General features: G+C 46.2%; 2 protein-coding genes and 1 pseudogene across 2 annotated transcripts; 2 read left to right on the plus strand and 1 right to left on the minus strand.

Moving 5' to 3' along the window:
- The first annotated feature begins 4,090 nt into the window (after window positions 1-4,090).
- Window positions 4,091-27,088, plus strand: LOC146356524 (vomeronasal type-2 receptor 26-like). The gene is made up of 5 exons (XM_084830162.1): window positions 4,091-4,252; window positions 5,362-6,180; window positions 15,370-15,597; window positions 24,121-24,247; window positions 26,178-27,088. The coding sequence occupies exons 1-5, from the start codon at window positions 4,091-4,093 to the stop codon at window positions 27,086-27,088; spliced, it is 2,247 nt and encodes a 748-aa protein (XP_084686288.1).
- Window positions 27,089-30,296: 3,208 nt separating this feature from the next.
- LOC146356525 (uncharacterized) lies at window positions 30,297-31,022 on the plus strand (annotated as a pseudogene).
- A 13,675-nt stretch (window positions 31,023-44,697) lies between these two features.
- LOC146356526 (vomeronasal type-2 receptor 26-like) lies at window positions 44,698-57,483 on the minus strand. Its single transcript, XM_084830163.1, has 5 exons — window positions 57,322-57,483; window positions 54,976-55,803; window positions 48,257-48,484; window positions 46,665-46,791; window positions 44,698-45,608 (listed from the first exon to the last, which is right to left on the minus strand). The coding sequence occupies exons 1-5, from the start codon at window positions 57,481-57,483 to the stop codon at window positions 44,698-44,700; spliced, it is 2,256 nt and encodes a 751-aa protein (XP_084686289.1).
- Between the last annotated feature and the right edge of the window lie 14,136 nt (window positions 57,484-71,619).

Raw genomic sequence — 71,619 nt, forward strand, 5'->3', positions numbered from 1 at the left:
ACAGCCTGCAGTAAGCAAAATGTTAAAGGCATGACTAGGTTGTGCAATCCAGCTTGCTGACAAGGGCAGTTTCTACATTGCTGATCTTTTGCTAAACTATACTAACATTGCAGAAATATAAGACCACTCAGTCTGGCCTTAAATATGGCTACTACATTCCCCCCTTAAATGCATAATTTTCCTTACAATTATAGCATTTCTTAGCAACGTAGGTTATTTTATATCTTGCAGTGCTAACAGCGTATAGCGGGCGGCAGTCTTTGAGGTTAAGGCATTCAGCATATTTTTCAGGCAACGTATAAACCAAGGGATACAGAGACATAACAGTATTCCCATTAACACTACAGGCAGAATTAGAACAAATGCCGCCTTGAGCCAATTAAGATTTGGAATCCAAGAGGTCAGCCAGTCAAGCCAATCATGTTTTCCTATTGTGATATCGGCCACAATTTGGTGCAGTCTGTTGATTTGTTTATCTATAGCATTGCTATTGTCAGATAAATTGAAACAACAGAGGTTGTGGTGGGTTTCACAACCTAAATGATGAAGGAGGTAGAGGTAATCTATACCAGCCCTGTTTTCTAGCACGGCACCTCTTAGGTCATGGAATTCTTTATTGAGCAAGGACAGAGCTTGTGAGGTGGCGTTTATACTTTTTGCCATGGCACAGGCCAACCGGTTGACCTCTAGACCATTTTCTAGGGCTAGCCCCCCTGCTCGCCCTTGGTATTCTCCTTGATTCCCTTCTTGGTACATTGATGGTCCACCTTGACACTCACGCCACCAATGTCCATCTTTTCCACACTGTGCACACTGATTTCTCCTCAAAAGTTCTCTTCTTCCTCTTCCACGTCCTCTTTGCCCTCTGCCTCTTCCTCTGCCTCTTTCTCCGATTTGTGGCCCTACTAGTGCTGCAGCTAGCAGTTCTGCCTTTTTAACCATTCTCTTCTCTTTCTCTTTCTTTTCTTCTTGATCTCGATTCACATACACTTCCTGAGCAACTTCTAAAAGTTCTGTCAAATTTTTCCCTGCAAACCCAGTCAACTTTTGAAGCTTTTTCCGGATGTCTTTGTAACTTTGGGCTACGAAAGCCATGTTGACTACCTTCAGGTTATCTGGGGCTTCGGGGTCGAGGGGGGTATACTGACGGTATGCATCTAAGAGGCGTTCTAAATACTCTCCAGGGGCTTCGGTTGCGCCTTGCAGCACTTCGGAGACTTTAGTCATATTTATAGACTTCTTCATACCCGCCCTCATTGCCTGCAACAGCAGGGTTTGATACTGGGTAAGGCGCTCTAACCCCGTGGGGGTATTTGGATCCCAATGGGGATTCTCTAAGGGCACTCTTTCTCTCATCCATCCTTGGGGGTTTACGTGGTTTTCAGGAGCCCTTTCCAAGGCAATACGCTCTACCTGTTGATGGATTCATCGCCTTTCTTCTGTGGTGAATAATGTCAATAGTAGCTGTTGGCAATCTTGCCAATTGGGCATATGCGAGGCCATAATACTAGAGCATAGTTCTACTAACTCATGAGGTTTTGTAGTATAGGAGGCATAGTGGGTTTTCCAATTTAATAAGTCTGAGGTTGTAAAAGGCGCATAGGTATAAGCTTGAACTGGAATATAATGCGCCTCTGCCTCTGGGTCCGGGTTATGCACCATCTGGGTTACTTGCCTCAGGGGAAATAAATGTTGAGCCTCGTTTTCCGACTGACGAACAGTAGGCGAGCTCTCTTCGTCACTTTGTCGGAACAAACATCTTTTCTTAAGGGCATTTGCTGATTTTACTAAATCTGCAGCCCAGTTCCTTAAACTTTCCAGTTCTTCCGTTTCCCTACTTAGCGCTGTTTGAGGCGATAAAAGAGAACCTTCAGACCCTACAGAAATAGACGTCTCCACAGGCATCATGGGGGAGTTGGGGGCAGTAGTTGAAAGCGGCGAATTATTGCCTGCTAGGCTTGAAGCCGATGGTGACAGTTCCAAATCGAAACGTGGGGCTATGATACGGTTTCTGCGGGGAGGCCGGGGAGACGACATAGGCTCAGGAACTCCTGTGTTTTGGCGCGGCGGCCTCACGGTGACATGGGCCCGCGGTGGGAGCGGGGCATAGGCGGGTGGCAACGCTGTTAGCTCTGTTAAGTCTTCATTTGGGGTGTCTAACACTGGTTGCATTTTATTGGCTATCTTTTCCTTTCTAAGCACTAAAATTCTGGCCTGGGTTTCTAAGCATTTCTTAAGCCAGGGGGGAGAGGTGCAGACCACAGAATCCCATGAGTCAATGTAGGGAAATTGGTCTGGATGCCCAGGCTCCCCTACCACAATGGCATATACACGACTAATTGAGCTAAGATCTAAAGAGCCTTCAGTGAGCCATCCCACACCAAAAGACGGCCACTCTACTTCACACAAGGTTCGCAACCGTTGTGGAGTCATGGGGGGGTCACCATAATCTCCACTGAAACCCTTCTTAAAATTCTTTAACATACATCCCAAGGGGGTGCAAGGTTTGCTTCCCCCTCCACCCATAACCTCCCTCCTAAATTGAAGACAGACACAATTAGGGAATGGGGATTGGTCAGTGAGTAAGGGGTCTCACTGGCCGACACAAGAGGATTTTATACACCACGCACTTTGCTACTGGCCTGGGCACCCGGATGGTCAACGGTATGCTTCAGAAACCGCAGTAGCCACTCACACAATCATCATTCTCTCCACTACATCCATATGTCCCTGCCACCCACTTTTCCCACTTTTTACCAGAGCGGAAAACGGCTTCCCCAGCTTCCTCAGCTTCCTACTGAGTACTGGCGTGCTGGGTACTGGCGCTCACTCGGGGGTGTGATCAGGCCCCCCTTCTACTCACAAGGAGTAGGTTCTTTTCATATACGTATACTAACACTGACCTTCTTCACAAGGTGGGGCCCTTTTCTTTTCTGCCCAGTGGCCTTTCTCCCTAAAGGTGGAGCCCTCTTTTCCCATATACTTGCCTTTCTCCTGAAGGCTTCCAATGTGGGTTTCAACGCAATTTCAGCTGCGATACAGGCAGGGCTCAAGTTCCTTTCTCCGCTCGCCGGGGTTCTCTTGATGCTCACAGCCGTTCAGGAGATCCCGGCACAAGCGGTCTCCCGTTCACCCGACAAAAAGGTCGGTGGCACCAAGAAGGGAAAATGTGCGCCGAGGTCTCCCTCCTGGTGCGGCAAAAAAGAGCAGGCAAGTGCCACCTGTCTGGCTTAGAGCCTGCCACATCCGAGTCACGGCACCATTTATGTAGCAGAAATCAAAGTCAGAGAGACCACGGAGTGAAGGAAAATGAGAACTTCTTTATTTAACGCGCGGGCTTGAGGCTGGAATCTTTTCCAAAGAGCCAAAAGCCCTGAACTATGGTTACACATTTCTTTTATAGTAATGATGACATACATGCGACCCTTTCTCCCGTCCCCTCTTTCGTGGTTTTGCAGTTAGCACAGTTGTTTACAGTACAGGAAGTGGGCCACAGGATGTTGTATCTTAAGACATGGTTACAGCCTGCAGTAAGCAAAATGTTAAAGGCATGACTAGGTTGTGCAATCCAGCTTGCTGACAAGGGCAGTTTCTACATTGCTGATCTTTTGCTAAACTATACTAACGTTGCAGAAATATAAGACCACTCAGTCTGGCCTTAAATATGGCTACTACACCCCCACTGACTTAAGCATGAAAATCCTTTTTTTAAAAAAAGTGCATTTTAAAGTGCGCATTTCCCCCCATACGCATTTTTTGAATGCGATCGCAAGTCGAACTTTTCCCAAAAGACGCGCTCCTGTTCGCATTCGTTTTCTGATGATTTGCAAACTGAAATGAAATTCTCGTACATCTATGGCAAGGATTGCCTGGAAAGCCTCATGGAGTCAAAGAAGCAAACATCGACGACTTCTGTTTAATTCAATGCAGAATGATGATGCAATAAATATATTTTTGCAGGAGAGGAATCGTAAAGTACTGGAATTTTCTGTCCTTCCAGACGGCCGTTCATGAGATCAATGAGAATCCCTGGGTCTTACCCAACATCACCCTGGGCTACAACATCTATGAGAACTATTTTGAGGCAAGAATGACTTATGACACCTTGGTAGACCTGCTCTCTGCTGGGCAGGCGAATGTGCCAAACTACAAGTGTGGACGTCAGCATAACCTGCTGGCTGTCCTTGAAGGGGCTGACTCTAAAAACTCCATCCAGATTTCAACCATGTTAGGCATCTATAAAATCCCACAGGTAGGGTGAAGAGAGGTGGGGCATAATTAGGAGGGGAATTGAGAATGAAACAGTCAATATCATACTGCCCTTATATGAATCTATGGTGCGACCACACTTGGAATCCTGTGCACAGTCCTGGTGACTGCACGAGGACATTGCAGAGTTGGAAAAAGGGCAGAAAAGGGCAACTGAGATGATCAAGGGGCTGGAGCATCTCCCCCATGAGGGAAGTTTACAACAGCTGGGATTGTTGAGCTTGGAAAAAAGGGCAAGTAAGGGGAGATATGACATAGGGGTACAAAAGTATGCATGGTGTGGAGAATGTGGATAGGGAGACATTTTTCTCTTCACACTGTGCATAGTCGAACTATAGAATTTGATACCACATGATGTAGTGATGGCCACCAATTTGGATGGCTTGAAAAGGGGGTTGAACAAATTCCTGGAGGGAAAGGCTACCAATGGCTACCAGTCCTGATGGCTATGTGCTACCTCCAGTATCAGAGGCAGTAGGCCTATGTACACCAGTTGCTGGGGATCATGGGCGGGAGGGTGCTGCTGCACTTGTGTCCTGCTTGTGGGTTCCTGGTCTACAGCTGGTTGGCCACTGTGTGAACAGAATGCTGGACTAGACGGCCCCTGGGTCTGATCCGGCAGGGCTCGTCTTATGTTCTTACACTGGCGTACCAGCCTAAGCTGGCGAAAAGCATCCAAAATGGGGGACCCCAGAAGCTGGGTTCACTGAGATCAGATCTGATCTCTGTCTAATTGTGTCCCTAAAGATACTCATTTTTAGTGGCCCTTGCAAGGGAATGGTGTTTCCCTTCACTCTTATGGGGAGGAGTAAGAGGGTGCACTTGAGACGCTGTTCTGGCAAAACCCACCTTCCCTTCCTAACATAGGGAACAGGGTCCCCACGGGGTGTGCAATCGGTGAGCAGAATGGACAGAGAAACACTGCTTCCCACCCACGGTAAGGGTCCCTCCCTGCAGCATGTGGGTCTCCCTTCTCCGCATCATGATGGCAAGTATTTTGCTAGAGGTTCATCAGAAGACGCTTCTGATAGCAGATGTCTGTGCTTCATCAGAAAACAAAACAAATCCCCAGTCTCTTCCTTTCCTTGCTAGGTCACTTATGCTTTTGTTTCCCATGTTATGGATGATGAAACCCAGTTCCCTTTTTTCTACCGGATGGTCCCCAGGGAAGAAACCCAGTACCCAGCGATGGTCAAACTGCTCCTGCATTTCAGGTGGATGTGGATTGGTCTTGTTGCCCCAGACACTGACAATGGAGAAAGGTCCGTGAGGAATTTGACTCCTCTGCTTATGAAGAGTGGCATTTGTGTTGCCTTCTCACAAAGCATCCCAGAAACATCGACGCAACTAACTTCGACGCACATTTCTTCCTTTCCCAGTTGGAAACAAGTCAATGTTTTTCTTTACTATGCCGAGACTCGTTCTTTCGCAGATGGGATGTTATTCATACAACATTATGTTGAACCTTTGATGGATCGCCTTGTAGGGAAAGTCTGGGTCACGACAGCTATGTGGGACCTCAGCTTGGAGGTGATGTATAACCAGTTATCTTTCCAAAACATCCATGGATTTTTTTCCTTCTTTCTCCAACCAAAGAAAAAGGCAAAATATGATGATTTTCTAGCAGTATTCCATGCTATGGGGCAGTTTGTGGAGAAAGCATTTCATTGCTTTGATTCAAAGCAGCAGTTGTCTGTGAAAGGCTGGATAAGATGCAGAGAAAGAGAGGAACTGGAGAATGCACCACTGCAGGAGATACATGAGAGAAGCCTCTCTCTGGATAACTACATCATTTACAACACTGTCTGGGCTCTGGCGCATGCCTTAAATGCTGCTTATTCATCTAGATCCAAGCAGACGTTGGTGGTGGCCGGTGGCCGACTGGAATCTCAAAGGGTCCAGCCATGGCAGGTATGGCTTTTCTCCCCTACAGGCTCAGCTGAAGATCACAAATAGTTGTACCATTCCAGACTCATTGTCTTGGAATTAGACTCTGAGAACGTTTCAGATGTAGCAGTGAGGTGAAATTGTGCACATTCCTGAAGGAAATCCACTTCTGCAACTCCATGTCCTGCTCTGTCTTTGGGGCCTTGAAGGACACAGCTCATCTGGTCATAGCCTCTATCACTGGTCCAACTCCTATTTGTCAGCAGTGGCCCTTTCCCTCCACTTCACTCCTTGAGTACGATCTCTCACTGTATGCTGTAGTTTCCTTGGGCAGGGGAGATCCTATTGGAATTCTATGACAGAGAGCTTCTATGTGCTATGACTATTTCTTTAGTTATGTAATGTGTTCTCACAAGGTGAGACTACATGTTATAACATGGTTTGTCAGCATGGGAGGGAAATGCAGAACAAGGATTCTGAACAAGAGAGACTGAAAGAACTGGGCATGTTTAGCCTTGAGAAGAGAAGACTGAGGGGAGATAGTATAGCACTCTTCAAGGACTTGAAAGGTTGTCACAGAGAGGAAGGCCAGCATCTCTTCTCAATCATCCCAGAATGCAGGACACGGAATCATGGGCTCAAGTTACAGGAGGCCAGGTTCTGGCTGAACATCAGGAAAAAATTCCTGACTGTCAGAGCAATACGACAATGAAACCCATGACGTAGGGAGGTAGTGGGCTTTCCCACACTGGAGGCATTCAAGATGAGGCTGGACAGCCATCTGTCAGCGATGCTCTGACTTCGATTCCTGCATTGAGCAGGGGGTTGGACTTGATGGTCATGCAGGCCCCTTCCAACCCTACTATTCTAGGATTCTATGATTCCTTATCCTTTTTTTTCATTTCCTATGTGGTGGGAAAAGAACGTGCAAAGATTGTGTCCTACTGTAGGGGCAAGCTTTGCTTCTTGTCTAAAACTAGCCACCCTCCCTTTAAGAGTTCCTGGCTTGTAGGACGTGGGCAAAATACTCCCTCCATCGCTATCTGCTGGCCTTCTTAAAAAGGCACAGGTGTGGTGGTGGGTATGTGCAGAATAGTGTGTTGTCTTGGCCAGCTGCCCCTTAAAAGGGTGGCTTAAAGCCCACATTGGGAGACTGGGGAGGGACAGGTCTGTCAGAGAGCAGAGCATCACTCCAGAAGCCAAGCCGACCCCAGGAAGGAGTTGAAAGGTGCAGGCGATCCTCCCTGGGAAGTTTTAGCATATCCTTCGCTTGCTCCCTTACCCTATTTGCTTGTTAAATGGTAATGAACAGGTTTAGTTTCTAACTGGACTTGTGGAGTGTATTTCTGAGGTGTTTAACCAAAACCTGAAGGAGGGGATTTCTCCCCATGTGACCTAACCACTTGGGAATGCTACCCAGAGCTTCCTGTAGGCCGTCGCCACCCCCAGCTCCCCCAAGGTCGAGTCCATCACCTCCAGAATATCATCCGTCCATTCTGCCCTTGGTCGGCCCCTCTTCCTTTTGCCTTCCACTTTCCCTAGCATCAGCATCTTCTACAGGGTGTCCTGTCTTCTCATTATGTGGCCAAAGTACTTCAGTTTTGCCTATAAGATCATTCCCTCAAGTGAGCAGTCTGGCTTTATTTCTGGGACGATGGACTGGTTTGATCTTCTTGCAGTCCAAGGCACTCTCAGGATATTCCTCCAGCACCACAGTTCAAAGGCATTTATCTTCCTTCGCTCAGCCTTCCTTATGGTCCAGCTCTCGCAGCCATAGGTTACTACGGGGAACACCATTGCTTTAACTGTGTGGACCTTTGTTGTCAGTGTGATGTCTCTGCTCTTCACTATTTTATCAAGATTTGTCATTGCTGTCCTCCCAAGAAGTAAGCGTCTTCTGATTTCCTGGCTGCAGTCAGTGTCTGCAGTAATCTTTGCACCTAGAAAGACAAAGTCTGTCACTGCCTCCACATTTTCTCCTTCTATTTGCCAGTTATCAATCAAGCTGGTTGCCATAATCTTTGTTTTTTTGAGGTTGAACTGCAACCCAGCTTTTGCACTTTCTTCTTTCACCTTTGTCATAAGGTTCCTCAGCTCCTCCTCGCTTTCAGCCATCAAAGTGGTATCATCTGCATATCTGAGATCGTTAATGTTTCTTCCAGCGATTTTCACTCCAGCCTTGGCTTCATCAAGTCCAGCACATCACATGATGTGTTCTGCGTACAGGTTGAATAGGTAGGGTGAGGTATACAACCCTGCTGTACTCCTTTCCCAATCTTAAACCAGTCCGTTGTTCCATGGTCTGTTCTTACCGTTGCTATTTGGTCATTATACAGATTCCTCAGGAGGCAGACAGGATGACTTGGTATCCCCATACCACCAAGAACTTGCCACAATTTGTTATGATCCACACAGTCCAAGGCTTTAGAATAGTCAATAAAACAGAAATAGATGTTTTTCTGAAACTCCCTGGTTTTCTCCATTCTCCAGTGGATATTGGCAATTTGGTCTCTAGTTCCTCTGCCTTTTCAAAACCCAGCTTGTACATCTGGCAATTCTCGTTCCATGAATTGCTGGAGTCTACCTTGCAAGACCCCTTCATGGATCACTGCCTTGTTGTGGCGAAAGGGCTTGCGTAACTCAGTGAAGCCATAAGCTATGCCGTGCAGGGCCACCCAAGACGGACAGGACATGGCAGAGAGTTCTGACAAAATGTGGTCCACTGGAGAAGGAAATGGCAACCCACTCCAGTATTCTTGCCAAGAAAACCCCATGGAACGTATCACAAGGCTAAAAGAGATGACGCCGGAAGATGAGCCCCTCAGGTCAGAAGGTGTCCAATATACTACTGGGGAAGAGCAGAGGGTATTTCCAAGTAGCGCCAGAAAGAGTGAAGCGGCTGGGCCAAAGCCGAAAGGACACTCAGCTGTGGATGTGTCTGGTGGTGAAAAGAAAATCCGATGCTGTAAAGAACAATATTGTTTAGGAACCTGGAATGTCAGATCAATGAATCAAGGTAAGCTGGAGGTGGTCAAACATGAGATGGCAAGATTGAACATCGACATCTTGGGAATCAGCGAACTACAATGGACAGGCATGGGTGAATTTAATTCAGATGACCATCATATCTACTATTGTGGGCAAGAATCCCTTAGAAGAAATGGAGTAGCACTCATAGTCAACAAAAGGGTGGGAAAAGCAGTACTGGGGTACAATCTTAAAAACGATAGAATGATCTCAGTACGAATCCAAGGCAAACCATTCAACATCACAGTAATTCAAGTCTATGCCCCAACCACTGAGGCCAAAGAAGCTGAGGTTGATCGGTTCTATGAAGACCTACAACACCTTCTAGAACTAACACCCAAAAAAGATCTCCTCTTCATCATAGGGGATTGGAATGCCAAAGTAGGAAGTCAAGAAATCACTGGGATAACAGGCAGGCATGGCCTTGGTGTACAAAATGAAGCAGGACAAAAGCTAATAGAGTTTTGCCAAGAGAACACACTGATCATAGCAAACACTCTTTTCCAACAGCACAAGAGACAACTCTACACATGGACATCACCAGATGGTCAATATCGAAATCAGATTGATTATGTCCTTTGCAGCCAAAGATGGAGAAGCTCTATACAGTCAGTCAAAACAAGACCTGGAGCTGACTGTGGCTCAGATCATGAGCTTCTTGTTGCAAAATTTCGGCTTAAATTGAAGAACGTAGGGAAAACCATTAAACCATTCAGGTATGACCTAAATCATATCCCTGATGAATATACAGTGGAGGTGAGGAATAGATTTCAGGGATTAGACCTGATAGACAGAGTGCCTGAGGAACTATGGACGGAGGTCCATAACATTGTTCAGGAGGCAGCAACGAAATCCATCCCAAAGAAAAAGAAATGCAAGAAAGCAAAGTGGCTGTCTGATGAGGCTTTACAAGTAGCCGAGGAAAGAAGGGAAGCGAAAAGCAAGGGAGAAAGGGGAAGATATATCCAACTGAATGCAGAGTTCCAGAGAATAGCAAGGAGAGACAAGAAGGCCTTCTTAAATGATCAATGCAAAGAAATCGAGGAAAACAATAGAATGGGAAAGACTAGAGATCTCTTCAAGAAAATCGGAGATCTCAAGGGAATGTTTTGTGCAAAGACAGGCATGATAAAGGACAAAGAAGGCAGGGACCTAACAGAAGCAGATGAGATTAAGAAGAGGTGGCAAGAATACACAGAAGAACTATACAGGAAAGATCTGAATGTCCCTGATAGCCATGATAGTGCGGTCACTGAACTTGAGCCGGACATCCTCGAGAGTGAAGTCAAGTGGGCCTTAGGAAGCATTAGTAACAACAAAGCTAGCGGAGATGACAGTATTCCAGCCGAACTATTTAAAATCCTAAAAGATGATGCTGTTAAAGTGCTGCATTCAATATGCCAACAAATTTGGAACACTCAACAATGGCCACAAGACTGGAAAAGGTCAGTTTACATTCCAATTCCAAAGAAGGGCAACGCCAAAGAGTGTTCAAACTACCGCACAATTGCACTCATTTCACATGCCAGCAAGGTGATGCTCAAAATCCTACAAGCTAGGCTTCAGCAGTATGCGAACCAAGAACTACTGGAAGTACAAGCTGGGTTTTGAAGAGGCAGAGGAACTAGAGATCAAATCTCCAACATTCGCTGGATCATGGAGAAAGCAGGAGAATTCCAGAAAAACGTCTATTTCTGCTTCATTGACTACGCTAAAGCCTTTGATTGTATGGATCACAACAAACTGTGGCAAATTCTTAAAGTGATTGGAGTACCAGACCACCTTACCTGTCTCCTGAGAAACCTGTACGAGGGCCAAGAAGCAACAGTAAGAACCGGACATGGAACAACCGATTGGTTCAAAATTGGGAAAGGAGTATGACAAGGCTGCATATTGTCACCATGCTTATTTAACTTATATGCAGAGTACATCATGAGAAATGCCGGGTTGGATGAATCAGAGGTCGGAATTAAGATTGCTGGGAGAATTATCAACAACCTCCGATATGCAGACGATACCACCCTAATGGCAGAAAGCGAAGAGGATCTCAAGAGCCTCTTGTTGAGGGTGAAAGAGGAGAGTGCAAAAGCTGGTTTGAAACTCAACATTAAAAAAACTAAGATCATGTCATCTGGCCCTATCACTTCCTGGCATATAGAAGGGGAAGAAATGGAAGCAGTGACAGATTTTATCTTCTTGGGCTCCAAGATCACCGCAGATGGTGACTGTAGCCATGAAATTAAAAGATGCTTGCTCCTTGGGAGGAAAGCTATGGCCAACCTAGACAGCATAGTAAGAAGCAGAGACATCACCTTGCCGACAAAGGTCCGTCTAATCAAAGCTATGGTTTTCCCAGTAGTGATGTATGGCTGTGAGAGCTGGACTATAAGGAAGGCTGAGCACCGAAGAATTGATGCTTTCGAACTGTGGTGCTGGAGAAGACTCTTACGAGTCCCCTGGACTGCAAGGAGGTCAAATCAGTCAATCCTAAAGGAAATCAACCCTGAGTGCTCACTGGAAGGACAGATACTGAAGCTGAAGCTCAAATATTTTGGCCACCTAATGCGAAGAGAAAACTCTCTGGAAAAGACCCTGATGCTGGGAAAGACTGAGGGCAAAAGCAGAAGGGGCCGGCAGAGGATGAGATGGCTAGATAGCATCACCGATGCAATGAATATGAACTTGAGCACACTCCGGGAGAGAGCGCAGGACAGGAAGGCCTGGCGTGCTATGGTCCATGGGGTCATGAAGAGTCGGACACGACTGAACGACTGAACAACAACAACAACAGCAACAACCTTGCAAGATCTTGAGCATTACTTTACTGGCATGTGAAATAAGTGCCACTGTTCGATAGTTTGAACATTCTTTGGTGCTTCCCTTTTTTGGTATGGGGATATAGGTTGATTTTTTCCAATCCGTTGGCCATTCTTGTGTTTTCCAAATTTGCTGGCTTATGGCATGCATCACCTTGACAGCATCATCTTGCAAGATTTTAAACAGTTCAGCTGGGATACTGTTAGCTCCTGCTGCCTTGTTATTAGCAATGCTTCTTAAGGCCCATTCAACCTCACTCTTCAGGCTGTCTGGCTCTAGCTCACTGACCACACCGTCAAATCTATCCCTGATATTATTATCCTTCCTATACAGATCTTCCGTATATTATAGAATAGAATCATAGAATAGTAGGGTTGGAAGGGGCCTACGAGGCCATTGAGTCCAACCCCCTGCTCAATGCAGGAATCCAAATCAGAGCATCCCTGACAAATGGCTGTCCAGCCTCGTCTTGAAATTCTTGCCACCTTTTCTTGATCTCTTCTGCTTCTGTTAGGTCCTTGCCATCTTTGTTTTTGATCATACCCATTTTTGCCTGGAATTTACCTCTGATGTTTCTAATTTTCTGGAAGAGGTCTCCTGTCCTTCCTATTCTGTTATCTTCTTCCACTTCCGTGCATTGCTTGTTTAAAAATAATTCCTGATCTCTTCTGGCTAACCTCTGGAATTTTGCATTTAATTGGGCATATCTCCCCCTATCACTGTTGACTTTTGCTTTCCTTCTTTCTTGGGCTGCTTCCAGTGTCTCAGCAGACAGCCATCTTGCCTTCTTGGTTTTCTGTTTCTTTGGGATGTTTTTTGTTGCCGCCTCCTGAACAATGTTGCGAACTTCTGTCCATAGTTCTTCTGGCACCCTATCTACTAAATCTAGTCCCTTAAAGCTATTCTTCACCTCCACTGCATATTCATGAGGAATATTCGTGAGCTCATATCTAACTGATCTGTGGGTCTTCCCTATTCTCTTGAGTCTGATTCTAAATTGTGTAATAAGAAGTTCGTGATCTGAACTACAATCAGCTCCAGGTCTTGTTTTTACCGACTGCATAGATGTCTGCCACCTTTGGCTACAAAGGATGTAGTCAATCTGATTTTGGTGTCGACCGTCTGGTGAAGTCCATGTATAAAGTCGTCTCTTAGGTTGTTGGAAGAGAGTGTTTGTTATGCACAGTGAGTTGTCTTGGCAAAATTCTGTCAGCCTATGTCCTGCTTCATTTTGTTCTCCCAGACCATGCTTGCCTGTAATTCCTGGTGTCGTTTGACTACTCACCTTAGCATTCCAGTCTCCTGTAATGAAAATAACATCTTTGTTTGGCGTACTATCCAGTAGGTGCTGCAGATCCTCATAGAACTGATCTACTTCCCCTTCTTCAGCATCTGTGTTTGGGGCGTATATTTGGATCACTGTGATGTTAAATGGCTTACCCTGAATTCGAATTGAGATCATTCTGTCATGTTTTGGATTGTATCCAAGCATTGCTTTAGCCACTTTATTATTAATTATGAAGGCTACTCCATTTCTTCTGTGGTTCTCTTGTCCACAGTAATAGATCTGGTGGCCATCTGATGTGAAGTGGCCCATTCCAGTCCATTTCAGTTCACTGACACCCAAAATATCTATCTTTAATCTTGACATCTCCCCAATAACCACATCCCATTTGCCCTGGCTCATAGATCTTACATTCCAGGTTCCTATGGTGTGTTGATCTTTAGAACATCGGATTCGTCGTTCACCACCAGCACCATTGGCTGCTAGCCGTCCTTTCGGCTTGGAGCTAGCTGCGTCATCACATCTGGGGCTAGTTGAACTTATCCTCTGTTCCTCCCCAGTAGCTTTTTGACCATCTTCTGACCTGGGAGTCCCATCTTCTGATGGTATACCGACATATCTCTGGTTGTACTGATCCATTTAGTTTTCATGGCAAGAATACTGGGGTGAGTTGCCATTTCCTTCCCCAGGGATCGTATTTAGTCTGACCTCTCCACCATGACCTTCCCATCTTGGGTGTCCCTTCATGGTTTAGCTCATGACGTCATTGAGGTGCTCAAGCTCCAGCACCACGACAAGGTAACGATCCCCTTTGCTGAAGCTGGGATTATGTAGCTTGGAAGAAAATGGCAAATAAGGGGAGACATGATAGAGGTGTACCAAATTATGCAAGGTGTGTAGAATGTGGCCAGGGAAACATTTTTCTCCTTCTCTCATAAGCCTAGAACCCAGGGTCCTCCCATGAAGAGGATTGGTGGGAGATTCAGGACAGATAAAGGGAAGTACTTCTTCACATATCACATCATTAAGCTATGGAATTCACTTCCATTAGACGTAGTGATGGCCACCACTTTGGATGGCTTTAAAAGGGGATTGGACAAACTCACGGAGAAGAAGGACATCAATGGCTACTAGTCCTGGCGGCAATATGCTACCTCCAGTATCAGAGGCAGTATGCCTGTGTACACCACTCACTGGGGAACATGGGTAGGAGGGTTGTACTCATGTCCCACAGCTGGGGTCACCGTAGACAGCTGGTTGGCCACTGTGTGAACAGAATGATGGAGCAGATGGATCCTTGATCTGATGCAGCATTACTCTGATGTTCTTATGTAAGCATTAGCAGGTTGAATTTGACTCAGAAATAGACCAGGGGCCAATCTACACGGCCAATTTAATGTGATGGTGAAGTGCATGGGGGTCGTTTGTGACAGATGATGCTGTTGCCAATCTGATGCCATCCTGCAGCGTCCGTCCCAAAATGCGCATTTTCAGAATGTCCTTTTACTGTTTTTCTTAAATGTGGCTTTGGACGGTGCTCTGTCTGCCCGCATTAAGTGCTGGGCATGCCTCTGTGACCTGGCTATGACCTGCAGGTGACATGGTGAAGGGTGGGGCCACCTCTCCCCTCCCCTCTTTCCCCCCATTTGCAGTAGGGCTGCTTTCACGATAAGTAGCCTCCTTTCCCCATTGTGAATTGTGAAGTAGTTCCTGTGCCATTCATAATAAAGTAATAGCAGTGGGGACCCTGGACAGGGGTGGGACACAAGCCGCTCTCACTGGTTGAGCAGCACCTGCTGGGTTGATAAGGTTCATTCTACTCCTTCCACCCAACCGGGAAATATGTTTTCAAGCACTGTGTGAGCATGAAAAGTGGGGTTTTAGGTACAGTATACTACACTTTTCTTGCTTCATGTGTCCCTGATGGGTATTCAGGGTATTATCCGTGAAAATGCAGATAACACCCTGAAGCGTTCCGTTGTCATGTAGACGGCCCCCAGGAGTCAGTGGAGTTCCTTAAGAACTGGTGAGGGGCCTCATCTCTGGTTTCCTGCATTCTAAATGCTGCTGCTTTCTTTTTCTAGCTCCACCCTTTCCTGAGAGATCCCAGGTTTTACAACGCTTCCATGGATGGAGTATATTTGGACGAGAAGGGGGAACTGGCAGCCGACTTTGACATCGTGAACTGGGTGGTGCTTCCCAATAACTCTGTTGCTGGAGTGAAATTCGGGAGCGTAGGCAAACAGGGATGTCCGGACCAAGCGTTCTCCATCGACCAGGATGCCATCGTGTGGCCCAGATGGCTCAACCAGGTGGGGGAGTCCATTTCTTCCATTAGGGAACACTCACTGCAGCACTGGCCACGCGGCACAGAAGTAACGCTGTAAGCTTAGAGCTTTGTAAGTTTCAAAATAACTCGACGACGTTCTCCCAGTGCAGTCTTGAAGGGTTAGACGGCTGCTATCTTCAAAACATTGTTTTTCCAGGACAGCTCACAAAATTGGAAAATTGAAAGGCCTGGGAAAATGGAAAAGATCTTTGCTTGGTAGGTGTTGCATATGATGCTTTAATTTCTGAAGATGGCCAGGGCTTTTCTGCATGCCACAGAATAAATCCCCCTTCTCTCATAATACTAGATCTCAAAGGGATCATCCCATGAAGCTGATTGGTGGGAGATTCAGGACAGATAAAAGTAAGGACTTCTTCACACAGCACAGAGTTAGACTATGGAATTACGTCACTTATTCCACAAGATGTAGAATCCTAGAATCATGGAATAGTCGGGTTGGAAGGGGCCTATAAGACCATCGAGTCCAACCCCTTGCTCACTGCAGGAATCTAAGTCAAGTAGTGATGGCCAGCACTTTGGCTCGTACTCTGGCATCTATTTCACTCTAAGGAAGGAAGGAAGGAAGGAAGGCCAGAGAGAAAGAGAAAGAGAAAGAAACAAAGGCCAGATGAAACAAAGGCCAGAGAGAATGAGTGTCACAGTTCTTTTGTCCTCTCCCTTTGCAATCAACACACTCCAGGAAACAGGGCTTCAAGCTACACTACTGTAGTAGGAAATGACCAGCTTCTTTACAACTGCAGAACCTAGGAAACTCTCAGACTGCATAGAACCAGCTAATCCACACATCTACGAATATCAATAGAGGGGACGAAGTGCAAGTTAAGAGAAGCTGCCAGCAGCCTGGGCATGAACTTCACGGCCAGACTTGCTTTGCAGGGATGCCCCTCCCTTAGGGTGGCTCCCTCCTACATTGGCTTCCACTAGTGGGCAGCCTGGTGGAGAGTCTGAGCCGCGCCCCTAACTTTCCCCACTTCACTCTGCGACAGACCCTGGCATCCCTCAAGTCACACCCCTCGCCCTCCTCCTCCTCTCCCTCCGAAACTTGAGTTCTCATGGTGGGGGAATGGGGGAGCCGTTCAGGCTGGGCCATCTGTGTGTCAAGGTCCTGAGAGGAAAGTCTCGCTGTATCTGGGCTCCCTGGGGAGGTTGCCTCCCTCTGTTCTTGCTGTTCCCATTCTGATTCCAGATCTGAGCTGCCAGACATCTCCACATGCTCAGATTCAGTCTTGACAGTGAGCATCTCTACACCAGCCTAAAATCCCACATTTAAAATGGGGCTTTCTGCTTCCATTTTAAATGCAAGATCACAATGGACTCCCTTTACACATGCTTCCTTTCCCTGCCCCCTTTCCCTCTCCTTCTCCCCCTGATCTGAGTCTTCCATATGTTTCCTTGATCTCGCTTGATAGCTCATTATTTCTGATCGATTTAAAAATGGAACAAAGGTCGTTTTGTGCGGGAGACGCCCTGGAGGTTGACGACGTCATCTAAACGGCCTGCAAACGTCCGTGAGTGAGCAATCTCAACAGCAGGATAAAAGCGCCGTGTGAAGAAGCCCAGTGAGAGAGAAAAGCCAGGGAGAAAGAGAGAGAGAGAAGAAAGAAAGTTTATTATACTATAGTGAGCACAAAGCACAGACTAGCTAACGATAGCAAGACTCTAATAACTGTCCAATAAATAAACAGTAGTTAACTTTAAGTCCGAATAGGTAACTGTAGGAGACATCTAGGTCCTGCCGGCCAGCAGGAGAGCTGTTCTCTGCTTAGCTGCTTGCTCGGAACTGAAGCCCAACTCCAATAGCCATGTGATAAGCCCCTGACAACCGTAGGAGGGGGAAATCATTTAAAGGGGCAGTGCACACTCAAATACACATCAGAAAGAAAGAAAAATGCAAGAGAGAAAGAGTGGGAAAACACCCGTGGGGTGGGGGTGAGGGGAGGGAGAGAAGCCAGAGTGGTAGCACACACAGAGGAAACATTCACGCACACACACTCGCATGCACGTGCACACACAGATAAGAGGGGTGCTCTTAACATTTTTGTGATTGCCCCCACACCCCCCACAGCAGTCAATTTGTAGTGGTGCTCAGGGAACCTTTCAAAATGCCAAATGTGCTGATGGGCCCCAAAAGATTGGGGAGCCCCGATCTAGCCCAGCGAGGTCCATTTCAAACTGGCAGCTAAGAGAAAGCGGAAATCCCCAACTCTACAAGAGTTGAGAGAGAAACCACAGCAATGCAAAGGCCAGCAAGAAACTTACAGGGATTCTTTTCAGATGGCATTGTTTCGCTGTGGATTATCACCAGAGGGCGGCCATCTCTGGAGAATGCTGGGATTTGTAAGGCTTTTGCTGTCTAAACATGCATAGGATTCCCATAAGATTAAAACACATCAAGACAGCTAGATAAGATAAATTCTGAATTGTTTCTTACGCAACTATCTATGCAAATCCAAACACGTAGCCTATCATGAGAAAATACAGGGATGCAAACGGCGTCGCGGATGCCATTTGCATCCTGATCACTTACTGAACGGAGCTGCCAGGAGGGAGGATTCGGTCTGCGTGGGTCCGGGAGGCGGAGGTGAGTACATCCATTCCGCCACGGACTATGGACTCATTTGAGTCCATGGTGGATTCTGTGGACATCCCTATTGTAAACCATCCCAAGGACATTTGCCAGTTGGGCAGTATACAAATCTAATGAATAAATAAATACAGCCTAAGTACATCAATTCTTCTAGACATAGATATGTAGAAGAAATAATTTGTGGATAATGCATCTAATTAGGCAGAAGCTCTTGTTACCTTAACAGGCTCCTATTTTGTGTGTGTATCTGGGTCCATAGAGATGTGGTTTTTCTGATGCTCAGAAGGACTCAGTTATGTTACGCTCAACACAGTTGCTTTATAAACAGATGCTCATAGATTAACAACATGTAATAACATGTAATAACATGTATTAACATGTATTAACACCAAGCAAATGCATTTAAGACAGTTATAGAAAGAAATTGATGCCATGGTATTTGTTGAGAAAGGATACAACAGGAAAGGAAAACAAGACAAAGCACGGTGGATACATTACCAAGATAGCTTTCGGCCAGCAGAGATTCCTCCCTGCTGGGAGCAGCCTCATCCAGTATCTTCCCTTAACTTTAAATGTGATGTGATTGCTTACTGTAGTCTGATTGGCTACTGCAGTCTTTGAATCCCACCTCCTCATATTTATTCATATTTACTGATGTTTTATTTTTCCTTGTACAGTTCTATAGAAATTTCCCAACTTGTCCTCTGTGGGTTTGACCTGTTCTGGACATAAACTGTATTGAGCAAGAATGTTTTTCATAAAGTTCCCTTTTCCCCATGTCAAGCTTCCTGCCAGTAATTGGCCAATAGCAAACTTTGGTTCAGACAGCCATTTTAGCTATGTCTCTTGGTTATGCCTGAAACGGCCATTGTCTTAAAATTGCCCACAAATATATCAAACGTTTTGATGTTTATACCTCATACAACATATTTGCTCTTTCGAGAGCAATCCTCTGGTCCCTAGACAGTGTCTGAGGGGTCATAGGATACTGGAGATTTTCCAGTCCAAAGCTGTAAGGAGAGTGACAGCCTCAGAAGAGAAATCCCCTCTTGGATTTCCATCCCACCCCCCAGCTATCACAGAAGCTCCATGGTGGATCCTCAACTAAGGTTGGTGTTGTGTCCTCAGAAGTGGATGGGAAAGGATGAAAGGGTGTGTGCCAGGCCCAGCTGGTAGGAAGGGGAGAGAAGAGCCTCTGCATGACCCCCTTGACCAGGAGCTTCCGCCTAGTGCCCACCTGAGTCTTCTCTGCCTCAGGGAACACAGCAGCTGCTTTGGCTAACACCTGAAACGGAAATGAAGACCCCAGGCAGGAAATGTGAGTAGGATTAGGAAAGGAAAGGAATGGTGAAGGTCAAGGTCAAGAGCAATATTTTTTGGGATCTCTTCTAAACTAAATCCCAAAATCTCACTAGAAGACATGTAGTCAACCTAGAATCCTAGAATCCTAGAATAGTAGGGTTGGAAGGGGCCCATCACATCCAATCTGGTTTCCTGTAACTTTAGCCTATTATTCCGTGCCCTGCATTCTGGGATGATTGAGAGCAGAACCTCACCTGTCTCTCTGTGACAACCTTTCAAGTAATTGAAGAGTGTGATCATATCTCCCCTCAGTCCTCTCTTCCCAAGGCTAAACATGCCCAGTTCTTTTAGTCTCTCCTCATACGGCTTAGTTTCCAGTCAATCAGACAAATGTTTCATAGAAAATCCGATGCTGTAAAGAACAATATTGTTTAGGAACCTGGAATGTAAGATCAATGAATCAAGGTAAGCTGGAGGTGGTCAAACATGAGGTGGCAAGACTGAACATCGACATCTTGGGAATCAGCAAACTAAAATGGACAAGCATGGGCGAATTTAGTTCAGGTGACCATTATATCTACTACTGTGGGCAAGAATGCCTTAGAAGAAATGGAGTAGCACTCATAGTCAATAAAAGGGTGGGAAAAGCAGTACTGGGGTACAATCTCAAAAATGATAGAATGATCTCAGTGCGAATCCAAGGCAAACCATTCAACATCACAGTAATTCAAGTCTATGCCCCAACCACTGAGGCCGAAGAAGCTGAGGTTGATCGGTTCTATGAAGACCTACAACACCTTCTGGAACTAACACCAAAAAAAGATCTCCTTTTCATCATAGGGGATTGGAATGCCAAAGTAGGAAGTCAAGAAATCACCGGGATAACAGGCAAGCATGGCCTTGGTGTACAAAATGAAGCCGGACAAAGGCTAATAGAGTTTTGCCAAGAGAACATGCTGATCATAGCAAACACTCTTTTCCAACAGCCCAAGAGGCGACTCTACACATGGACATCACCAGATGGTCAATATCGAAATCAGATTGACTATGTCCTTTGCAGCCAAAGATGGAGAAGCTCTATACAGTCAGTCAAAACAAGACCTGGAGCTGACTGTGGCTCAGATCATGAGCTTCTTGTTGCAAAATTTTGGCTTAAATTGAAGAACATAGGGAAAACCACTAAACCATTCAGGTATGCCCTCAGTCATATCCCTTATAAATAAACAGTGGAGGTGATGAATAGATTTCAGGGATTAGACCTGATAGACAGAGTGCCTGAGGAACTATGGACGGAGGTCCATAACATTGTTCAGGAGGCAGCAACTGAATCCACCCCAAAGAAAAAGAAATGCAAGAAAGCCAAGTGGCTGTCTGATGAGGCTTTACGAGTAGCTGAGGAAAGAAGGGAAGCGAAAAGCAAGGGAGAAAGGGGAAGATATACCCAACTGAATGCAGAGTTCCAGAGAACAGCAAGGAGAGACAAGAAGGCCTTCTTAAATGAACAATGCAAAGAAATCGAGGAAAACAATAGAATGGGGAAGACTAGAGATCTTTTCAAGAAAATCGGAGATCTCAAGGGAACGATTTGTGCAAAGACGGGCATGATAAAGGGCTAAGATGGCAGGGACTTAACAGAAGCAGATGAGATTCAGAAGAGGTGGAAAGAATACACAGAAGAACTATACAGGAAAGATCTGAATGTCCCTGATAGCCATGATAGTGCAGTCACTGAACTTGAGCCGGACATCCTAGAGACCCCCTCTCATCCTAGAGCCGGACCCCCTCTCCGGGAGACCAAGGTTGCTGAGTGCATGTACTGGTGGTTGGGCCCGAAGGGCAGTCTGGGGATTCTGCTCATGTACCGCCCACCCCGCTGCACGACTGACTCCCTGGCCGAGGTGCTTGAGGTGGTCTCTGATGTGCGTGTACAGTCCCCTAACTTATTGGTGTTGGGGGACTTCAACGTACATTCAGAGGCCATCCTCACAGGAGCACCTCGGGACTTCATGGAGACCATGGCCTCCTGGGAGCTGCACCATATTCTAACTGGGCCCACCCATGTAGCCGGTCATGCACTAGACCTTGTGTTTGTTTCTGGAGAAGCGGGGAGTGATCTGGAAGTCGGGGGTATATCCACCACCCCCTTGTCATGGTCAGATCACTATCTGGTGACGTTGGACTTCTCGGTTCCACAACCCCTCCGCAGGGGTGGAGGACCCATTAAAATGGTCCGCCCCAGGCGTCTTATGGATCCAAATGGATTCCTGAACGTGCTTGGGGATTCTCTGGGGCACGCCAACGGCCACTCGGTCGAGACCCTGGTGGGTGGCTGGAATGCCGCAATCACTGAGGCATTAGATCAGGTGGCCCCGAAACGCCCTCTCCCCCTGAACAGGGCTCGGACTGCACCATGGTTAAATCCTCAGTTATGAGCTCTGAAACAGGAGGTGAGACGGCTAGAGCGCCGGTGGCGGAAGTCTCGCACCAAAGACGATCAGACACGGGCTAGAGCTGTATCTTCAGCCTATCACGTGGCGGAGAAGGCAGCAAAAAAGGAATATTATGCTGCCTCTATCGCGTCTGCAGAGTGCTGTCCCAGGAGGCTGTTCCAAGTGGTCCGGAGCCTGGTCGTTCCTGTGGCTCTGGAACCACTGGAGCATTCTAAGGCCTCCTGTGAGGCCTTGGCAAGGCACTTTGCAGATAAAATTGATCAGATTAGGTGTGTTACTCTGCACGCTGTGGATACAGTTAGTGAGCAAGAGGCGGCCTGTGGCAAACCAGTTTTGTGGGATCAGTTCCAGCTTCTTCCTCCTGATGAAGTGGACAAGGTGCTTTCATTTGTAAGGCCGACCACCTGCATACTTGATCCTTGCCCATCTTGGCTCATTATGGGCTGCAGAGAGAGACTGGGTGAGGGGATCAGGGTGGTGGTGAATGCCTCCCTTGAGGAGGGAGTGATGCCATCAGCCCTCAAGGAGGCAGTGATAAGACCACTCTTAAAGAAGCCCTCCTTGGATCCTCACGTTCTGAACAACTTTCGCCCAGTCTCAAATCTGCCATTTTTGGGCAAGGTGATTGAGCAAGTGGTGGCGATGCAGTTGAAAGAGCACACTTGGAAGAAACTGATTATCTAGACCCATTTCAGTCGGGCTTCAGGCTTGGGCATGGGACAGAAACGGCCTTGGTAGATGATATGAGGAGGGCTCTGGATAGGGGTGAATGCTCCTTCCTTGTTCTTCTCGACCTCTCGGCGGCTTTTGATACCGTTGACCACGGTATCGTCCTGGACCGCCTGGAGGGGTTGGCCATTGGAGACACCGTATTGCGGTGGTTCCGGTCCTTTCTCTCTGGCAGGTACCAGAGGGTAGCACTGGGAGAGGAGGTTTCGGACCTGTAGCCACTCACTTGTGGGGTGCCACAGGGTTCCATCCTCTCCCTGATGCTATTTAATATCTATGTGAAGCCGCTGGGGGCTATCATCAGGAGGTTTGGGCTGCGGTCTCATCAATATGTGGATGACACACAGCTCTACCTCTCGTTCAGATCTTCACCAAGGTTGGCCGTAGAATCCCTGTCCAAATGTCTGGAGACGGTGAGTGGCTGGATGGGGAGGAATAAGCTGAAGCTGAACCCTGACAAGACTGAGGTACTTTCAAGGTGTTGGTTTTGACCTTTAAAACCCTATATGGTTCCGGCCCAGCCTATCTTAAGGAGCGTCTCCAGCAGCACCAGACAGGCCACTTAACAACATCAGCCTTGGATGGCCTTCTCTCTGTTCCATCAGCCAGGACATCTAGACTGGTGGGGACGAGGGAGAGGGCCTTTTCTGTGGTGGCCCCCACTCTGTGGAACACCCTCCCTAGGGAACTCTGCCATGCCCCCTCTTTAATGAGCTTCCGCCATGCATTAAAAACGTGGTTGTTCAGGCAGGCATTTGGGGTGGGTTAGGGTATTTTAGAAAATGCTTTTATTGTACAATTTTATTGTTGTAAACTGTTTTATTGTACATTGTACATCGCCCAGAGTGGCTGGGTCATCAGCCAGATGGGCGATTAATAAATTTAATAATAAATAATAATAATAAATAAATAAAATTCCGGCTGAACATCAAGACAACAGTTCCTAAGTGTTGATTAAGTTTTAATAATACCTACGGTATTATTAATCCACCAAATCCACAAGTCAGCTAGGTGAACTAGATGGGTTCAGAGTCCTAACTCCTTTCTCAAATATATAACCTAAATATCTTAATTAAACCTAAAGATACAAGTTTTTCTAGACTTCTGTATATCAAGCTTTCTGATGTGTATACTAAAGCAAATACAACAACTTTATTCTTCAAGCACCACAACTGTATACCTTCCACAATCTTGAATGATACGGTCTCACACTTCTTCATTACACAAACAACTCATTGAGCCAGATGATGCATTTTCAACTCAGCATTCTCTGTTTTGAAACCATCCAGGTCCTGGAGTCCCTTTGTAGTTAAACCAGGCCTGGGGCTACAGCTCCCATCAGGGTCTAGATGATTCCCTTCCACAGATAAATGACCAATAATGCCTTTTTCCTGATGCTCCTTCTCTTGATGGCTAGACCCTGCCCCCTTCAAGGTGTGTCGATAGCTGTGGCCTTGGATACGCCAAGGTGGTTACAGAAGGAGAGTCGATTTGCTGCTATGGCTGTGCTCCCTGCGCAGAAGGGACCATCTCCACTCAGGAAGGTAGGTGACGCCAGAGGAAAAATGATAGGGGGCGCAGTCATATCAGGGTGGCTATAAGCCTCCAAACTGGAGGTGGGAGGAGCAGCAGAGGCAATTTTTGCCTCCGCCCTCCTCCTTCTCTGCATTTCAGCTAGACAGGCTTTTTCGCCAATCTAGCTGGGGCTCTGCAGAGCAGGAAGGAAGGAGGCTGGGGAGGGTTGGGGATACAGCATAAACAGGCCTCCCCAGTCCCCTCCCCTGCTCTCCCCACCCACTGGCCTGCCCCTTTTCCCTCCTCTCCAAGGTCACCTGTGTGGTTCTCTCTGCACTGGCTATGAGGGGGAGGGGATGTGGAGCTCACATTCCTGGCTCCAAGAATCTGAACCATCCTATGGCCTCCCAGAGTCTGTCTAGGGGCCATAATATTGCTCCATAAAATCACATTGTGGCAGTTTGAGGCCTACAGAGCAAAGAAAAAGGGTCAGGCATAGAGGTTGTTACTGGGAGGGGTATCCCTGAGAGGAGTAGTTTCATTTCTCTGGTTAAGTTTCAGTTTCATTCCTCGAGTTAAGTTTCATTTCTTCAGGTTTGAAGCACTACTTTTGGTATGGGGGAGGAGAGAGCCAGTAAGAGCAGCATCAGGGAGACCAGAGCCTGAAGAGAGAGCAGGAAGAAGCAGCCTGAAGAAGTCTAAGTACAGCTAGGGTAGAGGAACTTGCCTTTCGCAACTTGAATTTGCTTTTAAGGGCTTTTGTATCACTCAGCTCTATTGCGTCAATACCTTTAGTTGTGATTTGCTTGCTTTAATTTACCAGTAAACTGTTGTGGCTAAACCCTGTGTCTAGAGTGTCAATCACCACATGCCTATAGCCTAAAGAGGAAGATAAAAGAAGGAAGGTGGGACTCTGAAGGAGGCAAGATATCCTTAAGGAGTTGTTCAGGGAGACCAGGTCATAAGTGGAACCCTGACGCTCATATATCTTAACTTGGATTTCTCTTGTTTTCTATATTTGTAATATCCATAATTGATTTCACAAAGTGAGTTGCAAGAAATTTTCCTTGGAGGATGGACTGTGTGTGTGTAGAGGGGAGGTGCTCTGGATGGGGGCAGAGTTTAGCATCATCAGCCCTCGTGCATTTTATTTATTCATTGATTACTCTTATCTCCTGTCCTTCTGAGGGTGAATTACAGGAAGAAATAAGAAACACAACAGAGTCAGCAAGTTCATAATGATACGATAAAAGAGCAGCATAGTTGCCATGTAAAATCACGAGAGGTGAGAAAAACTGGCAGTTAAAGAAGGGCTGGGAAAATAAAATTAAAAACAAAGAAACAGAACCTGTTTCTTCACCTGGTGCTGACAAGATATCCACCCAGCTGCCAGGTGACTGTCTAAATAATATCCTATCTTTTGTTCAGAACCACATGTGTGGTTCCTAGTTTCAACTGCCCGCTCCCCACAGTCTCAGATGGCATAAACTAAGCTAGGTGGGCTTAAATAGCAGAGGGTGAAGCAATTTACAGCTCTTTCTTTTCTCTCTAGTATCGGGTGTATTCTCAATTTTACTTGTACAAAACTGAGATGGCTTACTTCTCAGTAGAGAATCACAGGAGTGGCATTAATACTTTCGAGGCTGCAGTCTTACATGTGGTTATGTGGGAGTAAGCTCCATTCAACACAGCAGATCTTACTTCTCAGTAAACATGCATGGGGGTTTGGGTTTTTTTTTTTGTAAACCATCTTTTTACCCTAAAAGGACTGACTTAAATAAAGTAATGAAATTGCTCTGTCAATTTCGTAAGTATGCCACAGAGTTCAATTTTATATCCTAAGTTATGAATATGTATATCATATTGTTAAATCCGTAAAATAGGATTAGTTTGTATAAGGAAGTATTATCTATGTAAACATATTGAAATTGGTTATGCTGAAGTCACTCTCCTTTTCAGATGCAGATCACTGTGACAAGTGTCCAGAAGATAAGCATTCAAACAAGGACCAAGATCAATGTATCCCCAAGGATATAACCTTCCTGTCCTATGAAGAACCTTTGGGGATCATCTTGGTTTCCTTGGCCCTACTCTTCACTGTAACCACGGGTTTAGTGTTAGGAATCTTCATTAAATACTTAGACACTCCGATAGTCAAAGCCAACAACCGGGACCTCTCCTATATTCTCCTTGTCTTCCTCCTGCTTTCCTTCTCATCCTCCTTCCTGTTCATTGGCCAGCCAAAGAAAGTGACCTGCCTTCTCCAACAAACGGCCTTCAGCATCATCTTCTCCATTGCTGTGTCTGCTGTGTTGGCCAAAACGATCACTGTGGTGCTGGCCTTCCTGGCCACAAAGCCAGGGAACAGGGTGAGGAGATGGCTGGGGAAGAGTCTGGCCAACACCATTGTCCTTTCTTGTTCCAGCATACAAGTTTCCATCTGCACCATCTGGCTGGAGATCTCTCCCCCATCCCCATACTCTGACACGTACTCCCAGTCCAGACAGATCATCCTACAATGCAATGAAGGGTCTGTTGCCATGTTTTACAGTGCCCTTGGCTACATGGGCTTCCTGGCTGCCATCTGTTTCACGGTGGCTTTCCTAGCCAGGAAGCTGCCTGGGGCCTTCAATGAAGCCAAGCTGATCACCTTCAGCATGCTGGTCTTTTGCAGTGTTTGGGTGTCCTTTGTGCCCACTTACCTGAGCACCAAGGGGAAATACATGGTAGCCGTGCAGGTCTTCTCTATCTTGGCCTCCAGTGCTGGTTTGCTGGGCTGCATCTTTATTCCCAAGTGCTACATTATTGTACTGAGGCCTGATCTGAATACCAAGGAGCATCTCATGACAAAAACTAATGGTGGCATCTGATTCTTAGTATATTCTTTTCTGTCTTTGGAATCTGACTCCAGTATGGCAGTAATGAATGCAAGAGAACTGATTCAGGGGTAAACCATGGGCTGTTATTATAACTGGTGTCCCTATAATAACTGTTATTATAACTGGTCATGACTGATGAATGCATGATACCCCTGGAATGGCCACAGGCCCTTTAAATTCAATGTTTTGCATGGAACACTTGATCACAGCCTGATTCCAACTAAATTCCTCCTAAGATGCTGAATTGATCTTACTTAACTTGAAGCTAATATGTATCATTACCTAGTGACACACAGGACAGTTTTGCACAAGCTTACTTTTGAGCAAGAGAGATGCAATTGATGCACATTTGTAGTTTGATTAATTTATTTCAGGTGTTTTTATCCCACTCTCAGACAAAAAAGGCTCCCAGAGCAGCTTACAATCAATCAACAAAAAAGGTCCCTGCCCACAGGTTCTTTTCTAAACATCTTTCCAGGAAGGGGGATGGGTGGCGATAAAATTTGCCAGAGGAACTGTCCCACTGCTTGAAGGGCAGCTTTCTGAATGCTGCTGATGTGGTTTCCGGGCCAAAGATGTGCAAGCTTCTCTTACCTGAGAGGAAGATGTCCACCTGTTCTGCTCCGCTGGGCAGGAATCGTAAAGCTGCCCCAGGAATCTTGAATGTGCCTGCCCCACCTCCCTGGCCTGAGATGGAAAAGGAAGATGCTGATCAGCATGCCGACCAGAACACACTCCAAACCTCCCGATGATGCGAGCAGCGTTTTCATAGAGATGTGAAACATCCTGTGGTGCGGTAGAACCCTGCTGGACATCCTGAGGCCAGAGGCCAAGGTGTCAGGAAGGAGCTCTCTCCCATTCAGACACTAACTACCCTTCAGGAAGGAAAGGGCAGAAGGCACATACAAGAGGAAGGTATCAGCAGGCTTGAGGGAATCCCAAGATTTGCAGAAGTACCAAATATCGGGGGATCCTTAATGGGAGGATGCCCTAAAAACAGCCCAATGAAATCTGAGTATACTCAGGGACTGCAGAATGCAGAATATTTCATGGGGGGAGGAAATGAAAGGAGAGGTCATGGGAACGGAGTGTCTCAAAGAAAGGGGAGGAGCCTATGATTGTATCCCTCCATCATGCTGATCTGTGATGGATGAGTGCAAAGTTCTTTCTTTTGTCCGCTGTATGTTTGGGCAAACTGCACAGCCTTGTTTTTTTTTTTTTTTAATTACTGGATGTTTTCCTGGGATACTGTGTTTGCCTCACTGAGTGATGTAAGTGCTAGATCTCTATGTGCTATGATCATGCCAAGGGAATACTTCTCTTGATCAAACCTATATCAGTTGGGGCGCTGAGTTACAGCATTACAATGCTGGCAGTTTTAGGGCTTCTCCACAGGGGACTTTTGTCCTGCGATTAAGATTGGTCACTCACGGATGTTTGCGGGACCTTTACATGACGTCGTCAACCTCCAGCACCTCTCCTGTGGTTTCTGACCATTTCCGTGGGTTAATTTGAGACGGAAATAATGAGCTAATAAAAAGAACTGGTTTGAATTGTTCTGAATTTGTCTGTGTAAAGAGGAAGTGGTGCTATAACAACAGCACCATGTAGTGCTGTATAATGAAACATATAGAACTCACGGTTAAAGGGGAGAAAGGCGGGGGGAAGGGAAGGGGGGAAGGGAAGTGCTTGGAAAGGGCCAATCTTAATCCCACAAAGAATCCAGAAACAGAAGCCCCAGTAAAATCATGGGATAAAAAGCCTCTGTGTGGAGAAGCCCTTATTTACTTCCCGCTTCTCAATGCAAAGTTTGCCTTTTCTCACAGAAGCTGCATAGAATCCTAGAATTGTAGGGGATTTTGTAGGCTATCTAGTCATTCCTAGGACTAAATGGTCTATGCCACAGGTGAGCAACTTGTCACCTTTCAAATGTTTTGGCCTACAATTCCCATGATCACTCACCATTGGCTGTGCTGGCTTGGGCTGATGGGAGATTTTAGCCAAAATATCTGGAGGGCCAGAATTTGCCCACCCCCAGTCTACACTAACGATTTTTAAAAAACCCCTCTTATACTGAAATCCTATGAACTCAGAAGCAAGCACATTGAGTTCAGTGGGATTTACCCTTAGGTGTGTATAGGCTTGCAACCTTAGTGTATAGTAACATTCGTGAAGTCAGTTATCAAATTGTTGGGAAAAAAATCAAACATGATTTCTGGACTCAAAAGGCTAAATTCATTAGTTTTTGGCACCTTTTAACTTGCTGTACCTGTGGCAATGTTTGTGCTGTTTCAATGCTGGCAGGAGCCTTGGGCAAGGTTTTGCCCAACCACATTTTAAGAAGGATGCAGACAAACTGCAGAGGGTTCAGAGAAGGGCAACAAAGATGATCAGGGGACTGGAAACAAAGCCCTATGAGGAGAGACTGAAAGAATTGGGCATGTTTAGCCTTGAGAAGAGAAGACTAAGGGGAGATATGACAGCGCTCTTCAAATACTTGAAAGGTTGTCACAGAGAGGAAGGCCAGGATCTCTTCGTGATCATCCCAGAATGCAGGACATGGAATCATGGGCTCAAGTGACAGGAAGCCAGATTCTTGCTGAACATCAGGAAAAACGTCCTAACTGTTAAAGCAATACGACAATGGAACCCATGACCTAGGGAGGTTGTGGGCTCTCCCACACTGGAGGCATTCAAGACGAGGCTGGACAGCCATCTGTTAGGGATGCTCTGACTTGGATTCCTGCTTTGAGCATGGGGTTGGACTCGATGGCCTTGTAAGCCCCTTCCAACCCTACTATTCTAGGACTCTAAGGTGCAGATAGTCCCAGGAGTAGCAAAGAGAGAGCAACCACTTCAGCTCAGGGTCATGCACAGGAATTCCAAGGAGGTTTTGCAGGAACAGGCAGAGGTGCAGTCAAGGCAGTCCAGAGGTCAGTCAAGCATCTGTTTTATCAAGCATCAAGGGCGGTGAGATTAAGATCATTAAGATCTATAATCCTATATATATGCACACATATGCACACACAGGCACAGGATTATCTTGGGTTCTAATTCTATTTTGGGACCTGTATTGCAGTATCTTGACTATTTTCTACGTCCTTTGGTCATCAGGATTCCTTCATATTTGAAAGACACCAGGGACTTCATTAATAAGGTGGAGGGCATGGAAATTCGTCCAGAGGCTGTCTTCGTAACTATGGATGGTAATTCCTTATATACTAATATTCCACACGAGGAGGCACGTATGATAGTTGAATCTTTTCTTGATACTAGGGAGGATCTTTCTCCCTCCACATATTTCCTCATGTAATTAGTGGACATCATTCTTGAGAAAAATTATTTCAGATTCTCTCCACAATTTTATTTTCAAGTTAGAGGAGTAGCAATGGGGAGTCCTTTTGCCCCTAGTGTGGCTAATTAACTCATGGCATCCCTAGAGGACACCGCAATATGTAACGTTAACTTCAATCTGTTTTATAAGTATTTTCTTTTTTATAAATGTTATATTGATGATAGCCTTCTAGTATTTTTGAAACAAGACATTTTACATCAATTTTTGACCTGGATCAATACTATACATCCCACTATAACATTTTCTTCTCTTTTTGATGCACTGAGTGTTTCATTTTTAGATACAGAGGTTTACTGCAGACAAAATCATCTCTACATTAGGGGATTCAGAAAACGGACTGACAGGAATTCTCTTTTGCATTTTGAATCTTTCCACCCTGTGCATCTGCATAGGAATTTATTATATGGACAATATTTACGTCTCAAGAGGAACTCCTCACAATATCATCAGTATGTGGATCAAAAAATACTATTTAGGCAAGAATTGGTGGATAGGGGCTATCCAAGGAATATAATAGGGGATGCTGAAACACGAGCAGATGTAGTCTCTAGACCTATGTTATTAAATTGACCTGATAGGAGATCTAATAATAAGATTACAAACTCGGTGGAGTATTCCAATTTGTCCTTCTCTATCAAAAAAGCAATATATAAATACTGGCATATAGTAAGCCATATACTTGGATGTGGCAATGTTCCATGTATAGGATTTAGATGGACAAAAAGCCTTAAAGACTTTCTAGTGCACTCAGATATTGATCCGTCTGTACAACAGGTAACATCACCTGTTACAATTTACAAATGTGGGGGCTGCTCTGTATGTGATCTTTGCTTACCAGTCAAAGCCTTCGAACATCCCATAGATCATCGACTTTTTGAATTGCATCATTTTTCCAATTGTGTGGCCAAGCAAGTTATCTATGTTATTATTTGCCTGTGTGGGTTATTGTATGTAGGAAAAACCTCTCGTACTATTCGAACTAGGATTATTGAACACTGGTCCAAATTAAAAAATCGCGTTTTGGATGCTCCCTTGGTGCAACATTTTGCAGAATGGGCTCATGAGGAAGTTCCTAGTTATAGATAGCATTTATTCTCACAAACACAATTGGACAGATTATAATAATTTACTGCTATGTAAGGAGGCAGAGTGGATTTTCAAACTACAGTCTGTGATCCCTAAAGGTTTGAATGTTTCTCTGGATCTGGCATCTTTTGCGTAATATATAAAGGCATTTGTATTGGGGATATTTTTCTGATGGCATATGAAGCCAAAAACTATACCTTTAACAGTAATGTGGATGACCTAGCCTTTTTTCAGCATTGGGTATTTAAAACCTGCTACGAATGGGTATGCTCACAGCTGCCGACTCAACTTACCGACCTTAGAGCAGGAGAAATTATCAGCCTGTGGTCTGAGGCTTGTTTGGTTACTTTGCGTCTCATTTCAAAGAAATTTGTCGGTAATGTAACGATATTACATGCTTTAAGTGTTCTTTCTTAGCTCTGTGAAGCTCTATGAGATAAGATGCAAGCTATGCCAGCGGATTAAGCGGCCTCATTCGAAAAACTGTTCAGATTACAATGCCTTTCCTGGTAAGGCATTGGTCTGAAATGATTTACCCACTAACCTCCAGGATGGATTATTATAATTATCTTAGGGTGGGACATCCTTTGAAGATAGGTGGGAATGTCCAGGTGCTAATTTCAGACCAATGCCTTACCAGGAAAGGCAGGAGCAGAGCCCACAACACCCGTGTTCCATCTGTTTGTGTTCAAGTCCTTGTGTTTACCTTCCAAGCCCTAATTGGTCCTGTCCCAGTGTACCTTACAGAAACCAACTTTTACCCGTATGACCATGCCCAACCTAGGAATGGAACATCTGAGGATGTCCTGTGTGGAGACATTCGACATCTGAGGTTTGGCTGGTGGCTGGAAGTGGGAAGGCACCCTTTCTCTCAGGAAAGGGTGGAGCTAGAAAGAGACAGCAGCAGCATTTAGAATACAGCTCCCGGGCGCGAGGAGCCCCAGTGATGAAGCGCCTCAGCCCCAGTGGCAAAGCATCAGCAAACAAGCGAGTCAGGCAACTGTGCAAATGTTGCAACGGGGGAGGAAGCCAGGGCAGTCGACTCTTTCCTCCCTATTCCATACTGACAGTAAACAACTGGAAATAAATATGAATGATTTCCCCACCTTCTCATAGTAAACAACTAAGTTTTCCAGGGAAAACCCGCCCAGATAAAAAACCAGTTACGAAGGTAGAAAGCCAGCAGGGGAGTGGGGGGCTATCCAGTCTATTGCACTGAGTGCCACATGCAGAACTATCTACCTGCTGGACGGAAGTCATGGCTGTGTGCTCGGTGTAACGAGGTCCTGGCTCTCAGGGAACAAGTTCATTCCTTTGAGGCCAAGGTTGCTGGACTGCAGAAGCTAAGAGAGGTGGATGGTGGATGAGACCTTCAGGGACCTGTTAGCTGTGTCCCACTCCCAGGGTGACAGCTCCTCTGCTGTCATGGAGAATGTGAGTCTCGGGGAAGGAGGGTGTCATTCTAAGGAAGAGAATGATTCCTTAGAAGGGACCCATTCCTCAGAAGATGAACAAATACCCTCTCGCACCGAGGATGTGCCTCTGGGGGGTGGGGGGCTTGTGGTAGTGGGAGATTCAGTCATTAGACACATCGACAGCTGGGGTTGTGATGGGCGTGTAGACCGCAGGGTGAATTGCCCTCCTGGTGCAAAGGTTGCAGATATCACGCACTGTCTAGATAGCCTAGTGTCAGGGGCGCCCTAGCTGCCTCTTGCAGTCCCTTCCAACAGCCAACTCAGGACACAGACGATGAGGATTCTTTCCAAGGCTTTATTCCTTTATGAGTCTTTCAGATACTAATCACTAGTGACTAAGCAAGGAACAGCGCTGGGGAAAGATAGCAGAGTAGCTTAAGCTCCAGGTAAGGCAGTTGGTCCCCGTTTGAAGGGGAACCACGGGAAGACCTTGAACTTATGGGCTAGGGAGAGATCCTCCCTCTTTCCCTTGGGTCCTCGGGACGCGACTGTTGTTTGAGTGCCAAAAGAGCGGAACGCCTCCTTTTGGTTCCCTCCATCTGTCGTCGCTCCCTGCGTCTGCGCCGAGAGTCCAGCAAGCCCCCCTCCAGCGCTCTCTCGCTGCCAGGGTCACTATCTATCCCAGGATTGCTGGCAGGAGGAATCTCTGCCAGCCGCTGTGCTTGTGAGAGATGAGCGAGCTCCTCTCCCACGGATTGCTGTTCTTCCTCAGAATCAGAACTGCTCTGGGGCTCTATGGGCTCAGTTTCTACCCTGACACCTAGTAGATAGTGGTGGGTTGGTGTCAGTGGTCGTGGTTCATGTTGGTACCAATGATGTGGGGAAATGGAATGTCCTGGAAGCCCAATTTAGGTTGTAAGGAGGTTGATTCCCAGACCACCCGGGTAGCTTTCCCTGAAATGCTACCCATTCCATGTGCAGGGCCAGCTAGACAGGCAAAGCTGAGGAGTCTCAATGTGTGGATGAGATGGCGGTGCAGGGAGGAGGGCTTCAGATTTGTTAGGCACCGGTGTCAAGGAGAAGGCCTCATGAGGCCAAAACTGTGGTGGGAAAGAGTTAATTTTACCTTGCATAGTTTTAGATGGTGTTTTAGTGTTTTAGGGTAGGAAAGGGTGGGATCCTGCAAGAAGATTTACAAGCCAGGCCACCTGGAGGGAGGAAGAGATGTGGGCATACTAGGAATGAAGGCGCCAGGAGAGAGGCCTCATCGGGGGCCCAAGGTCATAAAAGAACTCGGCCTGCCAAGAGGCCAGCAGCACAGCTGCAGAGGTGTGAAAAAACCCAGCCCATCCTCCCTGAGGGATGGGAGGGGGGATGAAAGAGTGAGGGACTGGGTTTGGAATGGGATAAAAAGAGACCAGTGGCCATTCTTCTTGGTCCTTTGCTTTCCGCCTGGTCTGGGTGCAAGGTGCTGCAGTGCTGGCATTAACTAAGGATCCTACTCGGAGGTGTGAGTAGATTAGGGTTATGTAGTCTTTTATTGTTTTCGTCTATGTTGGGTTTCCAAACAGGGAGCTGATATTTGGGGAAATCCTAAATCATACTTTGTCTTGCCTCTCTTCTCATTCCCTTACCCCTTATTAGTAAATAACCATCTACCTCAAAATCATGGCTGCTGTCAATTTTCTGGGTCAGTGCTAATTCATTGGCTACCATCTCCTCCACTGGGAAGGGAGGGGTTGGGATCTGCGCATAGGCCAAGCTGAGCTGACTTTGAGAGATGGGGGGCTGTGGATCAAGGGGTGGTGGTGATTCAGCCCAGAGACCCGGTCTTCCTTGACAACCGGGCCTGTACAAGAGGGACAGACTCCACTTCAACCAAAATTGAACCAAACTGCTGAAGCGAAACATAAAATGGGAGGCAGAGCATCTTTTAAACTACTGCCTGGGAGGAAAGCTGACAAGAGCTCAGCGAGGCAGAGAGGTTGGTGGATGAGACCTTCAGGGACGGTGTGTCCCACTCCCAGGGTGACAGCTCCTCTGCTGTCATGGAGAATGCGGGTCTTGGGGAAGGGAGGGTGTCATTCTGAGGAAGAGGGAAATGATCCCTTAGAAGGGACCCATTCCTCAGAAGATGAACAAATATCCTCTCTTGCCCAGGATGTGCCTCCGGGGGGACGGGGGGCTTGTGGTAGTGGGAGGTTCAATCATTAGACACATAGACAGCTGAGCTTGTGAAGGGCGTGTAGGTCACATGGTGAATTGCCTGCCTGGTGTGACAGTTGTGGATATCAGTGGTCATGGTCCATGTTGGTACCAAGGATGTGGGGAAATGTAGTCGTGAGGTCCTGGAAGCCAAATCTAGGTTCCTAGCTAGGAGGTAGAAATCCAGGACCACCAAGGTGGCTTTCTCCGAATTGTTACCTGTTTCACACTCAGGGCCAGCTAGATAAGCGAAGCTGAGGCGTCTCAATACGTGGATGAGATGGTGGTGCTGGGAGGAGAGGTTCAGATTTCCCAGGGCATCTAGGGAAGGATACCACGTATAGGTGTTTTTATGCAAATCCCAGAAGCTTCCGAGCCAAAATGGGAGAGTTGGAGTGCTTGATTTTAAAGGAAAACCTGGATACAGTGGGCATGACGGAAACCACTGCTGACAAATAGGAGTTGGACCAGTGATAGAGGCTATGACCAGATGAGCTGTGTCCTTCAAGGCCCCAAAGACGGACCAGGACATGGAGTTTCAGAAGTGGGTTTTCCTCTGGAATGTACACAATTTCCCTTCATCACTACACCTGAAACTTTCTCAGAGCCTGAATCCAAGACAAGAAGTCCAGCATGGTTCAAGTTTTCATAGACTTCTGTCTACTGCAAGTAGTAGAAGTGTCCCTTCCCTGAGGTTTGCCAGATGCAAGACGGTAATACCAGGCCATTAGAGACCTATCATTAGCTGCCTTTACTGATAAGAAAGGAAGCCGAATAAGGAATGTGCCAATGCGAAATTTAGGGTCATGACTTCCGCTTAGCAGGTTAAAGATGGTACCATTTAAAAAGTTACTACATTGTGAGTCCAGATGGGCCATCAGAGAAGTTCCAAATAATCCATCCAAAAAGTATATAAAGGAGACTCAGAACACGCAACACTGAAAGTTATCCTTTAGGATAAGCTTCCCTTAACATGTTGCCTGTAGAATCAACCTGAAATTGGTTATCATTATCACTGAGAATTGGCAAATGTCCTTGACTTTGCTTAGAAGCAGTGTTCAGAATGATGTTGGATGTTTCATGCTTTGCATTCAGGCAGACATAACTGCTTGCATTTAGTACTGTTATGCTAGTACTTCGTAGTCAAAGACAAAAAGGCAAACCTTGTCTGAGAGAGTGTTTCTTAAGAACGAGAATTCTGCATCACCCATGTAAAGTGTAAAGTACTGAGAAGTGGTGTAGACTTTAAGAAGGAAAAAAGGTAAAGGTGTCCCCAACCAGTTGTGTCCAACTCTAGGGTGTGGTGCTAATCCCCGTTTCTAAGCCGAAGAGCCAGCGCTGTCCGAAGACGCTTCCGTGGTCATGTGGCTGGCATGACTGAACATTGAGGTGCACGGAACGCTGTCACCTTTCCCGCCGAGGCGGTACCTATTTATCTACTTGCAATTTCTTGCTTTCGAACTGCTAGGTTGGCAGAAGCTGGGACTGGAGCTCACTCCTTCACGCAGCACTCGGGTCTCGAACTGCTGACCTGCCGACCTTCCAGTCTGCAGTTCAGCGTCTTAAACACTAAGCCACCGTGGCCCTAAATAAATAAATAAGAAGGAAACATAAATGCAGTTGTGTACATGTTGGGAAAGAAGAACCTTCGCCACAGGCCTACTTCCATTCACAGAATAAAAAAAGTGTGCTCTTGTTCTGTACAGTGAAGTGAAGGCAGAAAGACCTGACCATCTGATAATATGTTAGTACCCAACCTTCAGTTCAAGAGGAGCCCGGCCAGCTGCAGGATGGGAAGAGGCAGGCTGTGAGCAGGGCCGTAGCCTTGGGACACCCACAACGCCTCCCCCATTTGCCCACGATAACGTACCAGTAAAGTCTGCCAGAAGGAGACTCCCTGAAGGTGAGTAGCTGAAAGGCAGCAAACGTCATAGAGGTGACCCCGCTAATGAGGTGGTCTCCTGGCCTGTAATAATTAGATGGCTCTGGATGCTCCCTGAGCCAAGCCGAGGGGCATTTCACCGCCAGCATCCCACCGACTGCACGGGGCAGAAGCAGTGGCAGAAGAAGCAGCAGCATTGTGTGAGTGGCTGCTACAGTCATCTGACTAGTGACTGTGCCTCCTCTCAGCTCCCTGCCCAGCTAGCCAGAAGGCGGCAAACCCTCTCGCCAGACTTCAGGGGATTTCCTACTGGGGACAGAGCCCAGCCAGCCAAGGCTTCGCCTCCGAAGGGGAGAGGAGGACGCAAACCTCACGCCCACACAGCCTCCTCGCCTGCCCTGAACCTCCTGCCCAGCTCCCGGTGGCATGGGAGGCATTGATGTGCCAGGCCTCTCGGGCTCAGATGCAGGACGTCACCTCATGTTGCTCCCTCATTCAGTGCTTCTGTTATTGGTCTCAGGGGAGATCATCGGAAGAATCCCCCGGTCTTCGCTGAGAAGGAGAATACAGGACTATGATTTTCATAGTTATAAGGGGAAAGCGGCCTCAGCTCTGCAACACCCTGAAATCTGTGTGACTCTGCATGGGGGGGGGGGCACAGCTGGAGAAAAAACTTGTTTGTGAGAACTCACTGATGCAACTCCAGACCCTTGACTTGGGCCGGTGGGGAGGTGGGACCTTGGTCTAACTTTTAACAATGAAACATTTTCATACGAATCGGGATCAAGGTGGTCTTTTGGGATATACGCGAACAAGCACAAAACAGGTCTTGTGGGTGCCTTCCCCTGAAGCAGATAGTTGATGGATCATGTTTCTTGCTCCTATAATCTGTTTTTTTCCTTAACTACCGCTTGTGTGTTAGTGTGTTACTGTTATATTTTAAGGTTTGTTTTATTTTCGCCATCTTGAGCTCTGTGGAGGGAAAAGCATGGCATAAATATTCAAAAATAAATAAATTAATCTGATCGAGCATTGTTTACTCGGACAGGCAGAGAAGCAGAAATATTTTCTGTTTAATTTGCTTGTCTTTCCTGGTGTCTCTATTTAATAAAGCTGCCATTTGCAAATGGCAGAATAATATTTTTAAAAATGACTCTGGTCAAACACTGTTTCTCGGACATGCAGAGAAGCCCAAATATTGGCTGTTTCATTTGCTTGTCTTCCTGGCATCTCCATTTCATACAGCTGCCATCTGCAAACGGCAGAATAATTCGCAAACTGCCACCCACTGAACACTGAGGGATGGGGCAGGTGACGGCCTGCTTTGGATCATCACACACAGCCTATGGTTTGTTAAGCTGCTTTGATGATCACACAACCTATGGTTTGCTAACCATGGGTTGTTCTGCAACATGCGACAGTGAGCGAAACTGCTAGCTCCCAGCATTCTGAACCATTGGCCATGCTGGCTGTGACTGATGGGAGTTGGGTCCAAAACATCTGCAGGGCACCTGTGCTTTCGGGGCTAAATGTCGCCTGTTCTCTTTGCAGACGAGGGTGGGAGGAAGCTGAAGTCAGTCTAATTCAGGGGGAGGAGGGAAATCTGACTACAAAGAATACAAAGGAGGAGAATTAAAACATTTATAATAAAACAAGAAAGTGACACTTCCCCCAGGACAATACCGTAGGCACAAGCTTTTCCCTAAGTTTGGCTGGCAAGGGCAGTTAAATGCCTCACCCTCAACTTCCTGGCAGCACAAGCAAATTTGGCATCCTGTAGCATAATATAATCATCATTACCTGCCAGCAAAGAGCAAACCTGTTCCATAGGGGATCTATTTTCCAAAGAATTAAGAGTATACTGGAGGAATTTGGCTCTCGGGGACTCACAGAGGGGGCAACGGAGGAGATAGTGATCAATATCCTCAACCTCACCGGACTCGCGTATACAAAGTCATAGACGGAATATGGCTTTTTAAAATCTTCCATCCAGGAAAGCAGAGGACATGCTCTGTACTCTCAGGGCTGTAAATGATTTTCGTAGGGGAGCAACAGTGAGCAGAGTGAAAGAGCACTCCAAGCCATACATTGGTTTATACAGGGGATACCAGGTCGAGTATGACGTATTGGAGATGGAATATAGATCTCAACGTTGCATACGTAGGGAAATTCTTTCCTTGTAGAGCTGTTTTAGGACAGGAAGGCCTGGCGTGCGATGGTCCATGGGGTCACGAAGAGTCGGACACGACTGAACGACTGAACAACAACAACAACAACAACAACAACAAGAGCTGTTTTACTCTGTCAGTGTTAGAAGAGGGTGAAACATCTGTACTAATCCCATAGTTATATAAAATGTGTTTTACAGACTGTACCCATGAATTTTGTGTTGGTGTTTGCAGTTGTTAGACACTTTTTAGGTGAGCGGGAGTCACGCCTGCACGGCACCTTCAGCCAGTACAGAGCAAGTGCGGATTGCCCTGTGCTTCCATAGGGAGTATCCCTGTCTCTGCCTGCAATATGGGGCTGGCGTGGCTTGGGGGCCAGCTAGAAGGGATCTCATGAAGGGGTTCTGCACCACCTCTAGGATATAAACATTGGTATATCCCCAGATCTCCGCACCAGACAGCAATCAGGGCAATACCTTCCACAGAAATATCTCAATCGCTGGTGTAACCAGGCTCCCCCCTTGAGACTGAAAAATGCATCAGAGATATATGGCGTGGGAGGTCTTCCACTTAGCAGCCTCCAAGTGGCACTTCCATGAGAGAAGAGCATTAAAACCGAGTCCTACATATTTAAAACTCTGCTGTTGGTCAATGGGTTTATTATCCAGTTTCCATGTATGTATTTCTTTCTTATTTCCAGAACCTACCACGTTAGATTTGGAATGATTGAGTCTTGGATGCTCATTTGTACAGAACTTGTTCAGTTCAGTCAATAGTCTCCCCATTCCAATTGGTGTAGTTGAAGATAAGACAATGTCATCAGCATACAGAAGGACTGAGAGTTTTACATCGAGAATGGTGGCAGGAAAGAATTCCAAGCCGCTCAGTTCTTGAACGGTATTGTTCATATACAAATTGAACAGGAGGGGAGCCAAAAGGCAGCCCTGACGTACACCTCTTTTGGTCAAGTTGCTTTCTGAAAGCAGGCCATTTGCCCCAAGTCTGACCCTGAGAGAGGTATGAGAGTGGAGCTTTTAAATTAAGTAGAGCAACCTTCTGTCAGTATTGTGGTAGATAACTTTTCCCATAGGCGACTTCTGTCGATAAGATCAAAAGCTGAGCCGAAGTCCACAAAAGCGGGGAATAGTTCTTTTCTACCTTGTTGAGAGTATTTTTGAATAAGATGGTGAAGAACAAAGCATTGGTCTGTTGTGGACTTTCCCTTTCTAAATCCTGCCTGTTGTTCAGCGATGATTGAATTTTCAGCAGCCCAAATATCTAGTCTGCGTAGTAGATATTTTGTGTACAATCTAGAGACGATACTTAGCAGACTAGTTGGGCTAAAGTAGATCAAAATTGGATCAGACTTAAAACCTATCTTGTGAATTGGGACTACAATACTCACCCCCAAGCCCTGAGGAGCTCTCCCATGAGAATGTATCAAAGTGAATATGGTGGCGAGGACTAGACACCACCAATCAGAATTTGCTCTGAGCAATTCTCCGGGGAGCATATCCTCACCAGGGGCTTTTTTTGTAGGGAGGGAGTTGATTAAGCCTTTTGACATCTAGTCGCTGTCTAATGAAACATATAGATCAACGCAGATAAGGGGGAAAAGTGTGTTTGAACAAAGCCCCTCATGATCTTGCATTTAAAATGGAAGCAGAAAGCTCTGGTAAAGTTGCAGGATTTTAGCCAGGTGTGGAAATGCTTTTATACTAGCTTGTTCCTTTCTAAGGATTTTTGTCCCTCAGCAATGAAAATTGGTTTTGTATATTCTTAAGTCTCCAGCAAAGGAGATCGTAACCTTGTGGTGGTGCTGGAGCTTGAGCACCTCAAATACACCATGAGCTAAACCGTGAAGGGACACCCAAGAAGGGAAGGTCATGGCAGAGAGATCAGACTAAATACGATCCCTGGGGAAGGAAAAGGCAACCCACCCCAGTATTCTTGCCATGAAAACTAAATGGATCAGTACAACCAGAGATATGTTGGTATACCATCGGAAGATGGGACTCCCAGGTCGGAAGATGGTCAAAATGCTACTGGCGAGGAACAGAGGATAAGTTCAACTAGCCCCAGGTGTGATGACGCAGCTAGCTCCAAGCCGAAAGGACGGCTAGCAGCTGATGGTGCTGGTGGTGAACGACGAATCTGATGTTCTAAAGATCAACACACCATAGGAACCTGGAATGTAAGATCTATGAGCCAGGGCAAATGGGATGTGGTTATTGGGGAGATGTCAAGATTAAAGATAGACATTTTGGGTGTCAGTGAACTGAAATGGACTGGAATGGGCCACTTCACATCAGATGACCACCAGATCTACTACTGTGGAACAGAGGACCACAGAAGAAATGGAGTAGCCTTCATAATTAATAATAAGGTGGCTAAAGCAGTGCTTGGATACAATCCAAAAAAATGACAGAATGATCTCAATTCGAATTCAGGGTAAGCCATTTAACATCACAGTGATCCAAATATATGCCCCAACCACAGATGCTGAAGAAGCAGAAGTAGATGAGTTCTATGAGGATCTGCAGCACCTACTGGATAGTATGCCAAACAAAGATGTTATTTTCATTACAGGAGACTGGAATGATAAGGTGGGTAGTCAAACGACACCTGGAATTACAGGCAAGCATGGTCTGGGAGAACAAAATGAAGCGGGTCATAGGCTGATAGAATTTTGCCAAGACAACTCACTGTGCATAACAAACACTCTCTTCCAACAACCTAAAAGATGACTTTATACATGGACTTCACCAGATGGTCGACACCAAAATCAGATTGACTACATCCTTTGTAGCCAAAGGTGGTGGACATCTATACAGTCGGTAAAAACAAGACCTGGAATTGACTGTAGTTCAGATCATGAACTTCTTATTGCACAATTTAGAATCAGACTCAAGAGAATAGGGAAGACCGACAGATCAGTTAGATATGAGCTCACTGATATTCCTCATGAATATGCAGTGGAGGTGAAGAATAGATTGGAGGGACTAGATTTAGTAGATAGGGTGCCGGAAGAACTATGGACAGAAGTTCGCGACATTGTTCAGGAGGCAGCAACAAAAAACATCCCAAAGAAACAGAAAACCAAGAAGGCAAGATGGCTGCCTGCTGAGACACTGGAAGTAGGAAAGAAGGAAAGCAAAAGGCAACAATGATAGGGGGAGATATGCCCAATTAAATGCAAAGTTACAGAGGTTAGCCAGAAGAGATAAGGAATTATTTTTAAACAAGCAATGCGCAGAAGTGGAAGAAGATAACAGAATAGGAAGGACAGGAGACCTCTTCCAGAACATTAGAAACATCGGAGGTAAATTCCAGGCAAAAATGGGTATGATCAAAAACAAAGATGGCAAGGACCTAACAGAAGCAGAAGAGATCAAGAAAAGGTGGCAAGAATTTCAAGACGAGGTTGGACAGCCATTTGTCAGGGATGCTCTGATTTGGATTCCTGCGTTGAGCAGGGGGTTGGACCCGATGGCCTTGTAGGCCCCTTCCAACCCTACTATTCTATGATTCTATTCTATAATATATGGAAGATCTGTATAGGAAGGATAATAAGATCAGGGATAGATTTGACGGTGTAGTCAGTGAGCCAGACAGCCTGAAGAGTGAGGTTGAATGGGCCTTAAGAAGCATTGCTAATAACAAGGCAGCAGGAGACAACAGTATCCCAGCTGAACTGTTTAAAATCTTGCAAGATGATGCTGTCAAGGTGATGCATGCCCTATGCCAGCAAATTTGGAAAACACAAGAATGGCCAGCAGATTGGAAAAAATCAACTTATATCCCCATACCAAAAAAGGGAAACACTAAAGAATGTTCAAACTATTGAACAGTGGCACTTATTTCACATGCCAGTAAGGTCATGCTCAAGATCTTGCAAGGTAGACTCCAGCAATTCATGGAATGAGAATTGCCAGATGTACAGGCTGGGTTTAGAAAAGGCAGAGGAACTAGAGACCAAATTGCCAATATCCGCTGGATAATGGAGAAAGCCAGGGTGTTTCAGAAAAACATCTATTTCTCTTTTATTGACTGTTCTAAAGCCTTGGACTGTGTGGATCATAACAAATTGTGGCAAGTTCTTGGTGGTATGGGGATACCAAGTCATCTTGTCTGCCTCCTGAGGAATCTGTATAATGACCAAGTAGCAACGGTAAGAACAGATCACGGAACAATGGACTGCTTTAAGATTGGGAAAGGAGTACAGCAGGGTTGTATACTCTCACCCTGCCTATTCAACCTGTATGCAGAACACATCATGCGATGTGCTAGGCTTGATGAAGCCAAGGTTGGACTTAAAATCGCTGGAAGAAACATTAACGATCTCAGATATGCAGTTGATACCACTTTGATGGCTGAAAGCAAGGAGGAGCTGAGGAACTTATGATGAAGGTGAAAGAAGAAAGTGCAAAAGCTGGGTTGCAGTTAAACCTCAAAAAACCCAAGATTATGGCAACCAGCTTGATTGATAACTGGCAAATAGAGGGAGAAAATGTGGAGGCAGTGGCAGACTTTGTCTTTCTAGGTGCAAAGATTACTGCAGACACTGACTGCAGCCAGGAAATCAGAAGACGTTTACTTCTTGGGAGGACAGCAATGACAAATCTTGATAAAATAGTGAAGAGCAGAGACATTACACTGACAACAATGGTCCGCATAGTTAAAGCAATGGTATTCCCCATAGTAACCTATCGCTGCGAGAGCTGCACCATAAGGAAGGCTGAGCGAAGGAAGATAGATGCTTAACTGTGGTGCTGGAGGAAAATTCTGAGTGCCTTGGACTGCAAGAAGATCAAACCAGTCCATCCTCCAGGAAATAAAGCCAGACTGCTCACTTGAGGGAAGGATATGAAAGGCAAAACTGAAGCACTTTGGCCACATAATGAGAGACAGGATACCCTGTAGAAGATGCTGATGCTAGGGAAAGTGGAAAGCAAAGGGAAGAGGGGCCGACCAAGGGCAAGGTGGATGGATGATATTCTGGAGGTGAGGGACTTGACCTTGGGGTAGCTGGGGGAGGTGATGGCTGACAGGAAGCTCTGGCATGGGCTGGTTCATGAAGTCACGAAGAGTCGGAAGGGACTGAATGAATAAACAACATATTCTTAAGTGGTTACGTGTCTCTGTGTATAAATTCTTAAGAGATGTAAATTAGCTTTTAAAGAATTCTTTGTATCTTCTGTTTCAGTTGACCTTGGTGAGAAGTCTCTCATAACATCTTGGGGACACAAATACATTGAGAATTAAAATTGCAGCTCTCTGTTGTTCCTTTTGTTGTTGCTTCACCATGTATTCATAATCATCAATTAATTTTGGGAAGAAGGAGAGAAAAGCTATCATAGGAGTCCATGGTTCACTCCTGAATCAATTAGCTTGTATTCACTATTGCCACACTGGACACAATTTCCCCTTACTGAAAAGGGGTGGGGGTGGGGAAGCAGGATATAAATGTGGTATTCAATCAATCAGAATCATATGGCATCTTTAGTTTTAGTCACTAGGTGCTCTTTTGTATTGAGATCAGGCCTCAGCAAAATAATGTAGCACTTGGGAAGGAAGATGCAGCCCAGTAGCCCAGCACTGGAGGCCAAGATAGAGAAGACCTGCACGGCCACCATGTATTTCCCCTTGGTGCTTAGGTAGGTGGGCACAAAGGACACCCAAACACTGCAGAAGACCAGCATGCTGAAGGTGATCAGCTTGGCTTCATTGAAGGCCCCAGGTAGCTTCCTGGCTAGGAAAGCCACTGTGAAACAGATGGCAGCCAGAAAGCCCATGTAGCCAAGGGCACCATAAAACATGGCGACAGTCCCTTCATTACATTGCAGGATGATCCATCCAGGCTGGGAGTGCATGTCAGAGTCTGGGAAGGGTGGAGAAATTCCTAGCCAGATGGTGCAGGTGACAACTTGGACGCTGGAACAGGAAATAACAATGGTGTTGGCCAAACTCTTCCCCAGCCATCTTCTCACCTTGTTTCCTGGCTTTGTGGCCAGGAAGGCCAGCACCACAGTGATCGTTTTTGCCAACACAGAAGAGATGGCGACTGAGAAGATGATGCTGAAGGCTGTTTGTCGGAGAAGGCAGGTTGCTGCTCTTGGCCGTCCAATGAACAAGAAGGAGGACAAAAAGGAAAGCAGGAGGGAGATGAGGAGAAGATAGGAGAGGTCCCGGTTGTTGGCTTTGACAATTGGTGTTTCTAGAAATTTAATGAAGATTACTAACACGCAGCCTGTGGTTAAGGACAAGAACAGGGCAAGGGGCATTAGGATGATCCCCAAAGGTTCTTCATAGGCGAGGAATGTTATATCCTTGGGAACACATAGATCTTGGTCCTTGTTTGGATGCTGATCTTCTGGGCACTTTTTACAATGATCTGCATCTGAAAAGAAGGAGAGTGGCTTCAGCATAACTGATGTCAATACTGCATTCATAGTAGTTGGTGTTCTATCAACATTTCATACAACATATTTTTTGGGGTGAAAACCAGAAAAGCCAATAATGGTGGTTGGAGCATTCATTGATTGACAACATATGGCTGGGAATGAATTCTTATTAATGTGAAGTCTTCGATGGTTTGAGGGCAGCAACTTCAAAATTCGCTTCTGGAATGATTCATTTAATGTTATTTGCCCTGGCACAGAAGTGAATGAGAGCTGGGAGATATATTCAAGAGCAAGTAGGCCTTCCTTCACACAGAGCATGGATCATGCCTACTGGATCTTGCCATTCTCCCCTGTGCACTATGGGCCCGGCCATATTTCATGGTACACATGATTCAACATGGGTCAGCCTAATCATATGCAATGCAGAGGGTGTGCATGTTTTCTAAAGAGGCCCTTGGCAGTTGTGGATTCCCATTTATGGAATGCTCTTCCCAGAAAGCCTTGCCTAGGAGCTGTGCTGATATCTTTTCTGCACCAGGCAGGGAGGTTTTAATTTTCCCTTGCCTTTAGCTGCTGAAATGAGTTCTCGCCGGTGAATTTACACTGCAAAGACTCTGCAGTTTCATATTATTTTATGGTCATTAACTTGTTCATATTATTTAATGTTTCCTCCCATTAGCTGCCCTCAGAATGCATGTATTGAAGGACAGGAGATACACACACACACACACACACACACACACAAACACACACACACAATTGGAAATAATATATTTATATTATTAATATATTAGATGAAGTAGTGGGATGCACGTAGGATGGCATTGCTGAAAGCATCCACTGCCTTCCCCCCTCTCCCCCCAAACACACAGAATCCATCCTCCAAGGTACATTTGTAGCATCTTTGTGGAATTATTAATTATGGGTGCTACACATCTAAAAACAAAGAAGGACCCAGATTTTTAAAATATCTTAAAATCCGTCTCCAAATATCACTAGGGGAATCTTTGCCCTCTTCCCCAAGGAGCCCCCCTTCCTCTGGAGTCACTTACCTTCCTGAGTGGAGATTGTCCCTTCTGCACAGGGAGCACAGACATAGCAGCAAATGGGCTCACCTTCTTCAACCACCTTGACGTACCCACGATCACAGCTATTGGAACACTTTGAATGGGGCACGGGCTAACCATAAAGAGAAGAACCATTGAGCACAAGGTGTCAGGAGTAATTTATCTACAGAAGGGAGTCACGCACATGCATGGGTGTGTAAACTTTCAGGGGCTCACATTGGTAGAGCAGGTACACAAAAGCACCATGAAGAAGTGTGGGTTCATGGAGAACTTATTAACTCTGGGGGAGGACACAAATAGGGAGGGCTTCTCTTCATGAAAGCAAAATCCCACACCCTGCCTTTTTTCTTGCGGAGTCTTCCCAGGATTACAATTGGCACATGACACGATCCTCCCCCATCCCAACCCCCCACCTTGGTTTTGGTTGATTCCTTTGTGGGGAAGTTCCATCTGTTCCATTTATACAGCCAGCAGTTGGTGCTGTGACATTGCAGCAATATTGCGCTATCAGCCTATCCAGGAAATACACCACCTCTTGGTGGAGGTGCATATTTATTACTGCATTTTTGGAGTGTGAAATCATGGCAGAATTAAGCTAAAAAATCATGGGAGAGGCACCAGAGGACAATGCTGCCATGAAACAGACCCCCAAACATCCGTGAGTAACCAGTGTGGAGAAGCCCTAATTGAGATGGTGCCAGGATTCCCCTTTTGACCTGGACCCCCTGAGCAACTCCTTAAGGGTCTCTTGCCTCCTTCAGAGTCCCACCTTCCTTCTTTTACCTTCCCCGATCCAGTGATGTGGGGTTTAGGCAGAAGGTGTGGAGTGATTGACACTCTAGACACAGGGTTTAACCACAACAGTTTACTGGTAAATTAGCCTAGCTGTAGTTAGACTTTTCTAGGCTGCTTCTTCCCGCTCACTCTTCAGACTCTGCTCTCACTTCAGGCTCTGGCTCTCTCTGCCTGGTCTTTCTGACTCTTACTGGCTCTCTCCCTCTCTATACATACCATCCCCCCTCAAAACTGAAAGTACTGCTTCAAACTTGAAGAAATGAAACTTAAGTGGAGGAATGAAACTGAAACTTAATCAAAGAATTGAAACTTAACCAAAGTAATGAAACTATTCCACTCAGGGTTACCCCCTCCCAAAAGAACACTCTAGGCCTCTAAGCCTGCCCCCTTTTTTCCTTTCCCTCTGTAGGCTTCAAACCTTCACACATAGTTTTCCAGAGAAAGATGGACTGTAAAAGCCATAGAGGAGCACTCCCCACTCCCAAGGGGAAGCCATTCTAGATGAAAAGTAAGACATCACCTTCCCCCTCCCAGCCACCAGCCAATCCACATTTAGGATTAAGGAGCAGGGTTTCCGTCCTTGCCATATGGCAGAGCTCACATACAGGCCATTGCACTGGGACCTCTCTTTTCAGAAATTAAGGCATCACGCACACACGCACACAACCTTAACTGCACTGTTATTTGAAATATTTAAAGTTCTAGGCTTACAGTAGTATTTCTATGCCTCACCACCAATTCCACAACGAGTGTTCCCTAATGGATCAAATGCTTTCCCCCACCTGGTTGAGCCATTTGGGCCACACAATGGCATCCTGGTCAATGGATAATGTTTGGCCTGTGGCTCCCTGTCTCTCTATACTCCCAAATTTCACTCTAACAATGGATCTGTTGGGAAACACCACCCAGTTCAGTACGTCAAAGTTGGCTGCCAGGTCTCCGTTCTGGTCCAAATACACTCCATCCATGGAAGTATTGTAAATCTGGGGATCTCTCAGGAAAGGGTGGAGCTACAAAGAGAAAACAGCAGTGTTTAGAATACAGGAAACCAGGTTGGGTTTCTCATCCGTGCTTAGACAACTTCATTGAGCCCCGGTTCTTTCTGAGCCCAGTTCAAATTCTGGTGTGAATCAACTGGTTTTCTCAGGTAAAAATCAAATGCGTTCAAGTGTTATATTCTGTAACAAGAGCTGAAGATGAAGAAGTTCACAGAACAGGAGGGAAAAGTGTGTGTTTTACCTGCAGCTTGTGCCTAAGGAGCGATACATTGTAAATATGGGTGTTGGTGGAGTGGCCCTCACTCTTACCAATGGGAGGGATACAGGAGGCCAGGTTTCTGTCTTTTATAGAGAGTATGGTTGGATTGAAATTGCTACCATCTGCTGGGAAGATACTCAAACATTCTACACATGTCCATTGGTCCTGAGTTTGGGGATGTGATGGAATTCTGGCTGCACCAAATCTGATTGGCTGGAGGATTCTGACTGAAGCCAATGTAAGTTGCTGTTGAGAGGCATCAGGCAGACAGTTCCTCTGAGTGTCACCAGGGAAGAGTGACAATGGAAGAGTGTCTTCAGGAGAGGCCAAGAGCCTCAGGAAGACAGCAGCTAGACCTGGAGGCCAAGCTGGAAGAGGGCAAAGCTGAAGCAGAAGGCCAGGAAGCATGGAGATCACAACTCCGAAAGCAGCCCTCAGGAAGAGCTGAGGCCTGGGGGACAATCAGTGGAGGTCTGAAGACAGAGCAAGCAGCTGGACCAGACTGAAGACTTCAGGGGAAGTCTGGTAAACTGCATATAAGGTCCCAGGTGGTCGTCCATCCTTACCAGGAGGAGGACAACATACCACGTTTTCTTTGACAGGGCTGTGTGTTAAGTGGCGTGGAGCTTGATAAGAGGATTGGCTCAGGTTTGGTTGGAATGAGGTAATATAGGTTCTATAACCTGATTGGAGGTAACAGTACCAACATAAAAGCCTTGTTTTAAAGCAACCGTAATGATAAATATAAATAGTAACAGTTCTTGTTTTAGTCCTCTTTAATAAAATACTCTGTATCATTGTTTACTAACCCATGATCAGTGATGATGTTGGGCAATGTCACAAATTCTGTTTGCTTACAACTTCCCCTCCAGGCACCCACACTTCACCTTGGTCTTTCAGGTCCAAATCCAGATGGCGAGAACAGAGTGCCTGTGATCCGTAAAGATGCATCACTGGTACTGTATTGCCATATGAAGCATATGAATACAGTATGAAGACTTATTGCATTGCTAGAGAACATGAGAAGAGCCCTGATGCTGGATTAGAACAGGGTCGAGCTAGTCCAGCATTCTCTTCACACAGTGGCCAACCAGCTATTGACCAGGAACCCACAAGCATCCTGTGAGGCATCCTGTGAATTGACCCATGCCTGTTGGTTGTTTACATCAGCAGCTGGCAGGTTGGGTTAAACAGTGAGATGGAGCCCTCTTCTTCCAGGAAGACTAGATGTTTCATAACATCTAACATGTGAAGGTTTGAGGCCTACAGAGGCAAGGAAAGGAAAAGGGTCAGGCCTAGAGGCCTGGAGTTTTCTCTTGGGAGGGGGTATCCTTGAGAGGGGTAGTTTCATTTCCCCGGTTATGTTTCAGTTTCATTTCCCCAGTTAAGTTTCAGTTCATCAGGTTTGAAGTAGTACTTTCGGTTTTGAGGGAAGAGGGTATATAAAGAGAGTGATAGGTCCACTAAGAGCAGAGTTGGGAAGACCACAGCCTGAAGATGGAGCAGAAAGAAGCAGCTTGGAAAAGTGTAAGTACAGCTAGGGTAAAGGAACTTGCAATTTGCAACTTTTATTTTCTCTTAATGTCCTTTGTATCACTCAGCTCTATTGTGTAAATACTTTTAGTTGTGATTTGCTTGCTTTAGGGTGCAATGCTATGCATGTTTAGACAGAAATAAACCCTACAACTTTCAGCATTCCCCGGCCAGCCGGACTGGCCGGGGAATGCTAGGAGCTGTAGGGATTTTTTCTGTCTAAACATGCATAGGATTGCACCCTTCATTTACCAATAAACTGTTGTGGTTAAATACTGTATCTAGAGTGTCAATCACCCCACGTTATTGGGAAGGGGAGGTTTGAAAGAAGGAAGGTTGGACTCTGAAGGAGGCAAAAGATCTTTAAGGGGTTGCTCAGGGGGTAACAGGTCATAAGGAGAACACTGACAGCAGTTAAAATGATCAAAGAGCTGGAGCAAATCCCCTATGTAGGAAGATTACAACAGCTGGGGTTGTTTAGCCTTTAGCCTATTTTTTCTTAATGCCTTTTGTATCACTCAGCTCCCTTGGGTAAATATTTTTGGTCGTCATTTGCTTGCTTTAATTACCAGTAAGCTCTTGTGGGTAAACCCCGTATCTAGAGTGTCCGTCACCCCACCTTTACAGCCCAAACCCCATGTTATTGGGAAGGGGAAGTTTAAAATAAGGAAGGTGGGACTCTTAAGGAGGCAAGAGGAGTTGCTCAGGGGGTTCCAAGTCATGAGGGGAACACTCACAGCAACTGAAATTATCAAGAGGCTGGAACGATAGCTGTGATTGTTTAGCCCTGGAAAAAGGTGAGGAACTGGAGACATGTAGAGGTGTACAAAATTATGTACGTATATAATCTCATAATACTAGAACCTAGGGTCAATCCATGAAGCTGATTGGTGGGAGTTTCAGGACAGATTAAAGGAAGGACTTTTTCGCACAGCACATACTTAAACTATGGAACTCGCTACCACATGATGTAGTGATGGCCACCAATTTGGATGGCTTTTAAATGGGGTTAGACAAATTCCTGGAGGAAGAGGCTATCCATGGCTGCTAGTGTATGGCTATGTGCTAATGCCAGTACCAGAGGTAGTGAGCCTATGTACACCAGTTGCTGGGGAACATGGGCAGGAGGGTGCTCTTGCACTCTTGTCCTGCTTGTGGGTTTTCCGTGGGCAGCTGGTTGGCCACTGTGTGAACAGAATGCTGGACTAGATGGACCCTTGGTCTGATCCAGCAGGGCTCTTCTTATGTTCTTATGTTCTTAACGCAATAGAGGACTAGGACAATGTGGGGCATCTTTGCAGACCAGGGGACGGGCACATAGCGGGTAAGTTTTAAGCAAGCTCAATCTGTGATACTGCACAACATCAGGACTGATGATGGGGCATGTCAGTTAAGGCGTACTCTTTAGCATTCACTTTCCTGGCTTTGTGGCAATTGAGCCAACAAGAGATAGCCTTGGCCCTGATCTTAACAAGAGGTTATGGATCATTGAATTTTCCTAGTTTGTGAAGAGGAAACGTATAATTGCAGTGGTGGCTGGCAATCCTACCCTCTCCCCAATGTCTTTGAATCTGCATTCTTGCAAGCGTAACTATATGATGATTAGGATAATAAATATTTAGCCAAGCTTAATCATGATTTCATTTCAAGACACAGGAGTCTAAAATCTCAGCAGTGGGGGACTTCGACAGAAAGAGGAGATGGACCTTTCCAGACAGGCACCCTCCGCATGTAGGAAGCCATGAGAATGACGACGGAGGAGGTGAATGGCCTCATCCCCGCTTCCCTTCCTGTTGTGTAGAGCTTTCTGAATAGGGGTAATTTCGCACAACCATCTTAACGAGCGTTCAAAGCCTGTGAATGCACACTCAGTGTACCGTGCCAATATACCCCTACAGTAAGACACCATCTTTACATGTTCTTTTCCCACCACATAGGAAATGAGAGTAAGGATTGGGGTCCATTTTCTGCATTTCCCTCCCATGCTGATGTCCCAAACCATATAGTAACATGTAGTTTCACCTTGTGAGAACACATTCCATAACGTAAAGGAATAGTCAGGGCACATAGAAGCCCTGTGTAATAGAACTCCAATAGAATCTCCCCTGATCAATGAAACTCCAGGGGGGGAGGGAGAGAGAGAGAGGGAGAGAGAGAGAGGGAGAGAGAGAGAGAGAGAGAGAGAGAGAGAGAGAGAGATAGAGAGATCATACTCAAGGAGTGAACTGGAGGGAAAGGGCCACTGCTAACAAATAGGAGTTGGACCAGTGATAGAGACCAGGCGCGTTGCTAGGTTCTTAAAAGATCAAGGACACAGGCCCATAACACAAATTTGCATACACACACACATACACACATATATTTATTTCATTTCTATACTTCCCAATAGCCGAAGTTCATATATGTGTGTGGCGTGTGCATATGGTGTGCTTGCATGTGTATATAGATTAAACACATACATACATAAGAAGTGTGCACTGCCCCCCCCCTCACTTCAACTCAGACCCTGATTCACCATTTTGGAAAACATCCCACTTCTGCTCTGGCCACTTTGTACTCAGACCACTTCTGTTCAGCACCAAACCTGAGTCAAGGTTTGGAAAAATGAGTCTTTATGCTTCCTGTTCAGTACCATGGAAATTGGAAAAAAAAACTATACTTTTTTTTCTCTTAGTCAGAACTGGATGATAATTTCAGGCACAGTAGCCCCATAGAAGGGGATTACACCTGCCCAATGGCAGAAAAATAGGTGCTGGGTTTATATTTTGCTTTTCTTTTAAAGGGAACTACCAATTACATTTTTATTCCTTGGAAGAACTGGATAAACATTTCAGGATTCATTGCCCCATCAGAGGAGATCATGTTTGCCAAATTTCAGAATGATAGCCACAGGGACTTTTGTACAAGGGTGGCCTTGACATTTTGAGGTCTCCAAAAGAGGACATACTTATCTCCCTATTTTCCTTGTCGACCATTGTTTTGAAAATGACAGACAGACTAGAGTTGTCCCTAAGTAAGAAACCAGCAAAGTTTCAGAAGGCGAGTTCTCCCATTTGGGGGAGGGAGTGATTTGCTTTCCTTTCCCATCACCCCTTCCCCAATAGTTTTTGGGTAAATTTGTATGAAAAATCACAGGTCATTAGAGGTGTCCCCCAGGCAAGAAACCTGCAAAGTTTCTGAAGGATATACATGCCTGCAAATTTAGAATTACTAGAATTTATTTACATTTCACCAATGTTAGCAGCAGGGGAACATGGGTGAGAAGGTGCTATTGCACTCATGTCCTGCTTGTGGGTTTCCCGTGGGCATCTGGTTGGTCACTGTGTGAACAGAATGCTGGACTAGATGGACCTTGGTCTGATGCAGTATGGCTCTACTCATGTTCTTAAATATAGAGTGCCTCTAAGCATGTGCAGAATGTTTTTCTTTCACCACTGAGCACTTACATTCTCCCCCTACCAATTCTAATCCCCTCCACGCAACCATCCCTCCTCATCCTACCATCCTCCAGCAACAATTCATAAAAAGAGATGTCTTGTTTTGTGCAACTCTCCTCTACCTCCTCCTTGTTATGCACAAGCTCTCAGTCTATCTTCCTCCCCATAACTTCATTTGTGCCAAGACTTCACCAGGATTCATCCAATGAGTCTGTTTTCAAAACTGGGGCTAAGTTATGGAGGAACACTGGGTGTGTACTATGTGTTGAGGGCTTTTTCTAGCTTTTTTTTAAAACTGTAGAACCTCTTTAAAAGCCTCAGCAGTTTCTTGATCATGATGCCGCATAGTCCTAACCCTCTTTTTGGAATAATTTGAGTTTTACAGCTATTTAGGAGAAACTGAAGTGGAGGAGGAGAAAGACGTTTGAGGAGGCTGCTAAACTTCTGCAGGAGCCAAAGGTTCCAGACTGGGGCAGTAAAATCAGATACTGTGTGAAATACCAATATTTCACATGGAGCTCTTTCTTCCCTTCCTTCTCCCTCTTCAGAATTTCTTTTCAACCAAGCTCCCAACAGTGGGCATGTAAGAGCAGAAAAGTAGTGGGAGATAGGTTTTTTGTGCCTCAAAAAACAAAAAAAACAAAACCCAACACCAGAGATTAGGGATAGTGACCTCCTAATGGTCACCTTAAACACCTTCTGATTAGGATTGATCCCCTCTGTGGCTTGACAGTTTTTTACTTTTTGTTTTATTCTTTGAGGAAAGGAAACTTAGGCATGACTAGCACAAAAGCCACTGGACCGAACTGTCTGAAATTGGGCAGGTTCAATCAGCTCCATTTGGGCTGTCAGGGCCCCAAATTCCATGCACTAATGGGGAAGAACAAACAAATTATAGCTCTTTGCTTTGACAGATATTCTTGAAAATAGCAATTTTTTTTCCTGTGGATAGCACTAAAGCTAGCTGCATGAAATTGGGCAGGTTCAATCAGATCCATGGGGGCTACCAGGTCACCAGGTTTCATATATTTATCATATAAACTAAAAAAGTTATGGCCGTTTCTGTTGTCCAATGGAAGTCAATGGGAAAATATTAAAAAAAATGGCAATTAGGACAGCTCAAAAAAGATCCAGAGTCTGTGCCCAGGTGGGCCTCCTTACAAGAACACCCCTGATAGAGGCAGTGACCAGATGAGTTGTGTCCTTCAAGGCCCCAAAGATGGACCAGGACATGGAGTTTCAGAAGAAGGTTCTCTGAGGGAGAGAAGGCATACCTGCCATGGCTGGACCCTTTGAGGTTCCACCTGGCCACCACCCACCAATGATTTCTGCTTGGATCTAGATGAATAAGCAGCATTTAAGGCACACGCCAGAGCCCAGACGGTATTGTAAATGATGTAGTTATCCAGAGAGAGGCTTCTCTCATGTATCTCTTGGGAGGGTGGATTCTCCAGCTCCTCTCTTTCTCTGCATCTTATCCACCTTTTCACAGACAATGCTTCCTTTGAATCTGAACAATGAAATGCCTTCTCCACAAACTGCTCCATAGCATAGAATAATGCAACAAAATCACCGTATTTTGCCTTTTTCTTTGGCTGGACAAAGAAGGAAAAGATTCCATGGATGCCTTGGAAAGATAAATCACTGTACATCAGTGCCAAGGTGAGGTCCCACATAGCTGTTGTGACCCAGACCTTCCCTACAATGTGATTCATCAAGGGTTCAACATAGTGTCGTACAAATAACATTCCATCTATGAAGGAACGAGTCTCCGCATAGTAAAGAAATACATTGACTTGTTTCCAACTGAGATTAGAAGAAATGCGTCTTGATCCCAGCAAAACTATGCTTCGCGATGTTTCCGGGAGTATTTGTGAGAAGGCAACACAAATACTGTTCCTAATAAGCAGAGGGATCATAGCCCTCATGAACCTCTCTCCATTGTTAGTGTCTGGAACAACGAGACCGATCCACACCCATCCGAAATGCAGGAACAGTTTGGCAATCTCTGGATACTGTTTTTCTTCTGTGGGGACCATTCGGTAGAGCAGGGGGAACTGAGCTTTATCATCCAAATCATGGGAAACAAATACGTAAGTGACCTAATAAGGAAAGGAAGAGACCGGTGATTTGTTTTGTTTACAGATGAAACACAATATCATTGACATCTAGCAAAATACGAGGCATTAAGAAGCAGAGAGGGGAGACCCACATCTTGCTGGGAGGGACACTTTTACAGCAGTGGGAGAATCTGTGCTCTTAAATTTTCAGTGTTTAATTCTGGCAACCAGTATTTTACAAGGGTTATCTTAAACTTCTGCAGCTTTGTTGCAACTGTAAAATAAATTTTGTCTCATGATCGTGCACGTCATACTTCAACAGAGTATAAGAAGAGTGAATTTCCCCACACACATCTAAAGCAGACCTTTTCCACAGTGGCCCCATAGCTCTGGAATTAGTTGCCATCAGGGGGCCTCTAGGCCTCATCATTGCTTTTAGGAAAGCCCAGAAAACCTACTACTTTATTCTGGCCTTCCTCTAATTATGTTAAATCAGACTGGGCTTTAGGTGAAGCTGTATGTGGCAGATTTACTTTTAATGCTGGTGTTGGTGGTTTTTAGGATGCTTGCTGCTGTTGCTGTTTTTACTGTATTGGTTTTTATTATGGGAGTGTCAGGTTTCCCCTTTTGACCTGGACCCCCTGAGCACCTCCTTGAGGATCTCTTGCCTCCTTCAGAGTCCCACCTTCACTCTTTTAACTTCCCCTTTCCAATGATGTGGGGTTTAGGCAGAAGACGTGGGGTGATTGACACTCTAGACACAGGGTTTAACCACAGTAGTTTACTAGTGAATTTGAAGCTAGCAAATCCCAACTAAAGATATTTATACAATAGAGCCAAGAGATACGAAAGCCCTTAAAAGAAAATAAAAGTTGCAAAACACAAGTTCATTTACCCTAGCTGTACTTAGACTTGTCAGGCTGCTTCTTCCTGCTCCCTGTTGGTGCTCTGCTCTTCCTGACTCTGTTTTTACTGCCTCTGGTATTTCTGAATCTCTTTTTATACCCTCCTCCCCCAAAACCGAAAGTACTGCTTCAAACCTGAAGAAATGAAACTTAACTGGGGAAATAAAACTGAAACTTAACAGAGGACATAAAACTACTCCTCTCAGAATACCCACTCCCAACAAAAAAACCCTCCAGGTCTTGAGTCCTGATTTTTCCATGCCTCTCTATGCCTCAGACCTTCACAGTGAGTTTTATTGTTGTGCTGTTTTTTTATTATTGTTTTTATCATATCAATTTGTATTAGGTGCATTGTTTGGGGAATGCATAGATTGTGCGGTTGGTTCCTTAGAGCTTTCTCTCCCTCTGTCTTTAGTCTGACTCAAACTACAGTCTCTCTCCTTACAGAGAAATCTGAACTACCTCATTCTTTGCTGGAAGGAGTGGGAGGGGTGATCCTATTCAGAACATACCCAGAATTTCCTATATCAAGGAACAATTGGCTATATTACCTTGGCAATCTATTGGGTGTTCTTTCCTAACAAGGGAAAAGGCCAAGTTTGTCCAGCCCCCAAGTAGACTCAGTCTGCAATTGCCCCGCTGCTCTTCACCCTACCTGTGGGATTTTGTAGACGTTCATCATGGTTGAAATCTGGATGGAGTTTTCAGTGTCGGCCCCCTCAGGAACAGCCAACAGGTGACTCTGCCTTCCACAGTGATAGTTGGGAACACTTGCTTGTCCAGGAGAAAGCAGATCTACCAAGGCATCGGAAGTCATTCTGGCATCAAAATAGTTCTCATAGATGTTGTAGCCCAGGGTGATGTTGGGTAAGAGGCTGGGATTCTGGTTGATATCCCGAACAGCAAACAAGAAGGACAGGAGATTCCAGTACTTCAGCGTTCCTTTCCTGCAAGACATAGACTCTTTCATCATGCTACATTCAATGAAAGTAATACGCAGTTCTTGCTTCTTTCACTCCGTGGGCCTTTCCAAGCAACACAAAGCTCTAGATTTAATTCCTAGACCTTTAATCAGGCTTAACTGATCCTGAGCCAACACCAGAAGCACAACAACCAATCCTCACTCAGTGACCGGGTTCACACGACACAACCACCCGAACACAAGGTGAAATCCAGTGTGAATAAAATTACATTAAAATGTTCATTCATCAACCTCTGCTGTTAATCTGAGTGTTCTGTGCTCTGTGTTAAGATTTTCATCTAAGTTGCATTAGATCTGTTCCTTAGACTTCAGTCCTAAGCACACTTTCCTGGGAGTTAGCACCACTGAGTTCAATGGGCCTTGCTTCTGAGTAAACATGCATGGGGTCCACCTGAGTTCTGTATGGAGGTGCAGGGAAGGTACTCTGTGCTGAGAGTCCCCACTCTGCCATGAAGCTCACTTCGTGACTTTGGGCCAGTCATTGACTCTCAGCCTAACCTACCGCTCAGGATTGTTGTGAGGATAACAAGGAGAGGAGGGGGATAATGTAGGCTGCCTTGGGCTCCTTGCAAGATGGGGGGAATGACAGGATATAAATGTAATAATAAATACAAATAAAATAGAGGTGTTAGTGTTCCATTAGAATCATAGAATCATAGGGTTGGAAGGGGCCTACAAGACCATCGAATTCAAGAAGCCTGATTCCTAGGTGGTCTCCCATCCAAGGACTAACCAGGGCTGACCCTGCTTATAGTATATTCAGGCATTATTTCTGGCTTCTAGTGACAGGTTTGGATGGGTTTCTGTCTAGACTCTAGAAGCAAGAGACCAAATGCTTTCACACAATGACTTTAACTTGGAGTACAACACATAAACTTAATTATGTGTTTATTTTACATTTTAAAAAATCCCTTGCACTTCTACCCTCCCTGAGAATTCTCTCCATCCTCCACGTTCTTGAGCTCCTGGTCCCTCTCCTTGAAATCCAACAGCTCAGTGTTATTGATGGGGGCGGGGGTGGGGGGGGCAGAAGGGGAAACATCTACCTTTAAAATGGTCAGATGATCTTTCTTTGTATCCATCATTCCATCTATTTTATTGCTGTGAGCCACCTTGGGAGGGCTTCTGCCCTGAAAGGTGGCCAAGAAATTTAATTTTAAAAAAATCAGGGAAATCTTTAATATTTGCATCATCTTACCCCTGCTGCTCAATTAGGAAATTCCATAATCAAAAACCTCTGAGGGAATTCTGGAATTAAAAATGGGATCCCAACGGATAATGCAGCCCAGTTTTGCCTTCTGACCCACGAGTAGTAAAAGTGACCTATCCCTGAGGTTTGCCAGATGAGAGACGGTATTCCCAGGCCATTAGAGATCGATCATTAGCTCCCGTTACTGATAAGAGAGGAATCCAGATAAGGAATGTGCCAATGGGAAATTTAGGGTTACGACTTCCACTTTCATTGTTCAACATCTACATGAAACCATTGAGTGTGGTCATCCGGAGTTTTGGAGTGTGTTGGCCTCAGTATGCTGATGACACACAGCTCTATTTCTCTTTTTCATCTTCTTCAGGTGAGGCTGTGGATGTGCTGAATCTGTGCCTGGCTGCAACAATGGACTGGAAGGGGGCTAATAAACTGAAACTCAATCCAGACAAGACTGAGATGCTGCTGGTGGGTGGTTCTGCTGACCAGATGGAGGGTGCTCAGCCTGTTCTGGATGGGGCTGCACTCCCCCTGAAGGAGCAGATCCGTAGCTTGGGTCCTCCTGGAACCGTCTTTGTGTAGAGAGAGCCAGTGTGGTGTAGCGGCTAGAGTGTTCGACTGGGAGTTGGGAGATCCGGGTTCTAGTCCCCACTCGGCCATGCAAGCTGACTGGGTGACTTTGGGCCAGTCACAGACTCTCAGCCCAACCTACCTCACAGGGTTGTTGTTGTGAGGACAAAATGGAGAGGAGGGGGATTATGTACGCTGCCTTAGGCTCCTTAAATGAGGAAAAAAGGTGGGATATAAATGTAATAAATAAATAAATAAGGTGGCCTCAGTGGCACGGAGTGCCTTCTCCCAACTTCGGTTGGTGGCCCTGCTATGCCACTATCTGGACAGGTGTAACCTGGCTTCAGTTGTCTATGCTCTGGTAACCTCCAGGTTAGATTACTGCAATGCACTCTACGTGGGGCAGCCTTTGAAGACAGTTCAGAACCTGCAGCTCATGCAAAATGCAATGATCAGGTTGATAATGGGGGCTAGAAGAGCCAAACATATAAAACCAACTCTGGCCTGCTTGCACTGGCTGCCTATATGTTTCCGAGATCAATTCAAGGTGCTGGTTTTAACCTATCAAGCCCTACACAGGTTGAGACCGCAATACCTGACGGCACGCCTCTCCTGAAATGAACCTACCTCTACACTACATTCAGCATCTAAGGCCCTCCTCCGAGTGCCTCCTCCAAGGGAAGCTCAGAAGGCAGCAACAAGGGAGACGGCCTTCTCAGTGGTGGCCCCCCCATCTGTGGAACAAGCTCCCTGATATGGTCCACCTGGTGTCAACATTATTATCTTTTTGGCACCAGGTTAAAACCTACCTCTTTTCCCAGGCATTTGGCAGCACATGATGAATTTTAATTGGTCATCGAATCATCAAATCATTGAATCATCAAATCATCAAATAGTAGGGTTGGAAGGGGCCTACAAGGCCATCGAGTCCAACCCCCTGCTCAAGGCAGGAATCCAAGTCAGAGCATCCCTGACGGCTGCAGCTCCATCTTGAATGCCTCCAGGGTGGGAGAGCCCACAACCTCCCTAGGTCATGGGTTCCATTGTCGTATTGATCTAACAGGCAGGAAGTTTTCCCTTATGTTCAGCTGGAATCTGGCTTCCTGTCACTTGAGCCCATTCTTCCTTGTCCTGCACTCTGGGGTGATCGAGAAGAGATCCTGGCCTTCCTCTCTGGGACAACCTTTCAAATACTTGAAGAGCGCTATCATAACTCCCCTCTGTCTTCTCTTCTCAAGGCTAAACATGCCCAGTTCTTTCTGTCTCTCCTCATAGGGCTTTGTTTCCAGTCCCCTAATCATTTTTGTTGCCCTCCTCTGAACCCTCTCCAGCTTGTCTGCATCCTTCTGGATGTGTCTTTAATTATGTCTGATAGTTCAATGTTTTTAATTATATGTTATTTATGTACATTGTGTGCTTTTATGTGCTTTTTTGTAAATGGCTTTTAAACTTTTTATATTGTATTTAATGTTTTAACTTTTGTAAACTGCCCAGAGAGCTTTCGCTATTTCTATTTGTATAGAAATGCTAATGCTAATGCTAATAATAATAATAATAGAGCTTCGGCTATTGGGCGGTATAGAAATGAAATGAATGAATAAATAAATAATATAATATAATTTCACTACATAAAAGGTAGCTACATCATGACTCCAGATGGGCCATCAGAGAAGTTCCAAAAAATCCATCCAAAAAGTATATAAAGGAGACTCAGAAGACGCAACACTTTCCTTAACGTGTTGCCTGTAGAATCAACCTGATATTGGTTATCACTGATTATCATTGAGAACCGGCAAATGTCCTTGACTTTGCTTAGAAGCCGTGTTTAGAATGATGTTGGTTGTTTCATGCCTTGAATTCAGGCAGGCATAACATCTTCTGTTTAGTGCTGTTATGCTAGTACTTTGTAGTCAAAGACAAAAACGCAAACCTTGTCTGAGAGAGTGTTTCTTAAGAACCAGAATTCTGCATCACCCATGTAAAGAGTGAAGTACTGAGAAGTGGTGTAGACTTTGAGAAGGAAACATAAATGCAATTGTGTATATGTGGGGAAAGGCTTTGTTCCGATAGGAGAAGGGACAGAACGCCTTGGGTGCAGACACCATTCTGTGGGGGAAACGCCTGACTGATCTTGAACGCGGGGGGGGGGGGCTTTTATGCAAGTGACGATGATTTATGCAAGTGGGGCTGATGTCAATCATCACCCCACCTCTGGCTACTAATTTCTCTGCCTACCATTACCTCCCCTGCAGCCCGTTAGGAGGGGGAGTTAGCGGGCTAGACCTTGGTGCACAAAAGGAATGCCTAGAAAGAAGAACCTTCGCCACAGGCTTACTTCTGTTCACAGGATGGGGAAAAAAGGTGTGCTCATGTTCTGTAGACTGAAGTGAAGGCAGAAAGACCTGACCGTCAGATACTATGTTGGTACCCAACCTTCAGTTCAGGAGGATCCTGGCCAGCTGCAGGATGGGAAGAGGCAGGCTGTGAGCAGGGCTGTAGCCTTGGGACACCCACAATGCCTCCCCCGTTTGCCCAGGATACCTTACCAGTAAAGTCTGCCAGAAGGAGACTCCCTGAAGGTGAGTAGCTGGAAGAGAGCAAACGTCGTAGAGGTGACCCCGCTAATGAGGTGGTCTCTGGGCCTGTAATAATTAAATGGCTCTGGATGCTCCCTGAGCCAAGCTGAGGGGCACTTCGCCTCCAGCATCCCACCGACTGCACGGGGCAGAAGCGGCGGCAGCAGCAGCAGCATTGTGTGAGTGGCTGCTACAGTTGTCTGACTAGAGCCTGTGCCTCCTTTCAGCTCCCTGCCCAGCTAGCCAGAAGGCGGCAAACCCTCTCGCCAGACTTCAGCGGACTTCAGCCCAGCCAGCCAAGGCTTCGCCTCCGAAGGGGAGAAGAGGATGCAAACCTCACGCCCACACAGCCTCCTCGCCTGCCCTGAACCTCCTGCCCAGCTCCTGGTGGCACGGGAGGCATTGATGTGCCAGGCCTCTCGGGCTCAGAGGCAAGACGTCACCTCACGTTGCTCCCTCATTCAGTGCTTCTGTTATTGGTCTCAGGGGCGATCATGGGAAGCATCCCTCCGTCTTTGGTGAGAAGGAGAATAAATGACTATGATTTTCATAATTATAAGGGGAAAGCGGCCTCAGCTGTGCAACACCCTGCAGTCTGTGTGCCTCCGCATGCGGGGGCACAGCTGGAGAAGAAGATGTTTGCAAGAACTCACTGATGCAACTCCATACTCTCGACTGGGGCCATTTGGGGGTGGGGAGAGAGCTTGGCCTAACTTTTAACAAGGAACCTTTTCACACAAACTGGGATCAAGATAGTCTTTTAGGATATATACGAACAAGCACAAAACATGTCTTGCAGGTGCCTTGCCCTGCAACAGATTGTTGATGGATCATGTTTCTTGCTCCTATAATCTGTTATTTTCTACTCCTGTGTTAGCGTTCGACTGTTATCTTTTGAGGTCTCTTTCATGTTAGCCGCCTTGAGCTCTCTGGAGGAGAAAAACATGGCAAAACTGTTCGGATAAAAAAATGTATCTGGTCAAACATTCTTTACTCTGACAGGCGGAGAAGCCAAAATATTTTCTGTTTCATTTGCTTGTCTCCCCTGGCATCTGCATGTGATACAGCCACCACCTGCAAGCGGCAGAATAATTCGCAAACTGCCACCCACTTCAGCATCGTGGGATGGGGCAGGCGATGGCCTGCTTTGGATGATCACACAACCTATGGTTACTTAACCGTGGGTTGTTCTGGAGCATGCAAGGGTGAGCGAGCCTGTCCTTTAGGGGCTAAATGTCCCCTGTTATCTTTGCAGACAAGGGCAGGCGGAAGTTGAAGCCAGTCTCATTCAGTCATTCAGTCAGCCTTCCCCCATTCCTTTCCCCCCTTATCTAAGTCTTCCATGCCTTTCATTATACAGCCCGTAGATGGTGCTGTGGTCTAGATCCTCTTAGTCACTAGTGGCTTTTTCTTTTCACGGAGGGAACTCAAGTGGACCGCAAACGTGGCAGTTTGAACACTCATGATCTCCGATGCTTTAGAAAATAGAATAAAGGTCATTTAGTGCAGGAGACGCCCTGGAGGTTAACGACATAATCTAAAGGCCCCACAAACATCTGTGAGTAACCAGTCCCAATAGCAGATAAAAGCTACGTTTGAAGAAGCCCAGAGTCAGTCTAATTCAGGGGGAGGGGGGAAATCTGACCGTGGTGAAGTCAGAGTCTGCCTGTTCAGAGTCCCAAGTGGGGGAAGGAGGGCTCCGCAGACACTCAAATGAGGCTCTGTGGGTCACGTGATGGTTGGACTTGTGGCTCTCCTATCTCCCCACCACCACCACCAAATGCCCTGCTTTTTGTAACATCTTGCATGATGAAGAGATCTGGAGATATCGAAAGCTTGCACAATTTTGTGGTCTTCTGGGTGACCTAACAAAGGTATTACACTAATATGGATTTTGGAACTATTTAATTCATTTATTATTACATTTATTTCCTGCCTATTTTTCCTCTCTCAAGGAACCTAAGGGGACTTCCATGGTCCTCCAACTCTCCATTTTATCCTTGCAACAACCCTGCGAGCAACGTTGGGCTGAGAGGCAGTGACTGGCCCAAAGTCACCCAGCGAGCTTCATGGCCGAGTGACGACTAGGACCTGGCTCTCCTGCGTCCCACTCGAACACCCTAACCACTACACCACTCTGGCTATCATGTTCTGCTCCCTCAAGGTTTTATGTGTTCTGATAGATTTGTTCTCTGATGAAAACTCATATTGAATGAGCGACTCTGATTTTGTGGAACAGGTGGACTTCCAGCCCTACAAGGCATCAGCAAAGATCAGAGATTAGGGCTGGTCCCTTTGGAAGCCTCCTCATCCTAGCAGCACCTCAGCCATTCTGGGGTTTTTCCCAGACTGAGCACGGATGTGGCATATGTTGCTTTGAGGAGCCTGTCTCTCATCTCCTCCCAGCCACTTCTAGAAACTCCCCTCATAGTCTTCAGTTCTTCCATCTTCCTTCTTACCAGGGAAAATTTGTTAAGGAGGAAAAGACAGAATAGCTCTCCGGTGCCTTCTATTGCTAGTGCCAGGAGCCTTCTTCCTGGAAGCATCCGGAATTATATGCAAGGTTGGGATCATGTCATGATCCATTTGTCATCAATCCTCTTTTTCCCACTGCTGCTTCTGTCTCCTTTTCTAACGGCAAAAAATTCAGAAGAGAGGGAAAGAGCAGGACCTATACGAACTGGACATAGTTTCAGGACCTACACTAATTGATTTCGTGATGAAAAAGCAATCCGATGGTCCCTGGCCAAGCATCCCAGGGACCATAGGAGAGAGCAGATTCTGCCCTGTGAGGTAAGAGACAGCACTCCACCACCACCCACCCTGCTGGCATGGAGAGAACCATCCCAGCTGCCTCTCTGCAGTCAGAAACTCCGCCTCTGAGAGGGGTACAATAGGGTGTTACAGTGGACAAGGAGGGGATGAGACTGGAGAATTTGTCTTCACACCTTCACACATCGCTTTCAAAAGCGATAAACCTTCACACATCGCTTTCAAAAGAAAGATGGATCGTACAAGCCATGGAGGAGCAGTCCCCACTCCCAAGAGGAAGCCATTCTAGAAGGAAAGTAGGACTATGCCTTCCCCCTTCCAGCCACCAGCCAAACCGCAGATGTCAAACGTCTCCACACAGGACATCTTTAGATGTTCCGTTCCTAGGTTGGGCAGAACATGGTCATAGGGGTGAAAGTTGGTTTCTGTAAGGTACACTGGGATGGGACCACTTAGGGCTTGGAAGGTAAGCACAAGGACTTGAACACAAACAGATGGAACACAGGTGTTGTGGGCTCTGCTCCTGCCTTTCCTGGTAAGGCATTGGTCTGAAATTAACACCTGGACATTCCCACCTATCTTCAAAGGAGGTCCCATATAATTACAGCAATCCATCCTGGAGGTTAGTGAGTAAATCAGAGCTACAATAAATAAATAAACATAACAAATGAATATATATTCCAGACCATGAATCACCAGTTCCAGGCTTCTCTTAGGTAACTTTTTCTCCTTGTCCCTCTTGAAGAAGGAAGAGAAATGATTCTCGCCTGGAGATGACTTGTTAACCCATCACTCGGCAGTAGTATGTTAGGGAAATAGCCATCTCTATGGCATTTCCACTGGAGAAGGCAACAGTTTTCGGAAAGGGGGAGGTTACCCAGTAGCATTCACAAGGTATTAATGGTGGTCTATCATCCGAAGGGAGACTGTTCAAGTACAGGTCTCCTTAATTTCCGTGAGAAGACACAGTCCTCCTTTCAACCACATGTTCACAGGTGACAATGGAATGCTCCACCCAAAGGGAGCAATCAACAATGACGCAACTCCTCACAGGCGGGTGGGGAAAACCATTCCAACAGGTGCAGCCCAGGTGCATTAACAATCTCAGATATGCAGGTGATACCACTTTGATGGCTGAAAGCGAGGAAGAGCCAAGGAACCTCATGATGAAGGTGAAAGAAGAAAGTGCAAAAGCTGGGTTACAGTTAAACCTAAAAAAACCCAAGATTATGGCAACCGGCTTGATTGATAACTGGCAAATAGAGGGAGAAAACGTGGAGGCAGTGACAGACTTTGTCTTTCTAGGCGCAAAGATTACTGCAGACACTGACTGCAGCCAGGAAATCAGAAGACGTTTACTTCTTGGGAGGAGAGCAATGACAAATCTTGATAAAATAGCGAAGAGCAGAGACATCACACTGACAACAAAGGTCTGCCTAGTTAAAGCAGTGGTATTCCCCATATTAACCTATGGCTGCGAGAGCTGGACCATAAGGAAGGCTGAGCGAAGGAAGATAGATGCTTTTGAACTGTGGTGTTGGAGGAAAATTCTGAGAGTGCCTTGGACTGCAAGAAGATCAAACCAGGCCATCCTCCAGGAAATAAAGCCAGACTGCTCACTTGAGGGAATGATATGAAAGGCAAAAAAGTACTTTGGCCACATCATGAGAAGACAGGATACCCTGGAGAAGATGCTAATGCTAGGGAAAGTGGAAGGCAAAACGAAGAGGGGCCGACCAAGGGCAAGATGGATGGATGATATTCTGGAGGTGAGGGACTCGACCTTGGGGTAGCTGGGGGTGGCAATGGCCAACAGGAAACTCTGGCGTGGGCTGGTCCATGAAGTCATGAAGAGTCGGAAGCAACTGAACGAATAAACAACAAGCCCAGGTGCTTCAGAGAACATTTCCTGCTGGCCACTGTATCGCTATGGTTTCTGGTTCACTTCTCGTTGCCACCACTGTGCTTCAGCAGAGTGGGGCAGACTGTTGCCCAGTGGCACGGGACATCTTTGACTTGAGAAAGGGTCTCATCTAGCAGAGGTGTGGAAAGGCCTCTTGCTGAGATGTTGGAGAGCAACTGCCAGTTGGCAATGGACAGTTTTTGGCTATACGAGGGAAGAATGGGATGATACAGGATCTCCATGCAATTCCTTATTTCTGTCTTGCCCCAAGTGCATGCAGCTTCAGACAACTCTGGGGGATTATTGGGACCAGCATGCAGAAGCTGAATGCAAGGGGGCACCACCTGTGCTTAGAAGCATTGAAAGGTTTCCAGTGGAGGCTGGTGGCACCAATGCCAGTTGGCAGTCAATGCACTCTGGGTTTCAGTCAGAACCAGTGAGACCTCTCAAGGAGCTATCCAAGGTGCTGAAGCTATCGGGGGGGTGTAAGGTTTGGATAGGTCCTTTAAAGTTCCGGCTAGTTCTGACTGAAACCCAGAGCAGATGCACATGACATCGGTGCCACCAGCCTCCACTTAATGTTTCCATTTCCACATGATGGAAGTGGCGGGGGGAGTGCTCTTTGAGATCCTGTTGGGCTTATATCCCATAACTCTTTCTTCACTCATGCCTGTTTAGCAACAGCATCCTGTGCACATACACATTTAGGAATAAGGAGCAGGGCTTCCATCCATGCCACACGGCAGAGCTCACATACAGTCCTTTGCCCTGGGACCTCTCTTTTCAGAAATCAAAGCATCACACACACACACACACTACTATCTTAACTGCACTGTGAGAACCTAGTCCAGTTATTTCAAAATATTTAAAGGTCTAGGCTTAGAGTGATATTTCTATACCACACTGCCAATTCTGCAACGAGTGTTCCCTAATAGAGTGAATGGTTTCCCCCCACCTGGTTGAGCCATTTGGGCCACACGATGGCATCCTGGTCAACAGAGAAGGTTTGGCGAGTGGCTTCCTGTCTCTCTATACTCCCAAATTTCATTCTAACAACAGACCTATTGGGAAACACCACCCAATTCAGTACGTCAAAGTTGGCTGCCAGGTCTCCAGTCTCGTCCAAATACACTCCATCTGTGGAAGTATTGTAAAACTGGAGATCTCTCAGGAAAGGGTGGAGCTAGAAAGAGACAGCAGCAGCATTTAGAATACAGCTCCCGGGTGCGAGGAGCCCCAGTGATGAAGCGTCTCAGCCCCAGTGGCAAAGCGTCAGCAAACAAGCGAGTTAGGCAACTGTGCAAATGTTGCAATGGGGGGAGGAAGCCAGGGCAGTCGACTCTTTCTTCCCTATTCCGTACTGACAGTAAGTAACTGGAAATAAATAAATATGAATAATTTCCCCACCTTCTCACAGTAAGCAACTAAGTTTTCCAGGGAAAACCCGTGCAGATAAAAAACCAGTTACGAAGGTAGAAAGCCAGCAGGGTAGTGGGGGGCTATCTAGTCTATTGCAATGACTGCCACATGCAGAACTATCTACCTGCTGGATGGAAGTCACGGCTGTGTGCTCGGTGTAACGAGCTCCTGGCTTTCAGGGAACAAGTTCGTTCCCTTGAGGCCAAGGTTGCTGGCCTGCAGAAGGTAAGAGAGGCAGATGGTGGATGAGATCTTCAGGGACCTATTAGCTGTGTCCCACTCCCAGGGTGACAGCTCCTCTGCTGTCATGGAGAATGTGGGTCTAGGGGAATGAGGGCATCATTCTGAGGGAGAGAATGATCCCTTAGAAGGGACCCATTCCTCAGAAGGTGAACAAATACCCACTCGCATCGGGGATGTGCCTCTTGGGGGTGGGGGACTTGTGATAGTGGGAGATTCAGTCATTAGACACATCAACAGCTGGGGTTGTGATGGGTGTGTAGACTGCAGGGTGAATTGCCCTCCTGGTGCAAAGGTTGCAGATATCACGCACCGTCTAGATAGCCTAGTAGATAGTGGTGGGTTGGGGTCAGTGGTTGTGGTTCATGTTGGTACCAATGATGTGGGAAAATGTAGTTGTGTGGTCCTGGAAGCCCAATTTAGGTTGTTAGGTAGGAGGTTGAAATCCAGGACCACCCAGGTAGCTTTCTCTGAAATGCTACCCAGTCCATGTGCATGGCCAGCTAGACAGGCAAAGCTGAGGAGTCTCAATGTGTGGATGAGACGGTGGTGCAGGGAGGAGGGCTTCTGATTTGTTAGGCACCGGTGTCAAGGATAAGGCCTCATGGGGCCAAAGCTGTGGTGGGAAAGAGTTAATTTTACCTTGCATAGTTTTAGATGGTGTTTTCATGTTTTAGGGTAGGAGAGAGTGGGATCCTTCAAGAAGATTCACAAGCCAGGCCACCTGGAGGGAGGAATTGATGTGGGCATACCAGGAATGAAGGCGCCAGGACAGAGGCCTTATCAGGGGCCCAAGGTCGTAAAAGAACTTGGCCTGACAAGAGGCCAGCACAGCTGGAGAGGTGTGAAAAAACCCAGCCCATCCTCCCTGAGGGATGGGAGTGGTGATGAACAAGTGAGTGTGTTGGTAAACAAAAAGGAGGGGGTAGGATTCTGTGTTGACTACAGAGCCATCAATCATGTTACCCAGGCAGATAGCTACCCCATGCCTTGTGTGGACAATCTGACAGAGCTGCTGGCTGGGGCAAAATACATCTCTACCTTAGATTTGACTAAAGGGTACTGGCAGGTCCCATTGGATGAAGATGCTTCACTCAAATCTGCATTTAGTACCCACCTCCGCTTGTTCCAGTTCACTGTTCTTCCTTTCGGCCTGAAGGAGGTGTCAATAATATTCCAGAGGCTAATTAATGGGCTGTTGAATGGGCTGAGGGTAGGGATGGCGGAGAATTTCTCCACGAATCTTCGGTAGGCCGAGTGCCGACGCATTCGGCCCCCCGAAAGTGTTGGGGAAATTCTCCGCCGCCCCCCCCCCGGGATGTGACTTACTGTGGCTGAATGTCCCTCTCGGCGGCAGGTCCCAGCGGCAGTTTGGCGGCGTTTTGTCGGGGGCGGGGGCGGTGGCCAGTCTCCCGACTGGCCGCCGCTGCCACCATTACAAAATAAAAAAGTAAAAAACAAAACAAAAACACACACCTGTGATAGGCTATGTGACTATTTACGTAGCCTATCACAGCTAGATTTCCAAAGTCAGCCGTGATAGGCTACGTAAATCGTCACGTAGCCTATCACGGGTGACTTTGGAAAAAAAAAGAAAAGCACGTACGCAAATGAGTTCCTTATTTGCGTTCCTTATTTTGGCACGTCTAGTCTATGTGAAGATTTACGTAGACTACGGCGAAAATAAGGGCAACACAAATAGCATTCCCTTGGCCCTGTAAGATTATGATTTCTCAGTGAATCACATTCCTGGGCGAGAGAATGTAGTGGCCAATGGGTTGTCTAGACTCTACCAGAGTGATTGAGCTAAATAAAGAAAGTGTAGCTTAGCTGAAGTTTAGAGGTAAACCCCTTAAATCCCATCTTATGGGGGGAGGTGTCAAGGAGAAGACTTCATGGGGCCAAAGCTGTGGTGGGAAAGAGTTACTTTTACCTTGCATAGTTTTAGATGGTGTTTTAGTGTTTTAGGAGAGGAGGGGAGGAAATAGGCCTCTGAGGAAGGTTACCCTGTATAGGTGCTTTTATGCAAATCCCAGAAGCCTCCGAGCCAAAATGGGAGAGTTGGAGTGCTTGATTTTAAAGGAAAACCTGGGCATTACAGAAACCTGGATACAGTGGGCATTATTGCTGACAAATAGGAGCTGGACCAATGATAGAGGCTATGACCAGATGAGCTGTGTCCTTCAAGGCCCCAAAGAAGGACCTGGACCTGGAGTTTCAGAAGTGCATTTCCCCCTGGAATGTACACAATTTCCCCTCATCGCTACATCTGAAACTTTCTCAGAGCCTGATTCCAAGACAACAAGTCCAGCATGGTTCAAGTTTTCATAGTCTTCAGCTGAGCTCTCTCTGACGGAGAGAAGGCATACCTGCCATGGCTGGACCCTTTGAAGTTCCAGCAGGCCACCAGCCACCAACAACATCCACCTGGATCTAGATGAAGAAGCAGCATTTAAGGCACACACCACAACCCAGACAGTGTTGTAAATAATGTAGTTATCCAGAGAGAGGCTTCTGTCATGTATCTCCTGGGGTGGTGGAGTCTCCAGTTGGTCTCTTTCTCTGCATCTTATCCAGCCTTTCACAGACAACTGGTGATTGTTTCACAGACAACCAGGAATCCCCCCGGGATGGCACTTACCTGGGGCGGATGTGACGGCTCTGGCAGCGGCGGCTCTGGCGGCGGCAGCGGTGGCGGCGGCTGGTCTCCTGGCTGGCGGCGGCCGGGCTGCTGCTGCCGTCATTGCCATCCTTGCAGCCGTGATAGGCTACGTAAGAATTTACATAGCCTATCACAGCTAACCCCACCCCCCAAAACACTGAGCATACACAAATGGCGGCGGGTACGGCAGCCGCCATTTGCGTTCCCTATTTTTCACCAATTTATCTTATGTAAATATTTATGTAAGATATATCGGCGAAAAATAGGGAACGCAAATGGCAGCCGCCATAGCTGCTGCCATTTGCCTACGCTCTGTGTTTTTTTTTTGGGGGGTTTAGCCGTGATAGGCTACGTAAATTCTTACATAGCCTATCACGGCTGCCTGGCTGGATGCAAATGGCGGCGGCTACGGCAGCTGCCATTTGCGTCCACAGCAGCCCGTCCGTGGCCGGAAATCCGGCTGCAGACAGCCTGGGGCCAGCCGTCGAGGATTCTGGGGGGGAGGACCGGATCGCCTCCCCCCCATCGAGGATTCCGGGGGGAGGGACGGAGTGCCTCCCCCCCCGCGGAGATTCCGCGAAAAGGTAAGTGACTTTCGTACTTCCCTACAGACAAATTCAGA

Source organism: Heloderma suspectum, chromosome 2 (genome assembly GCF_057233095.1).
Source record: "Heloderma suspectum isolate Gila_16-S chromosome 2, 16-S_ref, whole genome shotgun sequence".
NCBI lineage: Eukaryota > Metazoa > Chordata > Lepidosauria > Squamata > Helodermatidae > Heloderma > Heloderma suspectum.

Coding starts and splice junctions, on each gene's coding strand:
- LOC146356524 (XM_084830162.1), top strand. CDS start 4,091: ATGACTTATGACACCTTGGTAGACCTGCTCTCTGCTGGGCAGGCGAAT. Junction 4,253..5,361: donor GCATCTATAAAATCCCACAG/GTAGGGTGAAGA, acceptor TTTCCTTGCTAG/GTCACTTATGCTTTTGTTTC. Junction 24,248..26,177: donor GACCATCTCCACTCAGGAAG/GTAGGTGACGCC, acceptor TCTCCTTTTCAG/ATGCAGATCACTGTGACAAG.
- LOC146356526 (XM_084830163.1), bottom strand. CDS start 57,483: ATGACTTCCGATGCCTTGGTAGATCTGCTTTCTCCTGGACAAGCAAGT. Junction 55,804..57,321: donor ACGTCTACAAAATCCCACAG/GTAGGGTGAAGA, acceptor TTTCCTTATTAG/GTCACTTACGTATTTGTTTC. Junction 46,792..48,256: donor GGCCCAAATGGCTCAACCAG/GTGGGGGAAAGC, acceptor CTTTATGGTTAG/CCCGTGCCCCATTCAAAGTG.